Below are 72,089 nucleotides of genomic sequence, written 5' to 3'. Positions count from 1 at the left end.
GTGTACCAATGGCGCCCCTACTTTTTATTGGGGGCATTTTGCATCGCCTGCCCAGTCTTTTACTTTCGTAGGGAGTGATTTCTGTGTGCAGATTTGGGACCATTCCTTCCAGGATTTTCCAAGTGTAGATTATGATATATCTCTCCCTCCTGCATTCCAACGAGTACAAGTCAAGTGCTTCCAAGCGTTCCCAGTAGTTAAAAATGTTTCAGGGTATACCAAAAATTCTAACCATTCAATAGAGCGGAAAAGTAATGTGAAGGACCTGGGAGTGATAATGTCAGAGGATATCACCTTCAAAGACCACAACAATGTATCTAACTCATCCACTAGGAAAATGATGGGATGGATAATGAGAACCTTCAAAACTAGGGATGCCAAGCCCATGATGATTCTCTTCAAATCGCTTGTGCTCTCTAGGCTGGAATACTGCTGTGCACTAACGGCCCCCTTCAAGGCTGGCAACATTGCAGACCTGGAGAGTGTACAAAGAACTTTCACGGCACACATAAGTGCAATAAGACACCTAAACTACTGGGAATGGTTGAAGGTCCTTGATCTGTATTCCCTCAAACGCAGGCGAGAGAGATGCATGATAATATACACTTGGAAGGTCCTGGAGGGATTGATACCAAACTTGCACACGAAAATCACTCCATATGAAAGCAAAAGACGGCAGGAGATGCAATATTCCCCGGATGAAAAGCAGGGGCGCCACGAGTACACTGAGAGACAACACAATAAGTGACCAGGGCCCAATTGCCTCCCAGCATACATAAAGGGGATTACCAATAGACTCCTGGCTGTCTTCAAGCAGGCACTGGACAGGCACCTAAAATCAGTACCTGACCACCCGGCCTGTGGTTCGTATGTCGGCTTGCGTGCGGTCAGCAGTAACAGCCTGGTTGATCAGACCCTGATCCACCACGAGGCCTGGTCTCAGACCGGGCCGAGGGGGCGTTGATCCCCGAAACCCCCTCCAGGTAAGGCTGCCAACACTACCTACCACTTACTAACAAGGCTGCTAACACTACCTACCGCTTACACCAAGGCTACCAAAACTACCGTTTGTCAACAAGGCTACCAACACTTCTGCTTATTTGTAGATGAATGGTTCAGAGAACCGACATGTTGATAAATTAGACACATGTGCAACTCTTGGGTATCTTTATTGAGGAAACGTTTCGCCACACAGTGGCTTCACCAGTCCATACGTAGGAGAAACTTGAAGAACAGGAGGAGAATGAGGTAATCAGTCCCTCAACCTTGAGTCGATGTGTTCAGTCCATCAATCTTGAATAGAATACGGCATATGAGCGGAGAAGCAGCTTATAAACCTAAAGTAAAAGGACACAAGTGCAACTAATGTGACATTTATTGTGGCAACGTTTCGCTCTCCAGGAGCTTTATCAAGCCATGGCTTGATAAAGCTCCTGGAGAGCGAAACGTTGCCACAATAAATGTCACATTAGTTGCACTTGTGTCCTTTTACTTTACATATTGTCGGTAATTCTACCAACTTTATTACAGCTTATAAACCGTATAAGAACATAAGAATGGAGGAACACTGCAGAAGGCCTACTGGCCCATGCGAGGCAGGTCCTTATCAAAACGACTACTACCTAAAGCTTCCCTGGAAATAACTTCCCCTGACCTCAGCCGGACTATAAATACTCGCGTTCCTTCCACCCCAGGTAGTTCTGTTTGTGACTTGAAAAAGCCCACTGTGTGGGCGAAACGTAGTCAATAAAGGATCACATTATACTGCATTTGTGTTTATATTGCCAACTTCCGTACCCAATGACACCAATCAAACCCAGCCCCTCCCACTGTACTCGACTGAAGAAGCCTACTGTGTAGGCGAAACGTTTCGAAATAAAGTTGCCTAAATGTTGCTTATGTGTCTTATCTACCAACCTACGTATGGACTGATGAAGCCACTGTGTGGCGAAACGTTTCCTCTATAAAGATACCCAAGAGTTGCACATGTGTCTAATTTATCAACATGTCGGTTCTCTGAACCATTCATCTACAAACTGTTGCTTACCATCAGTGCCACCAACACTTCGCTTCCCACCAAGGCTACAAACACTGCTAAAAATATTTAGCCACGACAGGACTCGCAGCAATGGTTTTAAGTTGGAAAAAATCAGATTCAGGAAGGATATAGGAAAGCACTGGTTTAGTAATAGAGTTGTGGATGAGTGGAACAAACTCCCGAGTACCGTCACAGAAGCTAAAACGTTGTGTAGTTTTAAAAATAACTTAGATAAATACATGAGTGGGTGTGAGTTAGACCTGACTAGTTTTTGCTAATAGATCTGATGCCGTACTCCTTCCTTAAGTGGATGTGACCTGACTTAACTAGATTGGGCCATTGACTTAAGCCGGTGGGAGACTATAACCTGCCTCGCATGGGCCAGTAGGCCTGCTGCAGTGTTCTTATGTTACAACCAAGACTACCAACACTACCGCTTCTGACTCACAAGATAGTTCCTGACTATGAACATAAGAACATAAGAACGAAGGAACACTGCAGAAGGCCTACTGGCCCATGCGAGGCAGGTCCAAGTCTCCTACCGGCTTAAGCCAATGCACCCAACCTAGTCAGGTCAGGTCACATTGACTTAAGGGAGGAACACGGCAACCGACCTGTTAGCACAAGCTATCAGGTCTAACTCACACCCACCCACATCTACTCATGTATTTATCCAACCTATTTTTAAAGCTACACAACGTTCTGGCCTCTATAACGGTACTTGGGAGTTTGTTCCACTCATCCACAACTCTATTACCAAACCAGTACTTTCCTATATCCCTCCTGAATCTGAATTTTTCCAACTTAAAACCATTGCTGCGAGTCCTGTCTAGGCTAGATATTTTCAGCACACTATTTACATCCCCTTTATTTATTCCTGCCTTCCACTTATACACCTCAATCATATCCCCCCTAATTCTACGTCTTTCTAGAGAGTGCAGTTTCAGGGCCCTTAGTCTATCCTCATAGGGAAGGTTTCTGATACATGGGATCATCTTTGTCATCCTCCTTTGTACATTTTCCAGAGAATTTATATCCATTCTGTAATACGGTGACCAAAACTGTGCAGCATAATCTAAATGAGGCCTAACCAAGGATGTATAGAGTTGAAGAACAACCTGAGGACTCCTATTATTTATGCTTCTTGATATGAAGCCAAGGATTCTATTAGCTTTATTGCGAACACTTATGCACTGTTGTCTTGGTTTCAGATTACTGCTAACCAGAACTCCTAAATCTTTTTCGCAATCCGTAATATTAAGATCTACATTATTTAGTTTATATGTGGCATGGTTATTGTCCTGTCCAACATTTAGAACTTTGCATTTGTCTATATTAAACTGCATCTGCCACTTCTCCGACCACTGCATCAGTCTATTCAAATCTTCCTGGAGTGCTCGAATGTCCTCGTCAGAATGAATTCGACGGCCTATTTTGGTGTCATCGGCAAACTTGCCGATGTCGCTCTTTATGCCCTCATCTATGTCGTTTATGTAGATTGTGAACAGTAGGGGGCCCAACACTGACCCCTGTGGAACACCGCTCGTGACGCTTCCCCACTCTGATTTCTCCCCATTTATGCAAACTCTCTGCTGCCTATTTGTCAACCATGCCTCTATCCAGAAAAAAATTTCTCCTCCTATTCCATGTGCTTTAATTTTCCTCAATAGTCTCTGATGTGGGACCCTGTCAAAAGCCTTACTGAAGTCCATATACACAATATCATATTCATTACCATGATCTACCTCCTCAAATACCTTAGTGAAAAAAGTTAATAAATTCGTAAGGCAGGAACGCCCCTTTGTAAAACCATGCTGAGATTCGTTGATTAATTTATGCTTTTCAAGGTGGCTACGAACTGCCTCGGCAATTATTGATTCCATAAATTTTCCCACTATGGAGGTTAGGCTTATTGGTCTATAGTTCGAAGCTAAGGACCTGTCACCTGTTTTGAAAATAGGTATCACATTTGCCATTTTCCACTTATCTGGCACCATGCCAGTTTGTAGTGATATGTTGAAAAGATTAGCCAAAGGTGTGCTAAGCTCCTCTTTACATTCCTTTAGAACCCTTGCATACAGTTCATCAGGGCCTGGGGATTTGTTAGGTTTTAATTTATCTATTTGCCTAAGGACCATGTCACTTGTGACCCTAATAGTGCACAGTTTATTATCGTCCTGTTCTACATAATTTATCATTACTGGAATATCGCTGGTATCCTCCTGTGTAAAAACTGAGAGGAAGTATGTGTTAAAAATTCTACACATTTCCTTATCACTGTCAGTGAGCTGACCCGAGGAACTTTTGAGTGGGCCTATCTTGTCCCTGATCTTACTTCTGTATACCTGAAAGAATCCTTTTGGGTTAGTCTTCGATTCTCTTGCAACTTTAACCTCATAATCTCTATTTGCTTTTCTAATTCCCTTTTTTATTTCTCTCTTTAACTGAATATATCGATTTCTTAATTGCCCCTCTCCTCTTTTGATTTGCCTATATATGCCTCTCTTTTGACCAATCAGATATTTTAATCTATTGTTCATCCATTTAGGATCATTTTTGTTTGATCTGATTTCCCTATTTGGAACATAATTTGACTGAGCAGCTAGAACTATGCCCTGGAAAGCATCATATCGGCAACCATCACCACCTACCTGACCCCTAGTCAGGTCATTCCAGTTCAGCCCACCTAAGTAATTTTTCAGTCCTATGAAATCAGCCAAGCGAAAGTCAGGGACGGAGACTTGATTGCCATTATTAGGGGAATTCCATGATATGTTAAAACTGAGTGATTTGTGATCACTCTCCCCAAGCTCATCATTAACCTCAAGATTATTAATTAGTGTTTCCCTACTGGCAAGAACCAAGTCAAGGAGGTTATTTCCCCTAGTTGGCTCTGTCACAAACTGTTTTAAAAAACAATCCTGGATCGTATCAAGAAAGTCACCCGACTCTAAATTTCCTGTCAAATTGCTCCAGTCAATCTGTCTATAATTGAAATCTCCCATTAGCACAACATTTTCGTATGTAGATGCCTTACGAATTTCGTCCCATAGAAGTTTACTGCACTCCCTATCAAGATTTGGGGCCCTGTAAATCACACCCAAAATTAGTTTTTCTCGGCCCTCGAGAAGCTGTAACCAAACAGATTCAGTGGCTGACGCTTCTAATTTAATATCTTGTCTAACACAACAATTTAAATTGTCTCTGACATACATCGCTACTCCACCACCTTTCCTGTTGACCCTGTCAGTGTGGAATAATTTATAGCCTTGTATGTGACATTCAGAGGGCATCTCTCTATCTTTCAGATTGAGCCAGGTCTCTGTTATAGCAATAATATCTATGTTTCCTGCACTTGCAATTAATCTTAGCTCATCTATCTTATTTCTAACACTCCTGCTATTAGTATAGTAAACCTTAAGGGAGCTAGTCCCTTGCTGCCCTCTGCTGTCCCCCTTTGTTTGCTGACCTGTTCTATTGTCTTTATTTATAACTTCATGCTGAATGCCTTTTATACATTTACTGTTTCCAACCCTAGTGTTGCAACCTGCTTGTTTCCCACACACACCCATACCTCTATCTTCCATCAGTTTAAAATCATAGGCATTTCACCAATGGCCTTCTCAATCGAGTCTGCAAGTGCTACCACCCCTGACCAAGAGAGATGAACCCCATCCCTTGCATACATATCATGTTTGCCATAAAAGTTGTTCCAGTTGTCAATGAATGGGATTGCAAGTTCCTTGCAGTATCTGTCTAGCCAGCAATTTACACCAATTGCCCTAGACAACCATTCATTTCCTACTCCCCTTCTAGGCAAGATGCTACATATGATTGGGATCCCTCCCTTAGACTTAATGAAATCTATAGCTGACCTGTACTTATTTAGCAGCTCTTCTCTCCTACCCTTCCCAATATCATTTCCACCAGCACTGAGACAGATAATGGGCTTGTTCCCATTACCTGACATGATATTATCCAGCCTGTTGACAATGTCCCCAACACCAGCTCCAGGGAAGCACACTCTATCTCTCATCTTCTTATTCCTATTACAAAAAGCACGGTCAACATATCTTACCTGAGAGTCACCAACCACAAGAATGCGCTTACCTTCATTAGCAGGGGCAGTAGTACCCTTACCTTCACTGGCCACTGAAGTACATTCATCCTGGAGAACAGAGAAGCGATTTCCTACCTTCAGATCTTCACTCTTAACTTTCCTTACTCTGATGCGCCTCCCATTACTGTGAACAACTCGCCACTTGTAGCAGGTGCTGGGCTGCACCTCACTGCTGGTAGCCGTTGCTACCTCCCCACCTACAGCCTCCTCACAGTGAGAGACAGACTGCCTACTTTCTGTATTCGACTGAAGAAGCCTACTGTGTAGGCGAAACGTTTCGGAATAAAGTTGTCTAACTGTTGCATATGTGTCTTACCTAACAACCTGTCGGTATTGTATACCATTTTGATGTTCACAAGATAGTGATTGGGTTGACGAATCCCTGATCCACCGAGAGTCCTTGTCATGGACTGGGCCACGGGGACGTTGACCCCCGGAATTCTCCCCAGGTGGATAGGAACTCCACGAGTTATGAAGGCTAGTTTTATTATGATAATATTAAAGCTGGATGGTTAATGGGATTAATGTTCACTACAGGAGCGCCATTAAAGGATGCGTGTCACACGTACACCAACAGTACAGAATACTTTAGTACCTTAAATAGAGTTAAACAGTACATACACACAGAGAGACGTACACCTCACGTTGTACATAACCTCTGGCAACTTCTCGTCCTCCTCATACACTACCATCCTCTCAGGTAGTATCTATTGACGTGAAAAAAGGCCAGTTGTACAGATGTCAAAACAGCTTGTATGTACAGTCACTTCTCTGTAAAGCTCTTCTACATACCGTGATTTTTTTTATACGTGATTTAAAAATATATCGAAAATTGAATGGCACAAACTATGAAGGCCTTTCAACTCGTTCAATTTTGTGTTTACTGTTTAAGTTGCTTTTATAAGAAGCAGGTAAGTGTCCCGTAGCTCGGTCGCTAGAACACAGCTCACACACTGAGGTCCGGGGTTCGCATCTCCGGTACGGCTGGAAAACATTAGGACGTGTTTCCCTAAGACATCTGCTGTCCATCAGTATAAAATAGGTACCTGGGTGTTAGTGGACTGGTGTGGGTCGCATCCTGGGACAAAATTTACCTAATTTGCGGGAAATGCTCAGTATAACAAGCGGCTTTCTATATAAGTAGTATGTCACTGATGTCAGCTATGGTCTGTATACCTTGTACATGTACTTATTATTATTATTATTATTATTATTATTATTATTATTATTATTATTATTATTATTTATTATTATTATTATTATTATTATTATTGTTATTATAGAAGGTCAATAAAGAGCACTGAGTGTGATGTGTTCCAGTAATGATGGTCAGCTTAAGTCTAACATTTTGCAATCTCTTTTATAGATTTAATAATGGGAAAATATATTTATTTATGTCTGGTTGGAGAGAATTATTATAGGCCTAAAATTTGAAGAGTGAGATGTGGTTAGGGAGGGTTGGTCAAGGAGTGGATGACCTCACGTGACCAGTACACGCTAATGACCATCTCAGGTCATGTAAGTGGTCAGGTGTGCTGCCCTCTGGCCCACACTGCTCAACACAGGTCAGGTGTGCTACACTGACACACTTCTCACTACAAAGGTCATGTGTGTCGAAGAGGACACTTGTGTGCAGGGGTGCAACACTACTGAACAGTGACACACAGGGACACAAGACAGACTCACATCAGGGTAAGTCGTGAACGCAAGTAGTAGTAATAATTTATTACTATTATGGACTAGTAGGCCTTCCGTAGTGTTCCCTCCTTTATTGTGGCAGTGAGAGGGGTGGGGGTTACCTGGAGGTTATTCCGGGGATCAACGCCCCCGCGGCCCGGTCCATGACCAGGCCTCCCGATGGATCAGGGCCTGATCAACTAGGCTGTTACTGCTGGCCGCACGCAGTCCGACGTACGAGCCACAGCCCGGCTGATCCGGCACCGACTTTAGGTATCTGTCCAGCTCTCTCTTGAAGGCAGCCAGGGGTTTATTGGCAATTCCCCTAATGCTTGATGGGAGGCTGTTGAACAGTTTTGGGCCCCGGACACTTATGGTGTTTTCTCTTAGTGTACCAATGGCGCCCCTACTTTTTATTGGCGGCATTTTGCATCGCCTGCCCAGTCTTTTACTTTCGTAGGGAGTGATTTCTGTGTGCAGATTTGGGATCATTCCTTCCAAGATTTTCCAAGTGTAGATTATGATATATCTCTCCCTCCTGCGTTCCAACGAGTACAAGTCAAGTGCTTCCAAGCGTTCCCAGTAGTTAAGGTGCTTGACAGGAGGCAAACTGAATGTGAGGGACGCAGGTCATAATGCACAGTAATTTAGCAGCTGACCTCTGACATGAAGACACACACACACACACACACACACACACACACACACACACACACACACACACTAATACTAGGCTGGTAGAGAGGTGGCTGAGGGGAATTTGATAGGGCAGAGAGAGATAAGAGGGGAGACCGTGGGAAAAAGTGATTGAGGAGTGGAGGGTGGAGTACAGAGGTTAGGTAACAGACCAGTAAGACACAACACTTAGCCACATTTACTGTGGAAATGTTCCGCCTTTACAACACTTCTTCAGTGGATTGTAACACTGAAAATAATAGCAGCAACAACAACAACAGTAATAGATCTGCCTAACATTGGTCAGTAGGTCTATGACAGTGTTCATTTACTCTTGTGTAGTTATGTTGTCTGGGTACATGTATCATTGTGTCATGGGCAGAGGGCGGGGGCAACGTAGTTATGGTAGTATTAAATTAGGAGGAAAGCTGATCATTTACGTCAGGAAGACAACAACACTGACAGGTCGACTGTTGGGGGAGAAAGTGGGAGGATCCGCTCTGGTGAGAAAGTACCTTACCCGGTATCCGTAACAGCCTCGCTTACCCTGATAACTCCTGGTATGATGTGCGACACGTGCGAAACTTGCGTGTCTTTATTGTCGAAACATTTCAGCCAAATACAGAGAATATTTTGTAGGCAGCTGAGACTTTTATGGTAGTCAGTAGGATTAGTGGCGAGGTAAAAATGATATCAGTCCATCAATCTTGGAGAAATAGTTTGAGGTGGTCAGTCCCTCAGCCTGGAGAAGAGTTCAGCTCTTGGTACAGAGGACATATTCCAGTGTCATCGCTTAACTACTGGTTATGAATAAGAAAGGTTGAATTCGAGAGGGACCTGCCTAGCATAGGCCAGTAGGCTAGCCGCAGTATATTCTTGCTTCTGCTAGAGTTCGTCACGGCCACGCTAGCTGGAGAGTACTTATTTGTGGTTCTTGCTTTCTACTAGTGAACCTCGTAACGCGACCCCTGCAACGTTTTCCACGTTTTCCAGGTCTTCCACCTCGTCTACAGTATTTAAGAGACCATTCTCATGGTTCAGCTTCACATCGCTCCAGACCATGGAGGTGACCTCTTCCCCAGACTGAGCAAGGAAGATGTGGGAAGCCAGAAGAAAAGTCCAGGGAAAACTTTGTTGATTACAGTGTCATTGTGACCTAAATAAGACCGTGTTGTTGTGATGGTGATTGTTGAGTTCATATTTGTTGCAGTGATTGTTGATGTTCTGATGTGATGGTTGTTGTGATGTGATGTTGTGGTGGTGTGCTTGGTGTTGTGATGGTGGTAGTGGTGATTGTTGTTGTGGCTGTGGTGGTAGCATTACCAGTACTATCGCCACCACCTCAACCACACCACTACCACCACCACCACTACCATCACCACCACCACCGCTTCAACTTAGTCGATGTGGCTAACTTTCTAGTATGGCATCCTTGGTATGTGTTCTCACTACCAACCCTCCTAACCACCGCTGGCACCCACTACTCCCACAACCACCACTCACTGTATTCGTCACACCATCACCACCATTTAGCACTACTACCTAATATATCGTCATGTCTATATGTTGGTGTGGTTGTGGGGGTCGAGGCCTGGCTCCTGTCTAGTCATGGATGGAATAGAACAGGTGGTGGGCAACAGACCAGTGGGACAGGTGGTGGACAACAGTGGGTCCCACAGGATCAACACACGTGTTCCCAAGGGCGGTTCCTCTGTGTTCCATGAGAGGTGAAGAGGAAGGCAGGAAAGATAGTGAAAGAGGGACAAGAAGACAGATGGAGGCAAGGAGATTTTTAATTTAGCAAAGCTGTATATACCAGCATAGAAAGAGAGAGAGAGAGAGAGAGAGAGAGAGAGAGAGAGAGAGAGAGAGAGAGAGGGGGGTGTAGGCAGGTCTGACCACACTGAGGAAAGGTTGCCCACGTGAACCACCCTACCTAAATAACCCCAGGAAGGTGTATTAGGGGAGAGAGCTGTGGGAAAGTAACCGAGGGCTGGAGGCAGCCTTGGGCAAGTAGGTAAGTAGGTAGGAAAGTACTTATTTTATAAGTAAACCAAAAGTTAATGTGTTTGTGGTAGGGGTTAGTTAATTTAGGTAGGGGAGAAGTTTAGTTGGAGGGGAGGAGAGAAGGGTGAACAACTTCCCCCTCCCCACTGTATTCACAGCTCTGAATTACGCTGTCAAGGCTTTAGTGCTCTGAGGATTGTGGGACACTACGGGTGGACCTGGACCAAGGGGCGTGGGACAGTAGGGGTAGACCAAGGGGCGTGGGACAGCAGGGGTGAAGCAAATAGAAGAAAGGAGAGTAAAGGAAGGAGGAGAATTTGAAAAACACGCAGAGAGGTGCATGAAGGCCTCGTGAAGACGAAAGCAGAGAAGAAAATTATTTTTGAAGAGGAGAATGAAAGTGGATGAGGAGAGAATGAAGGATGTGAATGGAAGATACAAGGAGGTAGAGAAGACGATTATAAACATAATGATTGAGGTGTATAAATGGAAACCAGGAATAAATAAAGGGAATGCAAACATTCAGCGTGTGAAACGAGAGCTCTGTCTACCAGGCCACGAGCCACCCGTTTTATAAAGCAGAAACTGAAAATAATTCAAATGCTGATGTGATAATTTCTGAGTAGCTCACTATAAAGTAGGCTGAGCTAAGATAACAGAAATACTGGAAAACTTAGTTTAACCCATGTAGAAGTCTGAGATGTATGAGAAACAAGAGAAGGGAAGAGTGGGAGTGAGAGGGATATAAAGAGGGCAAGATGAGAGGGAGAACCTTGAAGAGTGGTGTGAGTGGTCAGGGACCAGTAATGTTTAATACAATACCAGAGTTATGGAAGACGTTAGAAGTGGTCTGTGCTCTCTCTCTCTCTCTCTCTCTCTCTCTCTCTCTCTCTCTCTCTCTCTCTCTCTCTCTCTCTCTCTCTCTCTCTCTCTCTCTCTCTCATGTTAGACTGTGTCCAGGCTTCTGTTTACAAACCTGCTACATAAACTACGACTGCTGCTTGGTTATATTTCTTGCTCTCCTCTAAATATTTTTTCTGCAATACAGCCAGTGTTCCCAGCTACACTCCTTCAGTGGAGAGCCAGAATAACATTATCAGTCTTCAAGTAACATTAACAATCCTTTAGGTGCAGCAACAGTCACAGTGTTGAGAGTAGTGTTGAGAGTAGTGTTGAGTGTTGAGAGTAGTGTTGACAGTGTTGAGAGCAGTGTTGACAGTGTTGAGAGCAGTGTTGAGAGTGTTGAGAGCAGTGTTGAGAGTGTTGAGAGCAGTGTTGAGAGTGTTGAGAGCAGTGTTGACAGTGTTGAGAGCAGTGTTGACAGTGTTGAGAGCAGTGTTGACAGTGTTGAGAGTAGTGTTGACAGTGTTGAGAGTAGTGTTGAGAGTAGTGTTGAGAGTGTTGAGAGCAGTGTTGAGAGTAGTGTTGACAGTGTTGAGAGTAGTGTTGACAGTGTTGAGAGTAGTGTTGACAGTGTTGAGAGCAGTGTTGAGAGTGTTGAGAGCAGTGTTGAGAGCAGTGTTGAGAGTGTTGAGAGCAGTGTTGACAGTGTTGAGAGCAGTGTTGACAGTGTTGACAGTAGTGTTGACAGTGTTGAGAGCAGTGTTGACAGTGTTGAGAGTAGTGTTGGCAGTGTTGAGAGCAGTGTTGACAGTGTTGAGAGTAGTGTTGACAGTGTTGAGTAGTGTTGAGAGCAGTGTTGACAGTGTTGAGAGCAGTGTTGACAGTGTTGAGAGTAGTGTTGACAGTGTTGTGAGCAGTGTTGACAGTGTTGAAAGTAGTGTTGACAGTGTTGAGAGCAGTGTTGACAGTGTTGTGAGCAGTGTTGACAGTGTTTTGAGCAGTGTTGACAGTGTTGAGAGCAGTGTTGACAGTGTTGAGAGCAGTGTTGAGAGCAGTGTTGAGAGCAGTGTTGAGAGCAGTGTTGAGAGCAGTGTTGAGAGCAGTGTTGAGAGCAGTGTTGAGAGCAGTGTTGAGAGCAGTGTTGAGAGCAGTGTTGAGAGCAGTGTTGACAGTGTTGAGAGCAGTGTTGAGAGTAGTGTTGACAGTGTTGAGAGAAGTGTTGACAGTGTTGAGAGTAGTGTTGAGAGCAGTGTTGAGAGCAGTGTTGAGAGTAGTGTTGACAGTGTTGAGAGCAGTGTTGACAGAGTTGAGAGCAGTGTTGAGAGCAGTGTTGAGAGCAGTGTTGAGAGCAGTGTTGAGAGCAGTGTTGAGAGCAGTGTTGAGAGTAGTTAATTAGTTAGGTTAGGTTGTACATGTTGTGTTGTGTCCAGTGTGTTGGTCGCCTCCCTCAGGAGAAAGTCTGCAGAGTTTCTCAAGATTTAGGTCAACTTTCTGTGATTCACGTAACTTAAAAGAAGAATATAAAGAAAAAGTTGAACAATCAATAGTTAAAAGAAGAAATGATAAATATTATAAAAATAAAAACCTGACATAGTGTAATAAAACTAATAAAAAGGCCCAATTAAATAAAATAAAATTACCATCTGCAAAAAATAAACTAAAGGAAAGAAGTAGAAAATAAATCTACGAGTTAATGGTAATGATGGGAATTAACTTGTAGTAGAAAGTAAGTTAACAACCTCAACCTTTCTTATTCTGTTCCCTTCCTGTCTACCTTGTCTCTTATTCTCTCTCTGTCTACCACATAGCCTATCCTGTCACCCTCTACCCTTTATATTATCCGCATTCCATCTATCATTTCTCTTGTTCCCTTCCATCTATCATTTCTCTTGTTCCCTTCCATCTATCATTTCTCTTGTTCCCTTCCATCTATCATTTCTCTTGTTCCCTTCCATCTATCATTTCTCTTGTTCCCTTCCATCTATAATTTCTCTTGTTCCCTTCCATCTATCATTTCTCTTGTTCCCTTCCATGTACCATTTCTCTTGTTCCCTTCCATGTACCATTTCTCTTGTTCCCTTCCATCTACCATTTCTCTTGTTCCCTTCCATCTATCATTTCTCTTGTTCCCTTCCATCTATAATTTCTCTTGTTCCCTTCCATCTATCATTTCTCTTGTTCCCTTCCATCTACCATTTCTCTTGTTCCCTTCCATCTACCATTTCTCTTGTTCCCTTCCATCTACCATTTCTCTTGTTCCCTTCCATCTACCATTTCTCTTGTTCCCTTCCATCTACCATTTCTCTTGTTCCCTTCCATCTACCATTTCTCTTGTTCCCTTCCATCTACCATTTCTCTTGTTCCCTTCCATCTACCATTTCTCTTGTTCCCTTCCATCTACCATTTGTCTTGTTCCCTTCCATCTACCATTTCTCTTGTTCCCTTCCATCTACCATTTCTCTTGTTCCCTTCCATCTACCATTTCTCTTGTTCCCTTCCATCTACCATTTCTCTTGTTCCCTTCCATCTACCATTTCTCTTGTTCCCTTCCATCTACCCCTTTTTCTCCATCTTCGTCTTGACGGTAAACCAGTAGGTAATCCCCGACTGTTTTCCTTCCTTAATGACACAGCACCGTGTTTGTGAGGTAAGCTGCTCTCCCTTAACGTCCTTAACACCCTCTTGCCCCACTTAAACAGGTACCACAGGTGTCGTCCACACCTGGGGTAATAAGCCACACTGCCTGGCTTATCTTCAGCTGCCCACCTGGGTTAATGATGTCAGGGAACACTTCATTGTTATTATTGCTGCTGCTATTCTGCTCCCACACCTGCCTCATCTACCTGTCAGTCACTAGCGAGATAATCTTGACAGCTTCAAGCATGTCAGAGACAGCACGTCAGACGTCACACTTGTTAAAAGTTCACTTTAAGATGAACACGATGCAACATTGAACATCATAATGAACTATAACCAAATGCAACACAACCCACTGCAACGCTAATTAACTACTCTACTGGTCACTACTAGACTACACACGACTGTATTATATATACATGGTAATGGCTGCTGAGATGTCAACTTTTTATATATTCAATAAGATCACAGTTATATCACATTATGCAAAATAACAAGAGTATAAATATAGTGGAATTTCAAGCACTTTCGTGATTTTTAAAATTACAATATTTATATATCTTTTAGTAAAAAAAAAACAGTATTGTACCTGAACAAATATTACGTTATAGTAGGTATTGAGAGAATTATTATTATTATTAGTAGTAGTAGTAATAGAGAGAGAGAGAGACAAGGAAAGGAAGGTTGGCCTGAGGCTGTGTGACAGACACAGTGCTTGTCTGACACACTGGCCCACCTAGCCAGGTGCTGGAGGCAGAAGTCATACGTGTCTTTAAGAACAGGTATGACAGAGCTCACACAGCCAGAAGAGAGTGAATCCGGTAGTGACCAGGGGAGACCAGGAGCTGAGACTCGGTCCTGGCAACACACACAGCGGTAAGCTCAGAGGCGGGTCCAGGAGCTAGGAGTCGACCCCGCCACCACCACCACCACAACAACTCTTCTTACTCCTACACAGAACACTCAATCAAGATCCTTTTGAAGACTTGTCAGCCACAGATGTTGGCGTGAGACAAACCTAGATATATTTTTCTTCTCTTTAAAACATCCCCTTCCCCTCCCCCTTCCCCCTTTTTCTTTCTTAACCCGACCAGCTCTTTCCGTTAACCTGAGCACCATTAACCAGCCTTCCTTGCGGCCAAAACACACTCTATCTTCTTTACCTTACCACCCACCGTCTACCAGATACAGTAACAATGGATTCAGTTTCGTTTTCAAAGGCTCTTTGATTGCGATTCGGTCCTGTGTGATGCCAATTGAGCTTCGATAAACACGTACTGAATCCTCTGGTACCAACCGCCCAATGCCTTCGTCCAGACTATTACACTATTGTCACTGGGTGGAGGTAGATGTTTTTACGGGTAGATAGAGCGAGGAGGCGAGGAAGTTGAGTTGTGTGGGGATGAGAGGGACCTAGAGAGCTCATTATTATTTTTAAAGGTTCCTGAAAGAAATGTTTAGTTAGTGTGTGAAGGTGAAGTTTTAGGATAAGCAGGAAGAGCAGAGGATAGACAGGATCAGATGATAGGCATGAATAAATGGTTTAGAAAACTGGCAAGCTGGTAAATTAGACACTTGTGCAACATTTGGGTATCTTCATTCGGCAAACGTTTCGTCGGCCAGTGACTTCTTCAGTCCAATGCAGAGAAAGGTGGAAGATGAGGAGTTTGAGGTAATCAGTCCCTCAGCCTGGAGTCGATGTGTTCGCGGAGATGTGGCTTTTATACTTCTGACAGTTGAGATGGAGGAGTGGTAGGTGGAGTCACCAGTGGACGAAACCATTAGTGGAAGTAGGTAGTGTCTACATGTCAGATCAATTTTAAAGTAATCCCAGCATTAATATGCCAAGGTGTAATAAAGTTGGTAGAATTACCGACAATATGTAAAGTAAAAGGACACAAGTGCAACTAATGTGACATTTATTGTGGCAACGTTTCGCTCTCCAGGAGCTTTATCAAGCCATTACAAACAATACATGGACACAGAGGGTATATAAAGGCTCAGAGTGAGGTGAATACTAGTGAGGTACCATTTCGTTGTTCACTAGTGGTAGTAGTAGTAGTAGTAGTGGTAGTGACAAAAGTAATACAATATGGTAGAGCAATTAATTCGTACGAATTAATTGCTCTACCATATTGTATTACTTTTGTCACTACCACTACTACTACTACTACTACTACCACTAGTGAACATAGAAATGGTACCTCACTAGTATTCACCTCACTCTGAGCCTTTATATACCCTCTGTGTCCATGTATTGTTTGTAATGGCTTGATAAAGCTCCTGGAGAGCGAAACGTTGCCACAATAAATGTCACATTAGTTGCACTTGTGTCCTTTTACTTTACAATATGCCAAGGTGTTGCTGTGTCTGACAGGATGTGAATAAATGGTGTACAAAGCCACCAGTGGTTTTGTCCACCTACCACTGCTCCACCTCATCTGTTACCAGTATATAAGCCACATCTCTGCGAATATTCTGCACTTTTATCAAGATTGACGGACTGAACGCGCCGACTCCAGGCTGAGGGACTGATCACTTCAAATTCCTCCTTATCTCCGACTTTTCTCTGCATTAGACTGAAGAAGCCACCGGCTGACAAAACGTTTCCAGAATAAAGATGTCCAAATGTTGCACAAGTTTCTGTCTCATTTATCAACATGAAGATGAGAGGATGTTAATGTACACTATCAGTTGTCTCACCTTGTACACTGTGAGGGAAAAGTTCCACAGATAGGAGCATCGAGCAAGTACATGGTAACAATAGTTTGATTGCCGGCTACTTGTTAAGGTAGGGGAAGTCTAGCTCCCGCTATCCCCCCCTCCTTCCCCCCCCCGAAAGGTGACGTGTGGGGCTTCGGTCAAACAGTAATGACTTGACTCTCAACTCCCAGCACTACTGTAAGTACACGCCTGCTCATATTCTAGTGGACTTATTGGTTGAAAGCTTCAATTTTGACTAATAATAAACTTAGTCCTTTCAGTCTTGCTTTATGTTAAAGGTCTTAATAATCACCACGTCTTTTAGGTATTGTACTTATCATGGAGAGTGATTTCTTAAGCAGTGGGTAACCTGTCTCTTTACAGCTTGGAATGACAGATTGGGTCACCTGCCAACCAACGAGAAGAATTGATGGAGACAGACTAAAGTCCTGAGACGTCTCATGTTGGATCTATCTACCTGTTATGTATAGATGCAGGACATAACCCCTCATCATAGCAGTGGTAACGAACCTGCTTTCCTGTCATCTGGACTAATTATTCACGGCTATAGACTGTGAAGAACGAGCCGGTGGGTTGTCACAAACACCTGCGACCCCCCCCCACATCATCAGCAACGGTTACAATTTCAACAACACGCAGTGTCACCAACACCAGACACCCCAGTATCACTATATATATTAGCGTTGAGTTCAAATGTTATTTTTTTCATTTCATTTTTCATTTTTCTTTCAAATAGGATATACCTCTCATGTTTCCTTGTTTTATGTTTGCTTTAATAAATAATAGTGTTACCTGGAGTTTACCTGGAGAGAGTTCCGGGGGTCAACGCCCCCGCGGCCCGGTCTGTGACCAGGCCTCCTGGTGGATCAGAGCCTGATCAACCAGGCTGTTACTGCTGGCTGCACGAAAACCAACGTACGAGCCACAGCCCGGCTGATCAGGAACCGACTTTAGGTGCTTGTCCAGTGCCAGCTTGAAGACTGCCAGGGGTCTGTTGGTAATCCCCCTTATGTGTGCTGGGAGGCAGTTGAACAGTCTCGGGCCCCTGACACTTATTGTATGGTCTCTTAACGTGCTAGTGACACCCCTGCTTTTCATTGGGGGGATGTTGCATCGTCTGCCAAGTCTTTTGCTTTTGTAGTGAGTGATTTTCGTGTGCAAGTTCGGTACTAGTCCCTCTAGGATTTTCCAGGTGTATATAATCATGTATCTCTCCCTCCTGCGTTCCAGGGAATACAGGTTCAGGAACCTCAAGCGCTCCCAGTAATTGAGGTGTTTTATCTCCGTTATGCGCGCCGTGAAGGTTCTCTGTACATTTTCTAGGTCAGCAATTTCACCTGCCTTGAAAGGTGCTGTTAGTGTGCAGCAATATTCCAGCCTAGATAGAACAAGTGACCTGAAGAGTGTCATCATGGGCTTGGCATCCCTCGTTTTGAAGGTTCTCATTATCCATCCTGTTATTTTTCTAGCAGATGCGATTGATACAATGTTATGGTCCTTGAAGGTGAGATCCTCCGACATAATCACTCCCAGGTCTTTGACGTTGATGTTTCGCTCTATTTTGTGGCCAGAATTTGTTTTGTACTCTGATGAAGATTTAATTTCCTCGTGTTTACCATATCTGAGTAATTGAAATTTTTCATCGTTGAACTTCATATTGTTTTCTGCAGCCCACTGAAAGATTTGGTTGATGTCCGCCTGGAGCCTTGCAGTGTCTGCAATGGAAGACACTGTCATGCAGATTCGGGTGTCATCTGCAAAGGAAGACACGGTGCTGTGGCTGACATCCTTGTCTATGTCAGATATGAGGATGAGGAACAAGATGGGAGCGAGTACTGTGCCTTGTGGAACAGAGCTTTTCACCGTGCCTGCCTCGGACTTTACTCTGTTGACTACTACTCTCTGTGTTCTGTTAGTGAGGAAATTATAGATTCATCGACCGACTTTTCCTGTTATTCCTTTAGCACGCATTTTGTGCGCTATTACGCCATGGTCACACTTGTCGAAGGCTTTTGCAAAGTCTGTATATATTACATCTGCATTCTTTTTGTCTTCTCGTGTATCTAGGACCTTGTCGTAGTGATCCAATAGTTGAGACAGACAGGAGCGACCTGTTCTAAACCCATGTTGCCCTGGGTTGTGTAACTGATGGGTTTCTAGATGGGTGGTGATCTTGCTTCTTAGGACTCTTTCAAAGATTTTTATGATATGGGATGTTAGTGTTATTGGTCTGTAGTTCTTTGCTGTTGCTTTACTGCCCCCTTTGTGGAGTGGGGCTATGTCTGTTGTTTTTAGTAACTGAGGGACGACCCCCGTGTCCATGCTCCCTCTCCATAGGATGGAAAAGGCTCGTGATAGGGGCTTCTTGCAGTTCTTGATGAACACAGAGTTCCATGAGTCTGGCCCTGGGGCAGAGTGCATGGGCATGTCATTTATCGCCTGTTCGAAGTCATTTGGAGTCAGGATAACATCAGATAGGCTTGTGTTATTCAAATTCTGTGGAGCCAGCCTTGGTAATACTGTTTGAAGTTGTTACAGGGCTGAGTAAGCCTTCACATACACTGCCCAGAGACGGTGTTACTGTGACTCACAACACAGTTTATACCACTGTTAAAGTTAACTATGTAGCTACATGACACAAGAACCTCAGGGAACATTTCTCACACACACCCCTGCAACCTCAAATAGGTGAGTACAAATAGGTGAGTACACACACACACACACACACACACACACACACACACACACACACACACACACGTGTGTGTGTCAATTATTTGCTCTTCCCCAGGATGCCACCCACTACAGTCGGCCACTACACGCTTCCAACACTTGACTACTGTTATTGCTCAAAGGTTCTACCTGCTCAACTGACTTTTTCAGTAGAATACAGGAGATAATAACACTTGTGATGGGCTTGACACTTGAACCCCTGGTATATTACTCATAAGGTTCACTGTCTTACTGGCCTGCGTAAGTCCCAGTCTAAGTTTTATTCAACAAATTATAATCTATTTCTGTCCAGTAAGTGGAGAAGGTTTTTTCTGATTGGCTTCAAACCTTTAACACTGATACATTTTATGAAGAGGATAATGTCCAATAATCCTAGACTATAGGCGAAAATTTCTCGTTATACTTATTTATCAAACTTTTAAATGTTAGTATGTCTTGGAGGAATATCAATTTTTGTGGCCTTTGTAGCCTTTTAATTTTGAAATATAAATAGTAATCCGAGTTAAGTCGTCTTACAGAAGGAAAAATAAATTATAACAAAAAAACGTTTGTTTCCCGTATATTTTTAACATTTTCTTTGAATCACCAAATAGCAATCATAGAAAATGAAAATAATGAAAGGTAAACTAAACTATATTTTCAGTCTTTAAATTTGATAGAAAGTAAGCAAATAATAATAATATTTTGATTTGCTACAAGTACATGTACAAGGTATACAGACCATAGCTGACATCAATGACATACTACTATATAGAAAGTCCCTTGTTATACTGAGCATTTCCCGCAAATTAGGTCAGTTTTGTCCCAGGATGCGACCCACACCAGTCCACTAACACCCAGGTACCTATTTACTGATGGGTGAACATAGACAACCTGTGTAAAGAAACACGCGCAATGTTTCTACCTTGGCTGGGAATCGAACCCAGACCCTCGCCGTGTGAACCGAGAGCTTTAGCTACCAGAGGTAAGCTTCTGTTTAGGACGATCTGCATTGCCGAATAGGTAAAATTGGTCAATTATCAAGAACTCATTTAAGATTAAGTCCTTTCTAAAATTTTCTCTTATATGACAAGACAATCAGTAAGACAAAGTATAACAACTCAGACGACAGGTTCAGTTAGTAGAGGTGCTATAAAAGTAATTTATGTTGAGCACAATATAATTACTACCCAAGTATATCTTACATCTCACGATAATTATAAATACTACTATCATTGAATATTTGATTATACACCTATAACCTCTAACTCTACCACTTCTATAACCTCTAACTCTACCACTTCTATAACCTCTAACTCTACTACTTTACTATAAACTAAAGTGAATTCACAAAGAATCAGTATTTTACAGTGTAATATAATTCTGTACACTGACTAAGAGGACTTACATATCCTCCAGGTAAACAACACTGGTACATTACATAGAGTTAACACAAGGATAACCTGGGATAACACTGCGGGTTATGGCATTTTGACAATAGAATACCATAACGAGCATTGTCTCATATATTCAGTAAATTCTACCATGATATTCACCCAGGGTAACACAAGGTCAGAAACTCGGGTTTATTTCCTTGACACACGTGTATGTTGTACAGCGCTTGGGGTATGAGTGACCCTTTAGAGTTGATTCAAGGAAGGTGAAGGTAAGTCCAGTGCCTTGAATTAAGAGCCTTGAGGACAGCTCTTGTTGGGACGAGGTTGACCGCTCTGTAGTGCTGAAGTCACAGTACTAGGAGAAATATTGTCACATTGAAAATTTGTTGTAGGGTCTTTGTCATGTCATCATGAGGCGCTGTGTCACCTGATCACTGTGTCACTTGTTGACCTGTGTAACACTTGGTGTCACCTGTTGATAGTATGACGTGTTGATGGTGTCACGTGTTGACAGTGTCACTCAGCCAGACACAGAGTCATCATCACCATCACCAAGGCACAGTTCCTCCTCTCGTCACCACCTGAAAACATTCAACACAAATATTTAACATAAGTCAAAACCCACACGAAAAAACATTCTCACACATTACTGCATTTGTAATCTATTATAAATTTATATTTAGGTCTCATAAATTAACTTTTTACAGTGTTGTTGAGAGCACACAGATATTACGACCTTGAGGGCACACACATGTAACGACCTTGAGAGCACACAAATGTAACGACCTTGAGAGCACACAAGTGTTACTATCTCACACACAATATTGTGTGTAGAATTAGCCTAGCTACTTACAATATGTTAAGTTAAATGCCGGTGGTGTTTACCTGGAGTTTACCTGGAGAGAGTTTCGGGGGTCAACGCCCTCGCGGCCCGGTCTGTGACCAGGCCTCCTGGTGGATCAGCGCCTGATCAACCAGGCTGTTGCTGCTGGCTGCACGCAAACCAACGTACGAGCCACAGCCCGGCTGATCAGGAACTGACTTTAGGTGCTTGTCCAGTGTTCCGGTGTTGTACACCTGCGTTGTTCAGGGTGTTACATCTGCAAGTGTTGATGTGTTCCCCTCATACGTGTCCCTGGGTTACGATTGTTCCTGTATGTCTGGACATGCCTTATTCTGTGTTTACATCATCCTTGCGGAGGCTGTGACAAGATGAACGTCATAGTGAACGGCTGCCCCCATCCTACCTGAGTGAGCATGCTGCGTTATATCTGGTGGGTAGACCTACCTGAGTGAGCATGCTGCGTTATATCTTGTGGGTAGACCTACCTGAGTGGGTGTAGTGGCTCACACCAGGTAGGTAGACCTACCTGAGTGGGTGTGGTGGGTTACATCAGGTGGGTAGACCTACCTGGGTGGGTGTGGTGGGTTACACAAGGTGGGTAGACCTACCTGAGTGGGTGTAGTGGCTCACACCAGGTGGGTAGACCTACCTGAGTGGGTGTGGTGGGTTACACCAGGTGGGTAGACCTACCTGGGTGGGTGTGGTGGGTTATACCAGGTGGGTAGACCTACCTAGGTGGGTGTGGTGGGTTATACCAGGTGGGTAGACCTACCTGAGTGGGTGTAGTGGCTCACACCAGGTGGGTAGACCTACCTGAGTGGGTGTGGTGGGTTACACCAGGTGGGTAGACCTACCTGGGTGGGTGTGGTGAGTTACACCAGGTGGATAGATCTACCTGGTTGGGTGTGGTGGGTCACACCAGGTGGGTAGACCTACCTGAGTGGGTGTAGTGGGTTACACCAGGTGGGTAGGCCTACCTGAGTGGGTGTAGTGGGTCACACCAGGTGGGTAGACCTACCTGAGTGGGTGTAGTGGGTTACACCAGGTGGGTAGACCTACCTGAGTGGGTGTAGTGGGTCACACCAGGTGGGTAAACCTACCTGAGTGGGTGTAGTGGGTTACACCAGGTGGGTAGATCTACCTGAGTGGGTGTAGTGGGTCACACCAGGTGGGTAGACCTACCTGAGTGGATGTAGTGGGTTATACCAGGTGGGTAGACCTACCTGAGTGGGTGTAGTGGGTCACACCAGGTGGGTAGACCTACCTGAGTGGATGTAGTGGGTCACACCAGGTGGGTAGACCTACCTGAGTGGATGTAGTGGGTTATACCAGGTGGGTAGACCTACCTGAGTGGGCGTGGTGAGTGTTGAGCAGTGCTGGCAGGTGGTGAGGTTCATCCAGAGTAGTTCTTGCTACCTCTATCTCTACCTCCGTCACCCAGGCGTACTCCTCCACCTCAGCACGGCATCTAGAATAGTGGTTAGCGTGGGTCATTAACGTGGTGGTTAGTGGTGTGGCTAATGAAATGGTTAATGATTGTATTGTTAGAGACGTTATATAAATGTGGCGTTGTTTGTGGTGCCCCTTGTAGGGTGGTTAGTGGTGACTTTAGTGAAGTTGTTAGTGGTGTATTGATATTGCTAGTGGTGCTATTACTGGTGTAATATTGATATTGCTAGTAGTGTAATTATTGTATTGTTACCGGCGTTATCCAACACAATGAGTCATGAAGGCTTGATACTCCGTCCTCTAAGACAAACACTTCCAGTGATACCTAATGTATTGATCTGGTTAAAAAATATAACATCAGAAGAAGGAGGGAAAACAAGTGTTGCTTGTAAACTCGCACTGAATGCACACCAGCCCAGATATTTCATGAATACATTTGAGAGAACGAGAGAGAGAATTGGCCCATCTTTTGAGCCAAATCTTCCTCTGTACCACGAAGCATCTGCAGTGTGAGATGGATTATGGATTACTCCAAATTTGAGAACGTGGATGAGTATTCTCACGTTGATGACACGTCATTCACACATGTTGAAGAGAAAGATTTATTATAGTCATTGTCATGCGCCAGAGCGGTGGAGGCTGGACGGTATGTCCGCTTATAATGGTCATGTCTTTGATCAGTTAGACTGTTGGTGAGTTGTCAGTAAGGAAGTGAGCTGACCTGAGTTTGAAGGAGCCATAAGGTGCTAGGTGACGGGAGGCAGGCAGTAGGAGACCCAGCGTGGCCGAGAAGGTAGGTACCTCACCTGGAGACGTAGGTGAGTCCTGTCCACCTGCCCAGGTGCTTCTCAGGGGATACCTGATGACTAGGGCCTCGTCTACCTGTGAGGTGAGGGTGAGATGCTGAGGTGGAGTGTGTGGTGGTGAGGGTGAGATGCTGAGGTGGAGTGTGTGGTGGTGAGGGTGAGATGCTGAGGTGGAGTGTGTGGTGGTGAGGGTGAGATGCTGAGGTGGAGTGTGTGGTGGTGAGGGTGAGATGCTGAGGTGGAGTGTGTGGTGGTGAGGGTGAGATGCTGAGGTGGAGTGTGGTTGAGAGAGGTGCCTGGACACAGGAGATAATCAGGTTTGGTGTGGGGAAGGTGAAGACAGCAGTAATTCCTTGAACGAAGAACCACTTACCAGCCTGGAGTGACATGAAGCGTCATGCAACTGAAGTGCCTTCTGTCATGAACACTGAACACTTTGTAACCCAGGTAGAAGCTGGCTGACCTCCTAAATGACTGAGTGAGAGAGGTCACTCAGGTCATTCTGTCTTGGCAGGAGGTTGTTACCCTCACTCTATATATATATATATATATATATATATATATATATATATATATATATATATATATATATATATATATATATATATATATATATATATATATATATATATATATATATATATAAACTTATTCTAATATTTTTGAAGTTGATTTAGAGTAAATTATTTGCATTAACTTAGATTTTGACTTTTATTTTTATTAGAAAAATTGCAATTAAATTTTCGTTTTAAATTATTTTTTAATTTAGTTAAATGTCTTAGGTAGAGTAATTATAAGCGGCGCAGCAGACATATAGCACACCTTCACTTACCGTATAGTGGAGGAGATTGTGGCCAGGGTTGTGGCCAGGCTTGTGGCCAGGCTTGTAGCCAGGGTTATGGCCATACTTGTGGCCATGCTTGTGGCCAGGGTTATGGCCAGGCTTGTGGCCAGGGCTGGTATCGTAGTACTGGGCTTGTTTGGAGTATTGATGGGCGTGTCTAATGGCATTGCTGGCGTGACTGTAGGTGTGATGTGTATAGCTGGTGTGGGCGTGGGGGTGATCGTGGCTAGTGTGGGCGTGGTGATGATCATGGCTAGTGTGGGCGTGGTGGTGATCAGTACTTTTCACACCATTAAAGTCACCGATGGTGATGGCGTTGTTGGCAGCATGGTTGGAGAAGCCGAGGCCGGTGTGGGTATGGCTAGTTTGGGCGTCGGGGAGGAGCAACACCCAGGAGAGGATGGGCGGGGGCCAGGAGTGGTACGAGGTACAGTTGAGATGAATAATTTCGCCGTCACGGTACCCGGCGTGATGCAGTCCTCTGACCACCGGTGGTCCGTCTGGTGTGTCTGCAACACATCACTTCTGGGTTAATGCCGTTTAATGTCAATTACACGAGGGTCATTAAAGCTGGTGGGTTGGTTAATGGGGTTTAATGTCTATCTACTACACGAGGGTTATTAAGACTAGTTGGTTGGTTAATGGGGTTTAATGTCTGTCTATTACACGAGGGTCACTAAGGCTGCTTGTCACCTGCACACCACCAGTCAGCAATACTTTAATACCTAAAATGAGTGATTTAAAACAAATTCTCAGTGTTTATACACAGTGAACCATATACACTTCTCAGTGTTTATATACAGGCAGATAATCACATTTGATGTGAGCCAGGATTAGGGTAGCTTCAATCCCTTGGATTACGATCACTTGAGGATCTGAGTGAGTAGTGAGGTCTTGACCAGCACGTGGTGACAGGTGGTGTAGGGCAGGAACACACCACCAGGGGGACGAGGTCTTGAACAGCAGGTGGTGACAGGTGGTGCAGGGCAGGAACACACCACCAGGGGGACGAGGTCTTGACCAGCAGGTGGTGCACGGCAAGAACACATCACCAGGGGGACGAGGTCTTGACCAGCAGGTGGTGACAGGTGGTGCACGGCAGGAACACACCACCAGGGGGACGAGGTCTTTACCAGCAGGTGGTGACAAGTGGTGCAGGGCAGGAACACACCACCAGGGACACGAGGTCTTGAGAAGGGCAAATTTCCAAGGATATTAAGTGATGAATATTTTGAAAAACAATCCCAAACTCCTGGGGGTGATTGAGGGTAGCGTTGCTGGGGGTGATTGAGGGTAGCGTTGCTGGGGGTGACTAGTTCTGTGGTGGAAAACTGATTGCAACATTTCTGCCATATATATAGCAATTATAATTCACTTCCCTAAGTGTCGTACCTTGGCTGTGTGTTTGTTATTACGGTGTCAGAGCAGGAGTGACAAACACGATACACAAGTCAGTTCAAGGTTGTAACACTATAGCATAATTTTAGCGGACAGCTGGACACTGCTTAAACAATTTAAGTTATTAGAGAAGATTGTGTTGTGACTGACCTATGACTGTGAGGTTGGCAGCTCTAGCGTGGGTGGTGAAGGTAGGTGCCTCACCTACCACCTCACACCTGTACAACCCACTCGACGACCTCTGTAACTGCACCAGCTGCACCTGGTGAAGACCAGAACCTGCAATCTGCAACACACAAAACACACACACACACACACACACACACACACACACACACACACACACACACACACACACACACACACACACACACACACACACACACGCACACACAAAGGTTATATTAATATTAGACACTGATGGTCATAGAGTAAGGTATAAATGTTTGCTTTTGGTGTTATGTAAATAGTGTTGTAGGGGGGATGATCTTTGGAGATGGGATACAGTAAAAACAAACGTTATGAGAAAATTTTAACAAGATGGAGGAGAGAGAGAGGATAGGGGGAGAGACTGCGTCACTTGCTCTCGTACGCGAGGCACTTAACAAAGTTGAGGATAAGTTAATTACAAATTTGTAGTGTAAAAAGCAGGGGTGCAGTGAGCACGATAAGGAAACACTGTATCAACATCCATGGCCCCAAATTATTCATTATTTTACTAGATATCAGAAACTGCTGGAACACTTAATTATAGAAGTCTTCAAGAAAAAACTGGACAAATATCTTCACCAGGTGCCAGATCAACCAGGCTGTGATGGATATGTGTGGCAGTCGGCCACCAACAACAACAGCCTGGTTGACTACGCTAGCATCAGACGAGTGTGGCCCATGGTCGAGCTCCTGGAGCAAAAAACTTTAGGAACTCGCATATCAAAGGTATATCAAAGTAGGACCAAGTCTGCGAAGACAGGCCAGAGGGACGTTTTAAGTCGGTGTAGAGGCAGGTGGCTGATACCATAACACCACCACAACACCACCACAACACACCATAACACCACAACACACCATAACACCACAACACACCATAACACCACCACAACACCACAACACCACAACACACCATAACACCACAACACACCACCACAACACGCCATAACACCACCACAACACACCATAATACCACAACACAACACACCATAACACCACAACACAACACACCATAACACCACAACACCATAACACTACAACACCATAACACCACAACACCACAACACACTATAAAACTATAACTACCAGTCTAGTTAGTTTATATAGACAACAAGATAGTTATCAAACTTGTGAACGCTCTTATATTAACACTTACCAACTTGTGGCAAAATATAATCTCTAACTTTGTAAAGTTGCTTTGGCTAAGTTGGCGTTGGTGCGTGATGCAGTAAACTGTTGATGTGCTCTGGTATGTTGCCTCTCTCTCTCTCTCTCTCTCTCTCTCTCTCTCTCTCTCTCTCTCTCTCTCTCTCTCTCTGACTGTCTGTTTCACAATTTACATAAATGATCGTGAAAGTGAACTAACATTTAAAGTTAGAAAGTTTTCAGATCACACGAAATTGAAGAGAGAAGGATCATTAAGGTGGGCGAGTGTAGCAGCAGTGAGAGAAGTGTATCCAGGCTAAGATAAGATAAGATAAGATTTCGTTCGGATTTTTAACCCCGGAGGGTTAGCCACCCAGGATAACCCAAGAAAGTCAGTGCGTCATCGAGGACTGTCTAACTTATTTCCATTGTGGTCCTTAATCTTGTCCCCCAGGATGCGACCCACACCAGTCCACTAACACCCAGGTACCTATTTGTTGCTAGGTGAACAGGACAACAGGTGTAAGGAAACGTGTCAAATGTTTCCACCCTCCGGGAATCGAACCCGGGCCCTCCGTGTGTGAAGCGGGAGCTTTAGCCACCAGGCCACCGGACCACTATTAAGGTGGGCGAGTGTAGCAGCAGTGAGAGAAGTGCATCCAGACTGATCCACTATTAAGGTGGGCGAGTGTAGCAGCAGTGAGGGAAGTGTATCCAGGCTGATCCACTATTAAGGTGGGCGAGTGTAGCAGCAGTGAGGGAAGTGTATCCAGGCTGATCCACTATTAAGGTGGGCGAGTGTAGCAGCAGTGAGGGAAGTGTATCCAGGCTGATCCACTATTAAGGTGGGCGAGTGTAGCAGCAGTGAGGGAAGTGTATCCAGGCTGATCCACTATTAAGGTGGGCGAGTGTAGCAGCAGTGAGGGAAGTGTATCCAGGCTGATCCACTATTAAGGTGGGCGAGTGTAGCAGCAGTGAGAGAAGTGTATCCAGGCTGATCCACTATTAAGGTGGGCGAGTGTAGCAGCAGTGAGGGAAGTGTATCCAGGCTGATCCACTATTAAGGTGGGCGAGTGTAGCAGCAGTGAGAGAAGTGTATCCAGGCTGATCCACTATTAAGGTGGGCGAGTGTAGCAGCAGTGAGAGAAGTGTATCCAGGCTGATCCACTATTAAGGTGGGCGAGTGTAGCAGCAGTGAGAGAAGTGTATCCAGGCTGATCCACTATTAAGGTGGGCGAGTGTAGCAGCAGTGAGAGAAGTGTATCCAGGCTGATCCACTATTAAGGTGGGCGAGTGTAGCAGCAGTGAGAGAAGTGTATCCAGGCTGATCCACTATTAAGATGGGCGAGTGTAGCAGCAGTGAGAGAAGTGTATCCAGGCTGATCCACTATTAAGGTGGGCGAGTGTAGCAGCAGTGAGAGAAGTGTATCCAGGCTGATCCACTATCTACACACTCGCATTTACTTTCTCTAACTTTAAAATAACGCGTTTTAGATACGTTTCAAAACTATACAGGCGTTTACCAGGGCATACCTGAAGAGGATTTCGAGGGTGAACGCCCCCGTGGCCCGGTCTGTGACCAGGCCTAGGTCAGGGTAGGTCAAAGTTGTACACAGGGCGAAACGTTGTGCCGATTAAGGCTTGTTTATAGGTATATTGTATCTTTTAAAAATCAGAGAGCAGGTTTGCAACCTATGTGTATCAGAGGTAACCAGCTGTGGCATGTGTTTCAGAGGTGACCAGCTGTGACCTGTGTGTATCAGAGGTAACCAGCTGTGGCATTTGTTTCAGAGGTGACCAGCTGTGACCTGTGTGTATCAGAGGTAACCAACTGTAACTTGTGTGTATCAGGTGTCCAGCTGAGATGTATCAGAGGTGACCAGCTGTGACCTTGCTGTCTTCCCACAGCCTCACAGGTCTCATGACAGCTACACCAGATATGACGCCTCTTACTAAAGAGTTTAATGTCTCGTGACCTAGTAATGATCATTGAAGAGGTGGGGCCAGGAACTGTGACTCGACCCCTGCAGCCACAAGTAGGTAAGTAGGTAGGTAAGCACACACAACACACACACAAACACACACACACACACACACACACACACACACACACACACACACACACACACACACAACACACAACACACAACACACAACACACACACACAAAGACAAACAGGAAAGTCAAAACTCTGATGATAAAAGTTGCAACACTAAGACTCAAGCCAGAAATGTTGCAAATGTTGCAACACAAAACTCGGCGACATTTCTTCCTCTAATCTCCTTCCAACATTTTTAAAAAGATCGCAAATTCTTTTAAAACGCCTCGTAACTCTCTCTCTCTCTCTCTCTCTCTCTCTCTCTCTCTCTCTCTCTCTCTCTCTCTCTCTCTCTCTCTCTCTCTCTCTCTCTCTCTCTCTCTCGCTCTAAGATGTCTGCCAGAGGATTAAGATGATTGTTTCCCTTAAGCTTCACATTTATAGAGCTTTATCAAGTTATGTTTCACTCTGTGTAGAGCTTTACTATGACTAGATTAAGCTCTACACAGAGCGAAACGTTGACTCAACAAAGCTTGTTTAGCGAAATGTGTAATGAAACAGGTCGATAGACAGGTAGATAGACAGGCAGGTAGATAGACAGGCAGGTAGACAGGCAGGTAGATAGACAGGTAGACAGGCAGGTAGATAGACAGGTAGACAGGCAGGTAGACATATTTTGTTAATTACACAATTTCCGTGCAAAAAAAAAACATTCTCTCTTTTAATTCCAGTTTAAGTTGCAACTTTATAACGAAATATAAATTGACTTTGGGATTAAATGTTTAACAGCGGTTGTTTAATTATTATAGTGGGTGATTATCACCTGTGTGTGTGTGTAGTGTGTGTAGTGTGTAGTGTGTGTGTAGTGTGTAGTGTGTGTGTGTGTAGTGTGTGTGTGTGTGTGTGTGTGTGTGTAGAGTGTGTGTGTGTGTGTGTGTAGTGTGTGTGTGTGATGTGTGTGGTGTGTGTTGTGTGTGTGTGGTGTGTTGTGTGTAGTGTGTGGTATGTGGTGTTTGTGTATTGTGTGTGTTGTGTGTGTGTGTGTGTGTGTGTGTGTGTGTGTGTGTGTGTGTGTGTGTGTGTGGTGTGTGTGTGTGTAGTGTGTGTGTGTGTGTGTGTAAGTATAGTGTGTGTGTGTGTATAGTGTGTGTGTGTGTGTGTGTATAGTGTGTGTGTGTGTGTGTATAGTGTGTGTGTGTGTGTATAGTGTGTGTGTGTGTATAGTGTGTGTGTGTGTATAGTGTGTGTGTGTGTGTGTATAGTGTGTGTGTGTGTGTGTGTGTGTATAGTGTGTGTGTGTGTGTGTATAGTGTGTGTGTGTGTGTGTGTATAGTGTGTGTGTGTGTGTGTGTGTGTGTGTGTGTGTGTGTGTGTGTGTATAGTGTGTGTGTGTGTGTGTGTATAGTGTGTGTATAGTGTGTGTGTGTGTGTGTGTGTGTGTGTGTGTGTGTGTGTGTGTGTGTGTGTAGTGTACTCACCTAGTTGAGGTTGCGGGGGTCGAGTCCGAGCTCCTGGCCCCGCCTCTTCACTGATCGCTACTATGTCACTCTCCCTGAGCCGTGAGCTTTATCATACCTCTGCTTAAAGCTATGTATGGATCCTGCCTCCACTACATCGCTTCCCAAACTATTCCACTTACTGACTACTCTGTGGCTGAAGAAATACTTCCTAACATCCCTGTGATTCATCTGTGTCTTCAGCTTCCAACTGTGTCCCCTTGTTACTGTGTCCAATCTCTGGAACATCCTGTCTTTGTCCACCTTGTCAATTCCTCTCAGTATTTTGTATGTCGTTATCATGTCCCCCCTATCTCTCCTGTCCTCCAGTGTCGTCAGGTTGATTTCCCTTAACCTCGCCTCGTAGGACATACCTCTTAGCTCTGGGACTAGTCTTGTTGCAAACCTTTGCACTTTCTCTAGTTTCTTCACGTGCTTGGCTAGGTGTGGGTTCCAAACTGGTGCCGCATACTCCAATATGGGCCTAACATACACGGTGTACAGGGTCCTGAATGATTCCTTATTAAGATGTCGGAATGCTGTTCTGAGGTTTGCTAGGCGCCCATATGCTGCAGCAGTTATTTGGTTGATGTGCGCTTCAGGAGATGTGCCTGGTGTTATACTCACCCCAAGATCTTTTTCCTTAAGTGAGGTTTGTAGTCTCTGACCCCCTAGACTGTACTCCGTCTGCGGCCTTCTTTGCCCTTCCCCAATCTTCATGACTTTGCACTTGGTGGGATTGAACTCCAGGAGCCAATTGCTGGACCAGGTCTGCAGCCTGTCCAGATCCCTTTGTAGTTCTGCCTGGTCTTCGTTCGAGTGAATTCTTCTCATCAACTTCACGTCATCTGCAAACAGGGACACCTCAGAGTCTATTCCTTCCGTCATGTCGTTCACAAATACCAGAAACAGCACTGGTCCTAGGACTGACCCCTGCGGGACCCCGCTGGTCACAGGTGCCCACTCTGACACCTCGCCACGTACCATTACTCGCTGCTGTCTTCCTGACAAGTATTCCCTGATCCATTGTAGTGCCTTCCCTGTTATCCCTGCTTGGTCCTCCAGAGTGTGTGTGTGTGTGTGTGTGTGTGTGTGTGTGTGTGTGTGTGTGTGTGTGTATAGTGTGTGTGTGTGTAGTGTGTGTGTAGTGTGTGTGTAGTGTGTGTGTAGTGTGTGTGTGTGTGTGTGTGTGTGTGTAGTGTGTGTGTAGTGTGTGTGTGTGTGTGTGTGTGTGTGTAGTGTGTGTGTAGTGTGTGTGTAGTGTGTGTGTGTGTGTGTAGTGTGTGTAGTGTGTGTAGTGTGTGTAGTGTGTGTAGTGTGTGTGTGTGTAGTGTGTGTGTGTGTAGTGTGTGTGTGTGTGTGTGTGTAGTGTGTGTGTAGTGTGTGTGTGTGTGTAGTGTGTGTGTGTGTAGTGTGTGTGTGTGTGTGTGTAGTGTGTAGTGTGTGTGTGTGTGTGTGTGTACTCACCTATTTGTACTCACCTATTTGTGGTTGCAGGGGTCGAGTCATAGCTCCTGGCCCCGCCTCTTCACCGGTTGCTACTGGGTCCTCTCTCTCCCCGCTCCATGAGCTTTATCAAACCTCGTCTTAAAACTGTGTATGGTTCCTGCCTCCACTACGTCATTTTCTAGGCTATTCCACTGCCTGACAACTCTATGGCTGAAGAAATACTTCCTAATATCTCTCTGACTCATTTGTGTCTTCAACTTCCAATTGTGGCCTCTTGTTTCTGAGTCCCCTCCCTGGAACATCCTGTCTTTGTCCACCTTGTCTATTCCACGCAGTATTTTATATGTCGTTATCATGTCTCCCCTGACCCTCCTGTCCTCCAGTGTCGTCAGGTGTGTGTGTGTGTGTGTGTGTGTGTGTGCGTGTGTAGTATGTGTGTGTAGTATGTGTGTGTAGTATGTGTGTGTAGTGTGTGTGTGTAGTGTGTGTGTGTAGTGTGTGTGTGTGTGTGTGTAGTGTGCGTGTGTGTAGTGTGTGAGTGTGTGTGTGTGTGTGTGTGTGTGTGTAGTGTGTGTGTGTTTGTGTGTGTGTGTGTAGTGTGTGTAGTGTGTGTGTTTGTGTGTGTGTGTGTGTGTGTGTGTAGTGTGTGTGAGTGTGTGTGTAGTGTGTGTGTGTGTAGTGTGTGTGTGTAGTGTGTGTTTGTGTGTGTAGTGTGTGTGTAGTGTGTGTAGTGTGTGTGTGTGTGTGTGTGTGTAGTGTGTGTGTGTGTGTGTGTAGTGTGGGTGGGTGGGTGTGTCGTGTGTGTGTAGTGTGTGTGTGTGTAGTGTGTGTGTGTAGTGTGTGTGTAGTGTATGTGTGTGTGTGTGTAGTGTGTGTATGTGTGTGTGTGTGTGTGTGTGTAGTGTGTGTGTGTGTAGTGTGGGTGGGTGGGTGTGTAGTGTGATCAGCTGTGTGTGACTGCCGGGGGTCGAGTCCTGGTTCCTGGCCCAGCTGTACTCACTGTGTGGCTGGATCCACCTTGCTCTTCCTTGTTGTCATACTGATGTGTGAAGAATGTAACAGAGTAGGCTTCTTCAGTCAAATACAGAGCTTGGAGAAACAGTTTTTGAGATCAGTCCCTCGGAATATATCCCTCCAAGGTTGGTGGAATGATTACATCGTTTTTTCTACTACTGCCTCTGTATATCGCTGATGTGTGTTCGTATTTAGTATATTTTGTATTTCTCACCAGCCCCTCCACGTCCATCTTGTCCTTCTGTGACGTATATATAATTGTTGTCCCTCCCCGTCTGTGATATAGACGGTCCTTTTAGCCACGTTTCAGTCCGTCCTTAACTGTCAAGTCACACCTGTTAATAGACAGTGGTCCAGGATAGACTGGAACGTTGTGTGTGGGTTATTGCTGAGTTGTTCCGGCCAGGCTACTGTCACTTCTTTTTATTCTTGATGATGGAAATATCGTCAAAAAATTTCTGGTGTGTATGGTAGAGGCGGTGCTGAGAGATGGTAATACCCAAGTGACAGTAACTACAACTCTGCTGGAAGGACGCCTTGGAAGCTGTCATAACTGATCAACCTTTACTGGAACACTTGACGATATTCTCATTGTCCTACTGAAGTCTTCCTGCGCAGAATGACACACTGTACAAGTATTTCCCAAACTCATCCTCTGTACACTCTTTATTACAGATGAATTGTAAACCAAATAATGTAGAAATTGATCATCGAGAATGTGAAAGTTACTTGTAAATTATGGTAAGAAGAAATCCGATGGCAAGACAACAGTTCCTAAGTGTCGGTAATAAGGTTAAGAGATCACTTGGATTTATATGAAGTATAAGTAACTGGAGAGCTGCACTACAACTCTGTATATCAGAACAATAACAAAATTAATCTACTTTAGACGAAATCTTTCATAAGAAGATAAGAGCCCTGAACCTTCACTCTCTTGAAAGACGTAGAATGACGGAATATATATCTGAAGTACACAAGATGAAGACAGGTTGAACGAAGTGACATAAAGTATGAATTGAGGGTATCCAAGAAGGTAGATAAACACAGATTTACGAAGAATATATATGGTGGTGGTTGACCAGTTGATGGATGGAACAAGCTGAACTGTAGAGACATTAAAGTTAATACCTTAGGGATAGTTTTAACAATAAGATTAGACAAAGACTTGCCCAGCATGGGCAAGCTGGTCTACTAGAGTGCTGCTCTTGTGTTATGTAAGAGTGGAGGGAATACCTAGAGGGAGGGAGTGGAGGGAATACCTGGAGAGAGTGAGAGGGAAGGGTGGAGTGGAGGGTATACCTAGAGGGAGGGAGTGGAGGGAATACCTGGAGAGAGGGAGTGGAGGGAATACCTGGAGAGAGTGAGAGGGAAGGGTGGAGTGGAGGGTATACCTAGAGGGAGGGAGTGGAGGGAATACCTGGAGAGAGTGAGAGGGAAGAGTGGAGTGGAGGGAATACCTGGAGAGTGAGAGGGAAGGATGGAGAGAGAGAGATAGAGAGATGTAGGTAACACTATAAATATTATACTCAACATTAACTCTGACTCCAGGACTAGTGAAAGCCACCATCTTGGGAGAGTTTCTGGGGATAAACTGATAGAACTGCCTTCCTCCCTTCCACCACTTGAGGGAGTACAGTGCCTCCCCACGCAGTGCGAAGTGGCACCTCAGTGTGGCACTCTCTCCCACCAGCACCACACGTGGCACCTCCACCGCCGTCACCCTCAGACCTGACCAAAAGGGGGACAAATGGTCACAGACCTGTTCTTGAAGAATGTTGAAAGAGTTATATAACCACTCTCAGCTTGCATTAATAATTCTGGTAAGTCAGTAAAGTTGGTCAGCAGGAGGGTAGGTAGGGAGAGTTGGTGAGCAGGAGGGTAGGTAGGGAGAGTTGGTCAGCAGGAGGGTAGGTAGGGAGAGTTGGTGAGCAGGAGGGTAGGTAGGGCAGAGTTGGTGGTCAGCAGGAGGGTAGGTAGGGAGAGTTGTTGAGCAGGAGGGTAGGTAGAGAGAGTTGGTCAGCAGGAGGGTAGGTAGGGAGAGTTGGTGAGCAGGAGGGTAGGTAGGGAGAGTTGTTGAGCAGGAGGGTAGGTAGAGAGAGTTGGTCAGCAGGAGGGTAGGTAGGGAGAGTTGGTGAGCAGGAGGGTAGGTAGGGAGAGTTGTTGAGCAGGAGGGTAGGTAGGGAGAGTTGGTCAGCAGGAGGGTAGGTAGGGAGAGTTGGTGAGCAGGAGGGTAGGTAGGGAGAGTTGTTGAGCAGGAGGGTAGGTAGAGAGAGTTGGTCAGCAGGAGGGTAGGTAGGGAGAGTTGGTCAGCAGGAGGGTAGGTAGGGAGAGTTGGTCAGCAGGAGGGTAGGTAGGGAGAGTTGGTGAGCAGGAGGGTAGGTAGAGAGAGTTGGTCAGCAGGAGGGTAGGTAGGGAGAGTTGGTGAGCAGGAGGGTAGGTAGGGAGAGTTGGTGAGCAGGAGGGTAGGTAGTGAGAGTTGGTCAGCAGGAGGGTAGGTAGGGAGAGTTGGTCAGCAGGAGGGTAGGTAGGGAGAGTTGGTGAGCAGGAGGGTAGGTAGGGAGAGTTGGTGAGCAGGAGGGTAGGTAGGGAGAGTTGGTCAGCAGGAGGGTAGGTAGGGAGAGTTGGTGAGCAGGAGGGTAGGTAGGGAGAGTTGGTGAGCAGGAGGGTAGGTAGGGAGAGTTGGTGAGCAGGAGGGTAGGTAGGGAGAGTTGTTGAGCAGGAGGGTAGGTAGGGAGAGTTGGTGAGCAGGAGGGTAGGTAGGGAGAGTTGGTGAGCAGGAGGGTAGGTAGGGAGAGTTGGTGAGCAGGAGGGTAGGTAGGGAGAGTTGTTGAGCAGGAGGGTAGGTAGGGAGAGTTGTTGAGCAGGAGGGTAGGTAGGGAGAGTTGGTGAGCAGGAGGGTAGGTAGGGAGAGTTGTTGAGCAGGAGGGTAGGTAGGGAGAGTTGTTGAGCAGGAGGGTAGGTAGGGAGAGTTGGTGAGCAGGAGGGTAGGTAGGGAGAGTTGTTGAGCAGGAGGGTAGGTAGGGAGAGTTGTTGAGCAGGAGGGTAGGTAGGGAGAGTTGGTCAGCAGGAGGGTAGGTAGGGAGAGTTGGTCAGCAGGAGGGTAGGTAGGGAGAGTTGGTGAGCAGGAGGGTAGGTAGGGAGAGTTGGTGAGCAGGAGGGTAGGTAGGGAGAGTTGGTGAGCAGGAGGGTAGGTAGGGAGAGTTGTTGAGCAGGAGGGTAGGTAGGGAGAGTTGTTGAGCAGGAGGGTAGGTAGGGAGAGTTGGTCAGCAGGAGGGTAGGTAGGGAGAGTTGGTCAGCAGGAGGGTAGGTAGGGAGAGTTGGTGAGCAGGAGGGTAGGTAGGGAGAGTTGGTGAGCAGGAGGGTAGGTAGGGAGAGTTGTTGAGCAGGAGGGTAGGTAGGGAGAGTTGTTGAGCAGGAGGGTAGGTAGGGAGAGTTGGTCAGCAGGAGGGTAGGTAGGGAGAGTTGGTCAGCAGGAGGGTAGGTAGGGAGAGCTGGTGAGCAGGAGGGTAGGTAGGGAGAGTTGGTGAGCAGGAGGGTAGGTAGGGAGAGCTGGTGAGCAGGAGGGTAGGTAGGGAGAGTTGTTGAGCAGGAGGGTAGGTAGGGAGAGTTGGTCAGCAGGTGGCAGGTAGGGAGTTATATATGAGGCAGGTAGGAGAGTTGTTGAGCAGGAGGGTAGGTAGAGAGTTGAGACAGGAGGGCAGGTAGGAGAGCAGAGCAGGAGGTAGAGAGCTGGTGAGCAGGAGGGTAGGTAGAGAGCTGGTGAGCAAGAGGGCAGGTAGAGAGCCACAAAGAGAGTGGTAGAGAGCTATGAGCAGGAGGGTGCAGGGGAGAGAGCTGGTCTGCAGGTGGGTAGGCAGGGAGAGTCACAGACATGATGGTAGGGAGAGCTGCTGAGCAGGAGGCAGGTAGGAGAGCTGGTGGTTATATGGTAGGTAGTAGGGAGAGTTGGCATGAGGCAGGTAGGGAGGAGTTGGTGATAGATAGGTAGAGAGTTGGGGAGCAGGAGGGCAGGTAGGAGAGCTGGTGAGCAGGATGGGGCAGGGCAGGGAGAGCTACCAGCAGGAGGCAGGTAGAGAGTCAGCATAAGGAGGGCAGGTAGAGAACTGGCAGTTAAGAGGAGGGCAGGCAGGAGGAGCCTGGGTGAGCAGGAGGGCAGTGGTGAGCCGGTGACAGTGACAGGCAGAGAGCACAGCAGGAGGGTAGGTGAGAGAGAGCCATCAGCAGGAGGGCAGGCAGGGAGAGCTGGACACAGGAGGGTAGGTGAGGAGAGCTAGTCATGGTAAAAACAGGCAGGTTGGTCACAGGCAGGTAGAGCTGGTCAGCAGGAGGTAGGAGCTGGTCACAGGAGGCAGGGTAGGAGCCACGTGCAGGTGCAGGGCAGAGCTAATGCAGGAGGGTGAGGCAGGAGAGCTAATGCTGGTGGAGTGCAGGTAGGAGAGTGCTAATGTGCAGAGGCAGGCAGAGAGCTGGTGAGCAGGAGGGCAAGTAGAGAGCTGGGTGAGCAGGAGGGCAGGGTAGACAGGTGAGAGAGGTAGGTAGGAGCTATATGGAGCAGGAGGCAAGTAGGGAGAGTTGGGTGTTATGGAGGCAGGTAGAGAGCAGGAGCAGGAGGTAGGCAGTAGAGAGCTGGGTGAGGCAGGAGGTAGGTAGGGAGAGCAGGAGCAGGAGGGCAGGCAGGGGAGAGCTAGCACAGGTGAGGCAGGTGGTGGGAGAGTTGACTACAGGAGGCAGGTGGGAGAGCTAAGAGAGCAGGAGGCAGGTAGAGAGCTGGTGGAGCAGGAGGCAGGTAGAGAGCTGGTGAGCAGGAGGCAGGGCAGAGAGCCAAAGGAGCAGGAGTGGTAGAGAGCTCACAGTGAGCAGGAGGCAGGTAGGAGAGTTGGTGAACAGGAGGTAGAGGAGCTGGTGAGCAGGAGGCAGGTAGAGAGAGAGAGCTGGTGAGCAAGGAGGCAGGTAGAGAGCTGGTGGTTGAGGTAGAGAGAGTTAAGAGCAGGAGGCAGTAGAGAGTTGGTGAGCAAGGAGGCAGGTAGGAGTTACAGTGGAGGGCAGGTAGGAGAGCGCTAAGAGCAGTGGAGAGTAGGTAGAGAGTTAGAGCAGGTGGGCAGGCAGGAGAGCAGTGAGCACGAGAGGGCAGGTAGGAGAGAGTTTGGTGAGCAGGAGGGTAGGCAGGGAGAGCAGTGAGCAGAGGTGTGAGGAAGAGTTGGTGAGCAGGAGGGTATGTAGGAGAGTTGAGCAGGAGGGCAGGTAGGGAGAGTTGGTGAGCAGGAGGGCAGGTAGAGAGCTGGTGAGCATGAGGGTAGGTAGGGAGAGTCGCGACAGAGGCAGGTAGAGAGTTGGTGAGCAGGAGGTAGGGAGAGTTATGAGCAGGAGGCAAGGAGAGCAGAGCAGGGAGGGCAGGTAGAGAGCTGTGAGCAGGAGTGCAGGTAGAGAGCAGCAGGAGGGCAGTGTAGGGAGTTGGGTGGCAGGAGGGTAGGCAGGGAGCGTATACAGTGGAGGTAGGTAGATGGTAGACAGGAGGTAGGTAGAGAGTTGGTGAGCAGGAGGAGAGCTGGGTATGGAGCAGGAGGGTAGGCAGAGAGCTGGTGAGCAGGAGGGTAGGTAGAGAGCAGGAGCAGGAGGGCATGTGTAGGAGAGTTGGGTGACAGAGGGTAGGTAGGAGAGTCATGAGCAGGAGGGTAGGTAGAGAGTTGGGTGAGCAGGAGGGCAGGTAGGGAGAGCTGGTGAGCAGGAGGGCAAGTAGGAGAGTTAGTGAGCAGGAGGGCAGTAGAGAGAGCTGGCAGGAGCAGGAGGGTAGGTAGGGAGAGCAGAGCAGAGGGTGGAGAGCTGGTGAGCAGGAGGGTAGGTAGAGAGTTGGTGAGCAGGAGGCAGGTAGGGAGCTATCAGGAGGGTAGGGGAGAGCTATCAGCAGGAGGCAGAGGGAGGAGTTGGTAGAGCTGAGGGTAGGTAGAGCTAATGCAGTGGGTGAGGTAGGGAGAGTTGGTCAGCAGGTGGGTAGGTAGGGAGAGCTGGTCAGCAGGTGGGAAGGTAGGAAGAGTTGGTCAGTATGGTGGGTAGGCAGGGGAGAGCTGGTGAGCAGGAGGCAGGTAGGGAGAGTTGTGAGCATGGGGGAGGCAGTAGGAGTTGGTGAGCAGAGGGTAGGAGCCGGTAGAGCAGAGGTAGGAGAGCTGGTCAGCAGGAGGGTAGGTAGAGAGCTGGTGAGCAGGAGGGCAGGTAGGGAGAGCAGGAGCAGGAGGTAGGTAGAGAGCTCTAGTGAGCAGGAGGGTAGGCAGAGCCAGAGCAGGAGGGCAGGTAGAGAGCAGGAGCAGGAGGCAGGGGTAGGGAGGAGTTGGTGAGCAGGAGTGGCAGGTGAGGAGCCAGAGGAGGGCAGGTAGAGGAGCTATCAGCAGAGGGTAGGTAGAGAGCTGGGCAGCAGGAGGGCAGGTAGAGGAGCTGCTGGGTATAGGAGGGCAGGTAGGAGAGCTGGTGACAGGAGGGCAGGTAGAGAGCAGAGCAGGAGAGAGGTAGGGAGAGGCTGGGTGAGCAGGTGCAGAGGTAGAGAGGTTGGTGAGCAAGAGGGCAGGGTAGGGAGAGCTAAGAGCAGGAGGGCAGGTAGGAGAGCTGGGTGAGCAGGAGGGCAGGTAGGAGAGCTATGAGCAAGAGGGTAGGTAGGAAGAGCTGGGGTGGCAGGAGGTATGTAGGAGCTGGGTGAGCAAGAGGGTAGGTAGGAAGAGTTGGGTGAGCAGAGGGCAGGCAGGGAGAGCTGCAGAGCAGGAGGTGGGTAGGTAGAGAGTTGGTGCAGGAGGCAGGTAGGAGAGCTGACAAAGAGGTGGTAGGTAGAGAGCTGGTGAGCAAGAGGTAGTAGGAAGAGTTGGTGAGCAGGAGGGGTGCTGTAGGGAGAGCTGGGTGAGCAGGAGGGCAGGTAGGAGAGCTGGGTGAGCACAGGAGGGTAGGTAGGAGAGCTGGGTACAGGAGGGCAGGTAGAGAGTTGTTGGAGCAGGAGGGTAGGTAGGGAGAGCTGGTGAGCAGGAGGCAGGGTAGGGAGAGCTAAGACAGGAGGGTGAGGTAGAGAGCTGCGAGCAGGAGGGCAGTAGGGAGAGCTGGGTGAGCAGGAGGGTAGAGAGTTGGTGAGCAGGAGGGCAGGTAGGAGAGCTATGTGAGCAGGAGGGCAGGTAGAGAGCTATGAGCAGGAGGGTAGGAGAGTCAGGAGCAGACAGAGTAGGAGAGCTATGAGCAGGAGGCAGGTAGAGCTAGAGCAGGAGGTATGTGAGAGTTAGACAGGAGGGTAGGGTAGGAGAGAGCCAGAGCAGGAGGGCAGGTGAGGAGAGTTGGTGAGCAGGAGGGTAGTAGAGAGCTGCAGCAGGAGGGCAGGTAGAGAGCCAGAGCAGGAGGGCAGGTAGGAGCTGGTGAGCAGGAGGGCAGGTAGAGAGTTGGTGACAGGAGGGCAGGTAGGAGAGCTGGTGAGCAGGAGGGCAGGTAGAGAGTTGGTGAGCAGGCAGGTAGAGAGCAGGGAGCAGGAGGGCAGGTAGGGAGAGCTGTCAGCAGGAGGGTAGGTAGGAGAGCTGCGGAGCCGAGGTGAGCAGGAGAGCACAGCAGGAGGGTGCAGGAGAGTTGGTGAGCCGGGAGTGGCAGGTAGACATTACAGGTGGGTAGGCAGAGCGAGCCAGCAGGCAGGGCAGGTAGGAGTTGGTCAGCAGGTGGAAGCGTGGTAAAAGAGTTGGTCAGCAGGTGTATAGGTAGGGAGTTGGTCAGCAGGTGAAGGTAGGAAGAGCAATAGCAGGTGGGTAGGTAGGAGTTGGTGAGCAGGTGGCAGGTAGAGCTGGTCAGCAGGCGGGCAGGTAGGAGAGCTGGTCAGCAGGTGGAAGGTAGGAAGAGCAGCTTAAACAGGTGGCAGGTAGAGAGTTGGTGGAGCAGGAGGGTAGGGAGAGTTGGTGAGCAGGAGGCAGGTAGAGAGCTGAGAGCAGAGGGCAGGTAGGGAGAGCCGTATATGGAGGGCAGGTAGAGAGCTAACAAAGCAGGAGGCAGGTAGGAGAGCTGTTATTGGTGAGGTAGGTAGGAGAGTTGGTCATATATGGTGGAGAGTTTATGAGCAGGAGGGTAGGGGAGAGTTGCTTGAGCAGGAGGCAGGTAGGAGAGAGCTGGGTATATATATAGGCAGGGAGAGCTGGTGAGCAGGAGGGTAGGTAGGAGAGCTAATAAAGAGGAGGGTAGGGTAGAGAGCTGGCAGGAGCAGGAGGGCAGGTAGGAATTGTGAGCAGGAGGTAGGTAGGGAGAGCCATGAGCAGGAGGGCAGGTAGGAGAGCTGGTGAGCAGGAGGGTAGGTAGGAGAGCTAGGCCAGCAGATAAGAGGTAGGGAGAGTCACGCAGGAGGGCAGGGGTAGGGAGAGTTGCTACCAGCAGAGGGCAGGTAGAGCTGGTCAGCAGGTGGCAGGTAGGAGAGTTTGGTCAAAGAGGAGGGCAGGTAGGGAGCTGGTCAGCAGGAGGGCAGCAGGGAGAGCTGGTCAGCAGGAGGGCAGGTAGGAGAGCTGGTCACAGGCAGCAGGAATGAGGAGCTGGTCAGCAGGAGGAGTAGGTAGGGAGGAGTTGGTCAACAGTGGAGTGGCAGGTGAGGAGAGCTACACAGGAGGGCAGGTAGAGAGTTGTGAGCAGGAGGCAAGTAGGAGAGTTGGTGGAGCAGGAGGGCAGGTAGGTGAGCAGAGCAGGAGGGTGCAGGTAGGAGTTGCGAGCAGGAGGGCAGGTAGGGAGAGCTGTGAGCAGGAGGGCAGGTAGGAGAGTTGGTGAGCAGGAGGGCAGGCAGGGAGGAGCTGGTGGAGCAGGAGGGCAGGTAGAGAGCAGAGCAGGAGGGTAGGTAGAGAGTTGGTGAGCAGGAGGGCAGGTAGAGAGTTGTCAGCAGGAGGGTAGGTAGAGAGCAGAGCAGAGGTAGGTAGAGAGGCAGAGAGAGGGCAGGTAGAGAGCCAAGGAGCAGGAGGGTAGGTAGGAGAGCTGTGACAGGAGGGTAGGTAGGGAGAGTTGGTATGGGGAGGGCAGGTAGGAGAGTTGGTGAGCAGGAGGGTAGGTAGAGTTGAGAGCAGGAGGGTAGGTGGTGAGAGTTGTGAGCAGGAGGTAGTAGGGAGAGAGCTGTGAGCAGGAGGGCAGGTAGAGAGCTGGTGAGCAGGAGGCAGGTAGGAGAGCTGTGAGCAGGAGGGTAGGGAGAGCAGGACAGAGGCAGGTAGGGAGAGTTGGTGAGCAGGAGGGTAGGTAGAGAGCCAGGAGCAGGAGGTAGGTAGAGAGCTGGTGAGCAGGAGGTATAGAGTTGTGAGCAGGAGGTAGGTAGAGAGTTATGAGCAGGAGGCAGGTAGGAGAGTTGGGTGAGCAGGAGGGCAGGGGTAGAGAGCTACAGAGCAGGAGGCAGGGTAGGAGGGAGCTGCAGGAGAAAAAGAGAGTAGGTAGGAGAGTTGTGAGCAGGTGGGTAGGCAGGGAGAGTTATGAGCAAGAGGGCAGGTAGTAGGAGAGCTGGTGAGCAGGAGGGGGCAGGCAGAGCTGGTGAGCAGGAGGTAGGTAGGAAGAGTTGGTGAGCAGGAGGGTACAGGGAGTTAGATAGGAGGGCAGGTAGGAAAGCTGGGTGAGCAGGAGGGCAGGTAGGAGAGCCAAGAGCAGGAGGTAGGTAGAGGAGCTGCTGAGCAGGAGGGCAGGTAGAGAGCTGGTGAGTGAGGGTAGGTAGGAGAGCTGGTGAGCAGGAGGTGCAGGTAGAGAGCTTGTGACAGGAGGGCATGTAGGGAGTTGTGGAGTTAGAGGTATGTAGAGAGCTAAAGAGCAGGAGGCAGGTAGGAGAGCTGAGACAGGAGGGCAGTAGAGAGCTGGTGAGCAGGAGGTAGGGAGAGCTGAGAGCAGGAGGCAGGTAGAGGAGCTGGTGAGCAGGAGGGCAGGCAGGAGAGCTGGGTGACAGGAGGCATGGAGGGAGAGTTGCACAGGAGGGCAGGCAGGGAGAGCCATGAGCAGGAGGCAGGCAGGGAGCTGGGTGACAAGGAGCAGTAGAGAGAGCCAAGACAGGAGGGTAGGAGCCAGAGCAGGAGGTAGGGAGTTGCGAGCAGGAGGGGCAGGTAGAGAGTTGCGGAGCAGGAGGGCAGGTAGGAGCTAAGAGCAGGAGGGCAGAGCCGGTGAGCAGGAGGCAGGCAGGAGAGCCACACAGGAGGCAGGCAGGGAGAGCTGCGAGCCGGAGGGTAGGTGTAGGAGAGCTGGTCAGCAGGTGGGTAGGTAGAGAGTTGGTCAGCAGGTGGGCAGGCAGGAGAGCTACAGCAGGTGGGAAGCAGAGGAAGAGCTGGTCAGCAGGTGGTAGGCAGGGAGAGCTACAGAGCAGGAGGTAGGTAGGAGAGCTGCGAGCAGGAGGGTAGGTGAGAGTTATGGAGCAAGAGGCAGGTAGGGAGAGCTGTGAGCAGGAGGGTAGGTAGAGAGCACACAGGAGGGCAGGTAGGGAGAGCTGGTGAGCAGGGGAGGCAGGTAGAGAGCTGGTCAGCAGGTGGGCAGGTAGAGAGTTGTATGTTGGAGGCAGGTAGGAGAGTTGCTGGTTATGAGGCAGGTAGGAGTTATGAGCAGGAGGTAGGTAGGAGAGCTAAGGAGCAGGAGTGGCAGGGGGAAGAGTTGGTGAGCAGGAGGGTAGGCAGGAGAGCACAGCAGGAGGGCAGGCAGGAGAGCTGGGCAGGAGCAGGAGGGCAGGTGAGGGGAGAACTGGGTGTGAGCAGGAGGCAGGGCAGGGGAGAGCCTGGTGAGCAGGAGGCAGTGGGTGTGAGCCGTGAGCAGGAGGGTAGTAGAGCTGGTCAGCAGGAGGGTAGGCAGGAGCCATCAGCAGGAGTGGCAGGTAGGAGTCATCGCCGCAGAGGCAGGTAGGAGAGCCCAGTCAGAGTGGGTATAGAGAGCTGGTCAGCAGGAGGGGCAGGGTAGGGTGAGCTATCAGCAGGAGGGCAGTGGTGAGAGCTGGACAGCAGGAGGGCAGGCAGGAGAGCCACCAGCACAGGGGCAGGCAGGAGAGCTGGTCAGCAGGAGGGCAGGCAGGAGAGCTGGTCGGGCAGGAGGCAGGTAGAGAGCTATGAGCAGGGAGGTAGGTAGGGGAGAGTTGGTGTTAGAGGTGGGCAGGAGAGTTGGTGACAGGAGGGCAGGTAGGGAGAGCTGAGGTGGAGCAGAGGGTAGGGTAGGAGAGTTGGTGAGCAGGAGGGTAGGTAGAGAGTTGGGTGAGCAGGAGGGTAAGTAGAGAGTTGGTGAGCAGGAGGCAGGTAGGGAGAGTTGGTGAGCAGGAGGGTAGGTAGGAGAGTTGGTGAGCAGGAGGGCAGGTAGGAGAGTGGTGGAGAGGAGGGCAGGTAGGGAGAGCTGCGAGCAGGAGGCAGGTAGAGAGCTATGTTATGAGGCAGAGGAGTCAGTGAGCAGGGGAGGGCAGGTAGAGAGCTGCAGCAGGAGGCAGGTAGAGCCAGAGCAGGAGGCAGGTAGAGAGTTGGTGAGCAGGAGGCAGGCAGAGCTGGTGAGCAGGAGGCAGGTAGGGAGAGCTGGGTGGAGGCAGGAGGTAGGTAGGAGAGAGCTGGTGAGCAGGAGGGCAGGTAGGGAGAGAGCTGGTGAGCAGGAGGGCAGGCAGGAGAGCTATGAGCAGTGAGGGCAGGCAGGAGCTGGTGGAGCAGGAGGGTAGGCAGGGAGAGCTGGCATGGAGGGTGCAGGTAGGAGAGCTGTGAGCAGAGTGGCAGGTAGGTCAGCAGGTGGGTAGGTAGGGAGAGTTGGTGAGCAGGAGGGTAAGTAGGGAGAGTTGGTGAGCAGGAGGGTAGGTAGGGAGAGTTGGTGAGCAGGAGGGTAGGTAGGGAGAGTTGGTGAGCAGGAGGGTAGGTAGGGAGAGTTGGTGAGCAGGAGGGTAGGTAGGGAGAGCTGGTGAGCAGGAGGGTAGGTAGGGAGAGTTGGTGAGCAGGAGGGTAGGTAGGGAGAGTTGGTGAGCAGGAGGGTAGGTAGGGAGAGTTGGTGAGCAGGAGGGTAGGTAGGGAGAGTTGGTGAGCAGGAGGGTAGGTAGGGAGAGTTGGTGAGCAGGAGGGTAGGTAGGGAGAGTTGGTGAGCAGGAGGGTAGGTAGGGAGAGTTGGTGAGCAGGAGGGTAGGTAGGGAGAGTTGGTGAGCAGGAGGGTAGGTAGGGAGAGTTGGTGAGCAGGAGGGTAGGTAGGGAGAGTTGGTGAGCAGGAGGGTAGGTAGGGAGAGTTGGTGAGCAGGAGGGTAGGTAGGGAGAGTTGGTGAGCAGGAGGGTAGGTAGGGAGAGTTGGTGAGCAGGAGGGTAGGTAGGGAGAGTTGGTGAGCAGGAGAGTAGGTAGGGAGAGTTGGTGAGCAGGTGGGTAGGCAGGGAGAGTTGGTGAGCAAGAGGGTAGGTAGGGAGAGTTGGTGAGCAGGAGGGTAGGTAGGGAGAGCTGGTGAGCAGGAGGGTAGGTAGGAAGAGTTGGTGAGCAGGAGGGTATGTAGGGAGAGTTGGTGAGCAGGAGGGTAGGGAGAGTTGGTGAGCAGGAGGGTAGGTAGGGAGAGCTGGTGAGCAGGAGGGTAGGTAGGGGAGAGCTGGTGAGCAGGAGGGTAGGTAGGGAGAGTTGGTGAGCAGGAGGGTAGGTAGGGAGAGTTGGTGAGCAGGAGGGTAGGTAGGGAGAGTTGGTGAGCAGGAGGGTAGGTAGGGAGAGTTGGTGAGCAGGAGGGTAGGTAGGGAGAGTTGGTGAGCAGGAGGGTAGGTAGGGAGAGTTGGTCAGCAGGAGGGTAGGTAGGGAGAGTTGGTCAGCAGGAGGGTAGGTAGGGAGAGCTGGTGAGCAGGAGGGTAGGTAGGGAGAGTTGGTGAGCAGGAGGGTAGGTAGGGAGAGTTGGTGAGCAGGAGGGTAGGTAGGGAGAGGGACAGAGTAGGTAGGGAGAGCTGGTGAGCAGGAGGGTAGGTAGGGAGAGTTGGTGAGCAGGAGGGTAGGTAGGGAGAGCTGGTGAGCAGGAGGGTAGGTAGGGAGAGCTGGTGAGCAGGAGGGTAGGTAGGGAGAGCTGGTGAGCAGGAGGGTAGGTAGGGAGAGAGTTGGTGAGCAGGAGGGTAGGTAGGGAGAGTTGGTGAGCAGGAGGGTAGGTAGGGAGAGTTGTAGGGAGAGTTGAGCAGGAGGGTAGGTAGGGAGAGTTGGTGAGCAGGAGGGTAGGTGAGAGTTGGTGAGCAGGAGGGTAGGTAGGGAGAGTTGGTCAGCAGGAGGGTAGGTAGGGAGAGCTGGTCAGCAGGAGGGTCGGTAGGGAGAGCTGGTCAGCAGGAGGGGAGGTAGGGAGAGTTGGTCAGCAGGAGGGTAGGTAGGGAGAGTTGGTCAGCAGGTGGGTAGGTAGGGAGAGTTGGTCAGCAGGAGGGGAGGTAGGGAGAGTTGGTCAGCAGGAGGGGAGGTAGGGAGAGTTGGTCAGCAGGAGGGTAGGTAGGGAGAGTTGGTGAGCAGGAGGGTAGGTAGGGAGAGTTGGTGAGCAGGAGGGTAGGTAGGGAGAGTTGGTGAGCAGGAGGGTAGGTAGGGAGAGTTGGTCAGCAGGAGGGTAGGTAGGGAGAGTTGGTCAGCAGGAGGGTAGGTAGGGAGAGTTGGTCAGCAGGAGGGTAGGTAGGGAGAGTTGGTCAGCAGGAGGGTAGGTAGGGAGAGTTGGTCAGCAGGAGGGTAGGTAGGGAGAGTTGGTCAGCAGGAGGGTAGGTAGGGAGAGTTGGTCAGCAGGAGGGTAGGTAGGGAGAGTTGGTCAGCAGGTGGGTAGGTAGGGAGAGTTGGTCAGCAGGTGGGTAGGTAGGGAGAGTTGGTCAGCAGGTGGGTAGGTAGGGAGAGTTGGTCAGCAGGAGGGTAGGTAGGGAGAGTTGGTCAGCAGGAGGGTAGGTAGGGAGAGTTGGTCAGCAGGAGGGTAGGTAGGGAGAGTTGGTGAGCAGGAGGGTAGGTAGGGAGAGTTGGTGAGCAGGAGGGTAGGTAGGGAGAGTTGATCAGCAGGAGGGTAGGTAGGGAGAGTTGATCAGCAGGAGGGTAGGTATGGAGAGTTGGTCAGCAGGTGGGTAGGTAGGGAGAGTTGATCAGCAGGTGGGTAGGTAGGGAGAGTTGATCAGCAGGAGGGTAGGTAGGGAGAGTTGGTCAGCAGGTGGGTAGGTAGGGAGAGTTGATCAGCAGGAGGGTAGGTAGGGAGAGTTGGTCAGCAGGAGGGTAGGTAGGGAGAGTTGGTCAGCAGGTGGGTAGGTAGGGAGAGTTGATCAGCAGGAGGGTAGGTAGGGAGAGTTGGTCAGCAGGTGGGTAGGTAGGTAGAGTTGATCAGCAGGTGGGTAGGTAGGGAGAGTTGATCAGCAGGAGGGTAGGTAGGGAGAGTTGGTCAGCAGGTGGGTAGGTAGGGAGAGTTGATCAGCAGGAGGGTAGGTAGGGAGAGTTGGTCAGCAGGAGGGTAGGTAGGGAGAGTTGGTCAGCAGGTGGGTAGGTAGGGAGAGTTGATCAGCAGGAGGGTAGGTAGGGAGAGTTGGTCAGCAGGAGGGTAGGTAGGGAGAGTTGGTCAGCAGGTGGGTAGGTAGGGAGAGTTGATCAGCAGGAGGGTAGGTAGGGAGAGTTGATCAGCAGGAGGGTAGGTAGGGAGAGTTGGTCAGCAGGAGGGTAGGTAGGGAGAGTTAGTCAGCAGGTGGGTAGGTAGGGAGAGTTGATCAGCAGGAGGGTAGGTAGGGAGAGTTGGTCAGCAGGTGGGTAGGTAGGGAGAGTTGGTCAGCAGGTGGGTAGGTAGGGAGAGTTGGTGAGCAGGTGGGTAGGTAGGGAGAGTTGGTCAGCAGGTGGGTAGGTAGGGAGAGTTGGTCAGCAGGAGGGTAGGTAGGGAGAGTTGGTCAGCAGGTGGGTAGGTAGGGAGAGTTGGTCAGCAGGTGGGTAGGTAGGGAGAGTTGATCAGCAGGAGGGTAGGTAGGGAGAGTTGGTCAGCAGGAGGGTAGGTAGGGAGAGTTGATCCGCAGGAGGGTAGGTAGGGAGAGTTGGTCAGCAGGTGGGTAGGTAGGGAGAGTTGATCAGCAGGAGGGTAGGTAGGGAGAGTTGGTCAGCAGGAGGGTAGGTAGGGAGAGTTGGTCAGCAGGTGGGTAGGTAGGGAGAGTTGATCAGCAGGAGGGTAGGTAGGGAGAGTTGGTCAGCAGGAGGGTAGGTAGGGAGAGTTGGTCAGCAGGTGGGTAGGTAGGGAGAGTTGATCAGCAGGAGGGTAGGTAGGGAGAGTTGGTCAGCAGGAGGGTAGGTAGGGAGAGTTGGTCAGCAGGAGGGTAGGTAGGGAGAGTTGGTCAGCAGGAGGGTAGGTAGGGAGAGTTGATCAGCAGGAGGGTAGGTAGGGAGAGTTGGTCAGCAGGTGGGTAGGTAGGGAGAGTTGGTGAGCAGGAGGGTAGGTAGGGAGAGTTGGTCAGCAGGTGGGTAGGTAGGGAGAGTTGATCAGCAGGAGGGTAGGTGGGGAGTGTGTGTCCAGAATGTTGGCAGGGGGCGGGGTTCGAGTCACGGTCATCCAGGTTCATCATTTATACAACAGTGATCAAATTAACTGAGGCGGAGGAGAGCTTCTTCTGTTGCTTTCATTTGTGTTTTCTTCAAATTATCTTCTTCCCCCTCTTACATAGTCTTTTTCTTTTTCTCGTTTTCACACACACAGACCAGTGAAGAGGCGGGACCAGGAGCTATGAATCGACCCCTGCAACCACAATTAGGTGAGTACAATCAGGTAAATACACACAAACACACATACGTGGTAATGGCTCAGAATCCTCCTCCTCCATTACCCCAATTCCATATTTTTCTAAAAGAATTAATTACAACAAGAGACAACGAGGCAAAACCATCAATTTTACAAAGTTAGACCGTAAATAATGTGTAAATTGAGGGTTTAAAGGGGAGGGGGATGAGCTGCCAGAATCTCCTTCCAACACTATTATTACTTTCACCGCTCATCGCTAAACCCGCAGGGGTCACACACCATCTGGAGGAGGGGGGGGATGGGAGTTAATAAGGCTTGATACAAGGATGGAAAGGGGAGATGTAATGCCCTGGATCAAGAGCATTTTATAAATATGAAGGGAGTAGCCGTGAAAGGCAACACTGCAGTGTTATTGTTTACATTGTTAGGTGGGATGTCGTCGCTTTTCTCAGAGTTATTGTTCAAAATTTTACTCTCAGTCTTAAATTGTTTCCACAGGTTATTTGTCTGATTGTTGAGTTATTATCTTTTATATCGTGAACTGTGTAAGATATAATTCTTGTCTTGTCCTAGAGAAACAGAAGGGTGGCCTTGTGGTTTGCTCGAGTAACAGACAACTATTGTGTCTAGTGATTGTCTGCTGGTTTTGTCTGCATGTTGTCTGGTGATTGTGTCTGGTGGTTGTGTTTGGTGATTGTGTCTGGTGGTTGTGTTTGGTGATTGTGTCTCTTGGTTGTGTTTGGTGACTGTCTAGTGGTTGTGTTTGGTGATTGTGTCTGGTGGTTGTGTTTGGTGATTGTCTGGTGGTTGTGTTTGGTGATTGTGTGTCACAAAAAAACACGATATCTAATAATGATAGAGATCTCCAGTGAATACTAGAAAGGACTTCCCTTCTAGCATCCAGCCTGTTGTAATGAAGTTGGTAGAATTACCGACAATATGTAAAGTAAAAGGACACAAGTGCAACTAATGTGACATTTTATTGTGGCAACGTTTCGCTCCTGGAGAGCGAAACGTTGCCACAATAAAATGTCACATTACCTGGAGTTTACCTGGAGAGAGTTTCGGGGGTCAACGCCCCTGCGGCCCGGTCTGTGACCAGGCCTCCTGGTGGATCAGCCCCTGATCAACCAGGCTGTTGCTGCTGGCTGCACGCAAACCAACGTACGAGCTACAGCCCGGCTGATCAGGAACTGACTTTAACTGCTTGTCCAGTGCCAGCTTGAAGACTGCCAGGGGTCTGTTGGTAATCCCCCTTATGTGTGCTGGGAGGCAGTTGAACAGTCTCGGGCCCCTGACACTTATTGTATGGTCTCTTAACGTGCTAGTGACACCCCTGCTTTTCATTGGGGGGATGGTGCATCGTCTGCCAAGTCTTTTGCTTTCGTAGTGAGTGATTTTCGTGTGCAAGTTCGGTACTAGTCCCTCTAGGATTTTCCAGGTGTATATAATCATGTATCTCTCCCTCCTGCGTTCCAGGGAATACAGGTTTAGAAACCTCAAGCGCTCCCAGTAATTGAGGTGTTTTATCTCCGTTATGCGCGCCGTGAAAGTTCTCTGTACATTTTCTAGGTCGGCAATTTCACCTGCCTTGAAAGGTGCTGTTAGAGTGCAGCAATATTCCAGCCTAGATAGAACAAGTGACCTGAAGAGTGTCATCATGGGCTTGGCCTCCCTAGTTTTGAAGGTTCTCATTATCCATCCATTATCCATTAGCTGCACTTGTGTCCTTTTACTTTACATCCAGCCTGTTACTGGGTTTTGTAACAAGTAGTCAGTATCCTGGTCCAATTATCCATTAGAATTTAGTAAGATTCAATAGTGCTTCAGGATTACAACTGGTACGCTACTAACTAAAGAAATTATAATTTAATAAGTTTATTAATAAAGATAAAGTTGTCTAGGTGGACAATATCAAAGTAATTCAAAGTAATCAATTTATCATAATATAGGATACAAGTTCCTACACGTCTCTGGTGTACAGTAGTATTGTGCTGAAGGCACATATCACCTCTTTATGGCATTAAGTACCGTCTGGTACATTGTTAGCATTTAAGAACATAATACTAATACGTATATACAAGTGAGTATGTATGTGTGTAAGTGCTCTAAGTAGTTCACTATGTCTCAAGACTCGACTAGACTTAGCCAATGACTGACTAAAAGTCCTCACATAAACTAATTTCCTGACCAACCTGGCAATCAGAACAGCTTGCTTGAACAGTAAAACGACTGATACGCCGAACAGCAATATAACAAGCAGCAGCAACACAGATTCAGGAACAAGGAGATAACATAACGACACTAAGTAGGGACCATCAGCAGATCCTCCACAAAAGTCACAAAACTCCCATACTAATGAATCTAAGTTCAGCATTAGAAAATCCCGGACTGTGACAGTGCACAGATACCAGTACAAATTAGGTCAGAAGCTACAGCTCAGGACCTGAGATCAGAGTGTCAGTGTGACACACAGCCTCAGTACCACGTCGAAAATCACTAAGTCTAGGCTATGCTCTGTGAACAGAGTTACACAGAACTAACAGCAAGAAAGTGACAGAGATGATCTGCCAACAAGGGCCAGCAAGGGAGAGCTGGAGAGGGACGTCTTGTTGAAATCGTCAACCAGAAAGAGAGCGAAATCAAGACAGTCTCTCACCCAGGTGAGATGTGATCACCCCACCCTGATCTCTTGACTCTCCGAGGACTGCTGCTGCCCAGCAACTACAGAGAAGCCGGCAGTGAAACAAGCGGAGCGGTAGTTAGACAAGGCCATCAGCTACTTAATACTCTCGAGCAATGAGCACTGAATAAGGTGTACATGTTACATCCTACCTAATAATATAACTAAGTCAAATAATATAAAGCAATATATTTACGATTTAGCTAATATCGCAAATATCAGCAATATAAAATTATATGAACAGGTAATATACATTATATACATTGTGACCCATTCAGGGGTCGCAATAATGTGTCTGGTGGTTGTGTTTGGTGATTGTGTCTGGTGGTTGTGTTTGGTGATTGTGTCTGGTGGTTGTGTTTGGTGACTGTGTCTGGTGGTTGTGTTTGGTGACTGTGTCTGGTGGTTGTGTTTGGTGACTGTGTCTGGTGGTTGTGTTTGGTGATTGTGTCTGGTGGTTGTGTTTGGTGATTGTGTCTGGTGGTTGTGTTTGGTGACTGTGTCTGGTGGTTGTGGAGTGTGCCGATAATGTTATATTCGACATCCGTCACACGGTCATTCGGCATATCCTCTAGACCAGTGAACTGGCAGTTCAAAGTGTAGCAGTTGTGGGGCCCCACTGCTGTGCTTATTGTCCAGTTCTATCCACCAATAATGTGAAAGCCGGCTACTTTAGCCAAGGTGATGTTATTCCTACCCGCCTGGCCGGGTGGCGGCAGACTTGTGCAAACACAGGTTGTGCTTCCTCATGGTTGGAGTTGCTTTTTGATTATTCCATTTCACTCTGACGTCTCTAATAATTAATAATATACATAGTGTATTTATTGATGAATACATAAAGACATCAACCAATGTTGTGTTTGTCTTGCCCTTGTTCTGTCCTCCTGAGTATTTTGTTTGCTGACTTAGTTACCACCATTTGCTACACACCTTTAGACTACCACCTGCATTCGTAATGGTTGTATACCTGGAGTATACCTGGTGAGGGTTTAGAGGGTCAACGCCCCCGCGGTCCGGTCTGTGACCAGGCCTCATGGTGGATCAGGGCCTGATCAACCAGGCTATTGCCGTTGGCCGCACACAACCCGACGTACGAACCACGGCCTGGCTGGCCAAGTACTGACTTTAGGTGCCTGTCCATTGCCTGCTTGAAGACAGCCAGGGGTCTATTGGTCAACCCCCTTATGTATGCTGGAAAGCAGGTGAACAGTCTTGGGCCCCTGACACTTAATGTGTCATCTCTTATCGTGCTAGTGGCACCCCTGCTTTTCACTGGGGGGATGTTGCATCGTCTGTCGAGGCTTTTGCTTTCATAGGGAGTGATTTTCGTGTGCAAGTTTGGTACTAGTCCCTCTAGGATTTTCCAAGTGTATATAATCATGTATCTCTCCCGCCTAAGTTCTAGGGAGTACAGGTTGAGGAACTTCAAGTGTTCCCAGTAATTGAAGTGTTTTATCGCAGTTATGTGCGCCGTGAAGGTTCTCTGTACATGTTCTAGGTCAGCAATTTCACCTGCCTTGAAAGTTGCTGTTAATGTGCAGCAATATTGTGCTTACCTGGACTTTACCTGGAGAGGGTTTCGGGGGTCAACGCCCCCTGATGAGTAAAAATAAAATAACCCTGGAAAAAGTGTGACATAAACTGAGCCAGCTGGATGATATATAGCCTGCAGTGGTAGAGCGTCACCTAGGTGCAGTGGTAGAGCGTCACCTAGGTGCAGTGGTAGAGCGTCACCTAGGTGTCAACAGTGATGTATCTTTGATGCGTCACTGAAGGTGTTGATGTAGCACTGACGAAGCAAGTGTTGATGTAGCACTGATGAGAGAAGTGTTGCAGCATTTCTAGAGTGCAGGTTAGATTAGAGGCTCGTCTACTGCTGGAACAAGTACATTTAAGTCAGTAAGAGTGCGTGGTGACTTACCTTGGACGAGTGCACAGGTGGAGAGTGCCAACACTAGACCCAGAACTGTGTGCATGACCGTCTCTGCTACAACCTGCTGGTTAAATTAATATTAACAAATATATATAACGAATACTCGTCGATAAGTAAAGATCCACATGCATTATATCTGCTGAAGAGGACCTCAGTTAGAGGTCGGAGGGTATAACCCAAAAAAATATTTTTTATTATAATAAGGGGATGCTAAATTATTTGTTATAGAATCTTGTGCTAGTGGGTCATCCATAGCATAAGATATAGTGGTTTGATCCACCGTTCATGTGCATGTCATTTACAGCACGAGGAGTGGTGAAGGCTTGATCCACTGTCCACTAATTGCCACACAGACATGGTGCTCTGGCAGACAGTCTTCCCGCTGAGAGACAGTGTCACTCAGTGTGAATGACGTATTCGGGTAATACATGTTCATCACCGTTTCATACCTCGTATTATAGGCTGATAGTGTATATACACTAAGATGCGTATATTTCTCATTGTATATACACAAAGAAGTGTATATCTTATTGCATATACACCGAAAAGTGTGTATCTCACTGCACGGTATATAAACGGAATTGTGGATATCTCAGTGTATATTGAAACTAGTGATTTATGTATCTCTCGGTGTTTAATGCAGGGAATGGCGTGTATCTCACTGTATCGTTGACGTTAGTGTCCAGGTGAAGTGCAGGTGTTGTGCCAGTGGCTAGACAAGTGCAGTGGTGTTCACGTTGTTCAGTGTTGTCTGTAGAACACGCCAGACACACACATGTCATCATTATGTATTCAAACTGGTCCTCAATATTGTCAAGTTTGTTGCGTTGTCTTAATAAATGTTGTATATAAACACATTGGTTTAGTGGCAACGTAGTTCTATTATACTTCCCAGGGATTCTTAACCTTCACAAGTGAAGATGGTCACATAGAACTTGTAGGTACGACATAAACCATCACACTGACTCTCGGGGAATACCTTCAGAATATGGTTTGCTAACCCAGAAAATATTACTATTGAAGGTCCGTGTGTAGCTTGCAGTATACCTGGAGAGGGTTTCAGGGGTCGACGCTTCCGCTGCCCGGTCCGTGACCAGACCTCATGATGAATCAGGACCTGATCAACCAGGTTGTTACTGTTGGTATTATTCCATCAAGAGTTACATGGCAACGCAGGAGGGCTCTTTTTTGTGAAATATGTATAATTGGGCTCAAAGTTACTTTTTCAGTGTAGTTGTAGCTGATTACCTTGGGTCACTATAGTAATATTATGTAAGTGTTCCCTGAGCTTGCTTGTGATGGCTCTCTAAGGTACTGGGATGGTACTGACAGACAGCGATCTTCCAGGCGTCACAGTACAAAATAGGAAAAATAGGTCATGACAGATATTAGTCTGAGGATAACCAGGAGAGTGAAGCTGCTGCACAGTTGACAGAGATCTCTCCCTGGCTCACTGCTACACCTCATCGTAGATACATTAACTTCTCATAACATGGTAACATGTGATGGTAGGGTATTCCACTCTATTTCAAGAATGAATCGCCAAACGATAGCATTCCAAGATTTTAAGAGATTTTATTCTTGTCATATTTCATTTGCTGACGATGATTCCAGCAACCAGTAAGACGTGATTCCAGTACACAATACTCACAGTTGACACTACTCACAGTACACACACAGTTGACACTACTCACAATACACAGTTGACACTACTCACAGTACACAGTTGACACTACTCACAGTACACACACAGTTAACACTACTCACAGTACATACACAGTTGACACTACTCACAGTACACACACAGTTGACACTCACAGTACACACACACAGTTGACACTACTCACAGTACACAGTTGACACTACTCACAGTACACACACAGTTGACACTACTCACAGTACACACACAGTTGACACTACTCACAGTACACACACAGTTGACACTACTCACAGTACACACACAGTTGACACTACTCACAGTACACACACAGTTGACACTACTCACAGTACACACACAGTTGACACTACTCACAGTACACACACAGTTGACACTACTCACAGTACACACACAGTTGACACTACTCACAGTACACACACACAGTTGACACTACTCACAGTACACAGTTGACACTACTCACAGTACACACACAGTTAACACTACTCACAGTACATACACAGTTGACACTACTCACAGTACACACACAGTTGACACTACTCACAGTACACACACAGTTGACACTACTCACAGTACACACACAGTTGACACTACTCACAGTACACACACAGTTGACACTACTCACAGTACACACACAGTTGACACTACTCACAGTACACACACAGTTGACACTAACAGTACACACAGTTGACACTACTCACAGTACACACACAGTTGACACTACTCACAGTACACACATAGTTGACACTACTCACAGTACACACACACAGTTGACACTACTCACAGTACACACACAGTTGACACTAACAGTACACACACACAGTACACACACAGTTGACACTACTCACAGTACACACACACAGTTGACACTACTCACAGTACACACACACAGTTGACACTACTCACAGTACACACACACAGTTGACACTACTCACAGTACACACACACAGTTGACACTACTCACAGTACACACACACAGTTGACACTACTCACAGTACACACACACAGTTGACACTACTCACAGTACACACACACAGTTGACACTACTCACAGTACACACACACAGTTGACACTACTCACAGTACACACACACAGTTGACACTACTCACAGTACACACACACAGTTGACACTACTCACAGTACACACACACAGTTGACACTACTCACAGTACACACACACAGTTGACACTACTCACAGTACACACACACAGTTGACACTACTCACAGTACACACACACAGTTGACACTACTCACAGTACACACACACAGTTGACACTACTCACAGTACACACACAGTTGACACTACTCACAGTACACACACACAGTTGACACTACTCACAGTACACACACACAGTTGACACTACTCACAGTACACACACAGTTGACACTACTCACAGTACACACACACAGTTGACACTACTCACAGTACACACACACAGTTGACACTACTCACAGTACACACACACAGTTGACACTACTCACAGTACACACACACAGTTGACACTACTCACAGTACACACACACAGTTGACACTACTCACAGTACACACACACAGTTGATACTACTCACAGTACACACACAGTTGACACTACTCACAGTACACACACAGTTGACACTACCCACAGTACACACAGTTGACACTACCCACAGTACACACACACAGTTGACACTACTCACAGTACACACACAGTTGACACTACTCACAGTACACACACAGTTGACACTACTCACAGTACACACACAGTTGACACTACCCACAGTACACACAGTTGACACTACCCACAGTACACACATAGTTGACACTACTCACAGTACACACACACACAGTTGACACTACCCACAGTACACACACAGTTGACACTACTCACAGTACACACAGTTGACACTACTCACAGTACACACACAGTTGACACTACTCACAGTACACACACAGTTGACACTACCCACAGTACACACATAGTTGACACTACTCACAGTACACACACACACAGTTGACACTACCCACAGTACACACACAGTTGACACTACTCACAGTACACACACAGTTGACACTACCCACAGTACACACATAGTTGACACTACTCACAGTACACACACACACAGTTGACACTACTCACAGTACACACACAGTTGACACTACCCTCAGTACACACACAGTTGACACTACCCACAGTACACACATAGTTGACACTACTCACAGTACACACACACACAGTTGACACTACCCACAGTTCACACACAGTTGACACTACTCACAGTACACACAGTTGACACTACTCACAGATCACACACTGACACTACCCACAGTACACTGACACTACCCACAGCACACTGACACTACCCACAGCACACTGACACTACCCACAGCACACTGACACTACCCACAGCACACTGACACTACCCACAGCACACACACAGTTGACACTACCCACAGTACACACACAGTTGACACTACTCACAGTACACACACAGTTGACACTACTCACAGTACACACACAGTTGACACTACCCACAGTACACACATAGTTGACACTACTCACAGTACACACACACACAGTTGACACTACTCACAGTACACACACACACAGTTGACACTACTCACAGTACACACAGTTGACACTACTCACAGTACACACACAGTTGACACTACTCACAGTACACACACAGTTGACACTACCCACAGTACACACACAGTTGACACTACTCACAGTACACACACACACAGTTGACACTACTCACAGTACACACAGTTGACACTACTCACAGTACACACACAGTTGACACTACTCACAGTACACACACAGTTGACACTACTCACAGTACACACACACAGTTGACACTACTCACAGTACACACACAGTTGACACTACTCACAGTACACACACAGTTGACACTACTCACAGTACACACACAGTTGACACTACCCACAGTACACACACAGTTGACACTACTCACAGTACACACACAGTTGACACTACTCACAGTACACACAATAAATCACAACAGAAAGAGCCACACCTACACAAACACTGTTATTGTCACACGGAGTATTGTATATATTTTTCAATATATATATTCAATATAAAGAAGGAAGGTTATAGCTTGACTCTGAGTATTTTATCAATATTGCTGCAGCTTTGATAAGTGATGTGTTGTGTCACCAGTGACACCCACAAAATTAATTGACCATCAAAATAGAAATTTTACATTTAATTAATCTTAGCATCACCAGCTGCTGTTGGAGGGAGAACAGCAACCACACCTCCACTCCCTGTCCTTCCATACCCTCTTTACCCTGCCATTCACCCTGCCCCGCCCCGCCCCGCCCCACAGATATCATTGTAGTGTTGACACCTGAGCATGACTGATGTGTAAATACAATTAATCATGACCTGGAATGACCTGAGAGATGACGCGGTGCTTACCCCTGTTTACAGCCCTGTTTATCCTTGAATATTACCGTGTGTTTGTGTGTGTGTGTGTGTGTGTGTGTGTGAGAGTGTGTGTGTGTGTGTGTGTATGTGTGTATGTGCGTGTGTGTATGTGCGTGTATGTATGTGTGTGTGTGTGTGTGTATGTGTGTGTGTGTGTGTGTGTATGTGTGTATGTATGTATGTGTGTGTGTGTGTGTGTGTATGTGTGTGTATGTGTGTGTGTGTGTACTCACCTATTTGTAGTTGCAGGGGTCGAGTCTTAGCTCCTGGCCCCGCCTCTTCACCGGTTGCTACTGGGTCCTCTCTCTCCCCGCTCCATGAGCTTTATCAAACCTCGTCTTAAAACTGTGTATGGTTCCTGCCTCCACTACGTCATTTTCTAGGCTATTCCACTGCCTGACAACTCTATGACTGAAGAAATACTTCCTAATATCTCTCTGACTCATTTGTGTCTTCAACTTCCAATTGTGGCCTCTTGTTTCTGTGTCCCCTCCCTGGAACATCCTGTCTTTGTCCACCTTGTATATTCCACGCAGAATTTTATATGTCGTTATCATGTCTCCCCTGACCCTCCTGTCTTCCAGTGTCGTCAGGCCGATTTCCCTTAATCTTTCTTCATAGGACATTCCCCTTAGCTCTGGAACTAACCTTGTCGCAAACCTTTGTACTTTCTCTAGTTTCTTGTCGTGCTTTATCAAGTGCAGGTTCCAAACAGGTGCTGCATACTCCAGTATGGGCCTGACATACACGGTGTACAGTGTCTTGAACGATTCCTTACTAAGGTATCGGAATGCTGTTCTCAGGTTTGCCAGGCGCCCATATGCTGCAGCAGTTATCTGATTGATGTGTGCTTCCGGAGACATGCTCGGTGTTATACTCACCCCAAGATCTTTCTCCTTGAGTGAGGTTTGCAGTCTTTGGCCACCTAGCCTATACTCTGTCTGTGGTCTTCTGTGCCCTTCCCCTATCTTCATGACTTTGCATTTGGCGGGATTAAATTCGAGAAGCCATTTGCGGGATCAGGTGTCCAGTCTGTCCAGGTCTCTTTGAAGTCCTGCCTGGTCCTCATCAGATTTAATTCTCCTCATTAACTTCACATCATCTGCAAACAGGGACACTTCTGGAGTTTACCTGGAGAGAGTCTAACCCTTCCATCATGTCGTTCACATATACCAAAAATAGCACTGGTCCTAGGACCGACCCCTGTGGGACCCCGCTCGTCACATCATTACGTACCATGACTCGTTGTTGCCTCCCTGTCAGGTATTCTCTGATCCATTGCAGTGCCCTTCCTGTTATATGCGCCTGATGTTCTAGCTTCTGCACTTATCTCTTGTTAGGAACTGTGTCAAAGGCCTTCTTGCAGTCCAAGAAGATGCAATCAACCCACCCGTCTCTCTCGTGCCTTACTTCTGTTATTTTATCATAAAACTCCAGAAGGTTTGTGACACAGGATTTGCCTTCCATGAATCCGTGCTGGTTGGCATTTATACTCTTGTTCAGTTCCAGGTGCTCCACCACTCTCCTCCTGATAATCTTCTCCATAACTTTGCATACTATACACGTCAATGACACAGGTCTATAGTTTAGTGCCTCTTTTCTGTCTCCTTTTTTAAAAATGGGAACTACATTTGCCGTCTTCCATACCTCAGGTAGTTGCCCAGTTTCCAGGGACGTGTTGAAGATTGTGGTAAGTGGCACGCACAACATATCTGCTCCCTCTCTAAGGATCCACGGGGAGATGTCCGGTCCCATTGCCTTTGAGGTATCGATGTCCCTTAGCAGTTTCTTCACCTCCTCCTCATCTGTATGTATGTCGTCCAACACTTGTTGGTGTATTCCTTGCTGGTGTCCCCATCTGGTCTGTCCCCCCAGAGTCCTTCCTGTCTCTACTGTAAATACTTCCTTAAATCTCGTGTTGAGCTCCTCACATACCTCTTGATCGTTTCTTGTGAGTTCTCCACCTTCTTTCCTCAGCCTTATCACCTGGTCCTTGACTGTTATCTTCCTCCTAATGTGGCTGTACAGCAGTTTCGGGTCAGATTTGACTTTCGATGCTATGTCGTTTTCATACTGTCGCTGGGCCTCCCTCCTTATCTGTGCATACTCGTTTCTGGCTCTTCTACTAATCTCCTTGTTTTCCTGGGTCCTATGCCTCCTGTACCTTTTCCATTCTCTGTTGCACTTAGTTTATGCCTCCCTACACCTTCGGGTAAACCAAGGACTCGTTTTGGTCTTCCTATTATTTCTGTTTCCCTTGGGAACAAACCTTTCCTCTGCCTCCTTGCACTTTGTTGCCACATATTCCATCATCTCGTTTACTGATTTTCCTACCATTTCTCTGTCCCACTGAACGTCCTGCAGGAAGTTTCTCATACCTGTGTAGTCCCCCCTTTTATAGTTTGGCCTGTCCCCTTCAGTTCCTGTTACCTTCTCCACTTGTAACTCTACTATATAATCAAAACTCAGAACCACGTGATCGCTAGCTCCAAGGGGCCTCTCGTAAGTGATGTCCTCAATGTCTGAACTGCTTAGGGTGAACACAAGATCCAGTCTTGCTGGCTCATCCTCCCCTCTCTCTCTGGTTGTGTCCCTGACATGTTGATGCATGAGGTTTTCAAGTACCACATCCATCATCTTGGCTCTGTGTGTGTGTGTGTGTGTGTGTGTGTGTGTGTGTGTGTGTGTTCCGTATGTTATAAATGTTCAATTTTTGTAGCTCTTTACAGCGCCTTGAGCACTTCTCACCGCCCTTGAAAACTTCCCTATACAACACTGGGGTCATACAACACTGGGGTCATACAACACTGGGGTCATACAACACTGGGGTCATACACTTTCTCTTAATTTATTCCTGCCACTTAACATCCTCTTTATTTCCGAATAAAGAATGTTGATATATTGCTTCATGTTCACTTTTAATAATTTATAGATGTGGCTGCTTCTTGTCCGTCTTGTAAGAACTAAGTTGTCTTCTTTGTTCCTGTGTGAGGTTATAAGTGGTTATAAGTGGTTATAAGTGGTTATAAGTGGTTATAAGTGGTTATAAGTGGTTATAAGTGGTTATCTTGTCTGTTAGTTTCCTGTTGTCACCCAGCCTCCATAACTTACTGTTGTAACAACTTTATTGTTGTAACAGGTATACTGTTGTTACAACTTTACTGTTGTTACATTACTGTTGTAACATGTATACTGTTGTTACATTACTGTTGCACCATATATACTGTTGTTATAACTTTACTGTTGTACCATGTATACTGTTGTTACATTACTGTTGTACCATATATACTGTTGTTACAACTTTACTGTTGTACCATGTATACTGTTACAACTTTACTGTTGTACCATGTATACTGTTGTTACAACTTTACTGTTGTACCATATATACTGTTACAACTTTACTGTTGTACCATGTATACTGTTGTTACAACTTTACTGTTGTACCATGTATACTGTTGTTACATTACTGTTGTACCATATATACTGTTGTTACAACTTTACTGTTGTACCATGTATACTGTTGTTACAACTTTACTGCTGTACCATGTATACTGTTGTTACAACTTTACTGTTGTACCATGTATACTGTTGTTACAACTTTACTGCTGTACCATGTATACTGTTGTTACAACTTTACTGTTGTACCATGTATACTGTTACAACTTTACTGTTGTAACAGGTATACTGTTGTTACAACTTTACTGTTGTAACAGGTATACTGTTGTTACAACTTTACTGTTGTAACAGGTATACTGTTGTTACAACTTTACTGTTGTAACAGGTATACTGTTGTTACAACTTTACTGTTGTAACAGGTATACTGTTACAACTTTACTGTTGTAACAGGTATACTGTTGTTACAACTTTACTGTTGTAACAGGTATACTGTTGTTACAACTTTACTGTTGTACCATGTATACTGTTGTTACAACTTTACTGTTGTAACAGGTATACTGTTGTTACAACTTTACTGTTGTAACAGGTATACTGTTGTTACAACTTTACTGTTGTACCATGTATACTGTTGTTACAACTTTACTGTTGTACCATGTATACTGTTGTTACAACTTTACTGTTGTAACAGGTATACTGTTGTTACAACTTTACTGTTGTACCATGTATACTGTTGTTACAACTTTACTGTTGTAACAGGTATACTGTTACAACTTTACTGTTGTTACAACTTTACTGTTGTAACAGGTATACTGTTGTTACATTACTGTTACAACTTTACTGTTGTAACAGGTATACTGTTGTTACAACATTACTGCTGTTACAACTTTACTGTTGTAACAGGTATACTGTTGTTACAACTTTACTGTTGTAACAGGTATACTGTTGTTACAACTTTACTGTTGTACCATGTATACTGTTGTAACAAGTTTAGTGTTAAAGTTTAGTGTGACACTTTTAACAATGTTTATCAAGACTTATAATGCTGCACTGAAAGATCTTCTCTGATTTGCACATCTTCCAAGTTTTCCTTCCATTATCTTCAAGACTTTTAATTTTCTCCAGCAATTCTTCTTCATGATTTATCTGCGTAAATGTTTCTCTGCCTTGTTTTCTTAATCCTTCTTAGGCAGACCCCCCCTCTCTCTCTATCTCTCTCTCTCTCTCTCTCTCTCTCTCTCCCACTATTCGTCTTGACACCAGTGTTTGATTGACACTATCAATACGACCTCTCAACGCCCGACATGAATAAAACATGTTAAAGGTGACACCTGCTGCATTGTTGCCAGGTATACAACAAAGGCCTTACAGTGGTGCCAAGCCCTCCAGTACACACACACACACACACCTGCTCTTTGAAAAGCGAATACCCATGGCTCAAAGCTAGTGTCTTCGGCTCACAACTGATGAACCCGTGTTCGATCCAGGGGTGGGTAAATATTCTACACTCACTTTTCCTTAACCTCATCAGCAGATTACTTTAGTGGAACTAATCTGCCTGGACTTCCTACTGACTTCTCTAACATTGTAAGCTCCTGATCATGTGTTGATTGCAATACGAAAGACCTAGAGCTATCATTCAACTCCCCCCGTAGTTGTTTTGCATCTTATATCGCTTGGTCACGATTATTGTATATATATATATATATATATATATATATATATATATATATATATATATATTATGCAATTAAGGTTGATAACATTGCTGGCTACTGACTAGTTTATACATTTTTATAAATGCATCGTTAATTTCTATAGGTGTATTTGCATGAAGTGGCCACAGAGGCCACGAGCCGGGGTCAGCAGTGGTGCCTCCAATGGTCACCAGTGGTGCTTCCAGTGGTACCAATAGTGGTAAACCAGTGGTGCCATTAGTGGATCACCAGTAGTACCAATAGTGGTCTACCAGTGGTGCCACTAGTGGATCACCAGTGGTGCCTCCAGGGGTGCTACCAGTGGACCACCAATAGTACCACCAGTGGACCACCAATAGTACCACCAGTGGACCACCAATAGTACTACCAGTGGACCACTAATAGTACCACCAGTGGACCACCAATAGTACCACCAGTGGACCACCAATAGTACCACCAGTGGACCACCAATAGTACTACCAGTGGACCACTAATAGTATCACCAGTGGACCACCACTAGTGCCATCAATGGTACCATCAATATTGCCACCAGTGGATCACCAATAGTGCTATCAGTGGTGCCACCAATAGTGCCACCAGTGGGTCACCAATAGTACCACCAGTGGACCAACAGTGCCACCAGTGGACCACCAACAGTGCACCACCAACAGTGCCACCAGTGGACCAACAGTGCCACCAGTGGACCAACAGTGCCACCAGTGAACCACCAACAGTACCACCAGTGGACCACCAACAGTTCCACCAGTGGACCACCAACAGTTCCACCAGTGGACCAACAGTACCACCAGTGGACCACCAACAGTACCACCAGTGGACCACCAACAGTACCACCAGTGGACCACCAATAGTGTCACCAATAGACTAACAGTACCGCCAGTGGACCACCAACAGTACCACCAGTGGACCACCAACAGTACCACCAGTGGACCACCAACAGTACCACCAGTGGACCAACAGTACCACCAGTGGACCACTAACAGTACCACCAGTGGACCACCAATAGTGTCACCAGTGGACCAACAGTACCACCAGTGGACCACTAACAGTACCACCAGTGGACCACCAACAGTACCACCAGTGGACCAACAGTACCACCAGTGGACCACCAACAGTACCACCAGTGGACCACCAACAGTTCCACCAGTGGACCACCAACAGTACCACCGTGGACCACCAATGGTGCCACCAGTGGACCACCAACAGTACCACCAGTGGACCACCAACAGTACCACCAGTAGTGCCACCAATAGTACCACCAGTGGACCACAATAATGCCACCAGTGGTGCCACCAGTGGACCACCAACAGTACCACCAGTGGACCACCAGTGGTGCCACCAATGGACCACCAGTGGTGCCACCAACACAAACATTTACATATATCAACATGTGTATGTTCAGTAATGGGAATTTCATATTTCACTGACATTAGTTTTGTCCCACAGCTGTTTGTGTAACATTATTTTTATTACGGGAAAGCGCTAAACCCGTAAGGGTCGTATAGAGCCTGGAGGAAGTCAGGTTTGATCCATGTCCTTATTCCCTTAAGGCACCATAACTTGAAGGTGAGTGAGAGAGAGAGAGAGAGAGAGAGAGAGAGAGAGAGAGAGAGAGAGAGAGAGTGCTTAGATAGCATCTGCAAACCTTACAGCCTTAGAGGGGATCTATATAGCTATCTTAAATATTTAAGATAACTAGAGTAAGTACTTAAGATAGTGCCCGGATACTCAACTAAGAAATGGTATTTAGTGAATAGATAATTAAGATATTGAAGTACCTAAGATTAATATCTAGATATTTTTCTAAGATAGCATCAAGATACCCAAGATGACTATAATCAAGATACATATCTTAGATATCAAGAAACTTATCCAAGATAGTTAATATCCAGATACTTATGATAGTTAACATCAAGATACTTAAGATAGTTAACATCAACATACTTATGATAGTTAACATCAAGATACTTATCTAAGATAGTTACCATCAAGATACTTATGATAGTTAACATCAAGATACTTATCTAAGATAGTTAACATCAAGATACCTAAAATAGTTAACGTCAAGACACCTAAGATAGCATCAAGATGCTTAAGATAACGTCAAGATACCCAAGATAGTTAACATCAAGATATCTAAAATAGTTAACATCAAGATACCCAAGATAGCATCAAGATGCTTGCCTAAAATATTTAACGTCAAGGTACTTACCTAAGGTATTTATCAAGGTACTTACCTAAGATAGTTATCAAGGTACTTACCTAAGATAGTTATCAAGGCACTTACCTAAGATATTTATCAAGGTACTTACCTAAGATAGTTATCAAGGTACTTACCTAAGATAGTTATCAAGGCACTTACCTAAGATATTTATCAAGGTACTTACCTAAGATATTTATCAAGGTACTTACCTAAGATATTTATCAAGGTACTTACCTAAGATAGTTATCAAGGTACTTACCAAAGATAGTTATCAAGTTACTTACCTAAGATATTTATCAAGGTACTTACGTAAGATAATTATCAAGGTACTTACCTAAGATATTTATCAAGGCACTTACCTAAGATAGTTATCAAGGTACTTACCTAAGATAGTTATCAAGGTACCTAAGATATTTATCAAGGTACTTACCTAAGATAGTTATCAAGGTACTTACCTAAGATATTTATCAAGGTACTTACCTAAGATATTTATCAAGGTACTTACCTAAGATAGTTATCAAGGTACTTACCTAAGATATTTATCAAGGTACTTACCTAAGATATTTATCAAGGTACTTACCTAAGATAGTTATCAAGGTACTTACCTAAGATATTTATCAAGGTACTTACCTAAGATATTTATCAAGGCACTTACCTAAGATAGTTATCAAGGTACTTACCTAAGATAGCTATCAAGGTACTTACCTAAGATATTTATCAAGGTAATTACCTAAGATATTTATCAAGGTAATTACCTAAGATAGTTATCAAGGTACTTACCTAAGATATTTATCAAGTTACTTACCTAAGATATTTATCAAGGTACTTACCTAAGATAGTTATCAAGGTACTTACCTAAGATAGTTATCAAGGTACTTACCTAAGATATTTATCAAGGTACTTACCTAAGATATTTATCAAGGTACTTACCTAAGATAGTTATCAAGGTACTTACCTGGAGTTTACCTGGAGAGAGTTCCGGGGGTCAACGCCCCCGCGGCCCGGTCTGAGACCAGGCCTCCTGGTGGATCAGAGCCTGATCAACCAGGCTGTTGCTGCTGGCTGCACGCAAACCAACATACGAGCCACAGCCCGGCTGATCCGGAACTGACTTTAGGTGCTTGTCCAGTGCCAGCTTGAAGACTGCCAGGGGTCTGTTGGTAATCCCCCTTATGTGTGCTGGGAGGCAGTTGAACAGTCTCGGGCCCCTGACACTTATTGTATGGTCTCTTAACGTGCTAGTGACACCCCTGCTTTTCATTGGGGGGATGGTGCATCGTCTGCCAAGTCTTTTGCTTTCGTAGTGGGTGATTTTCGTGTGCAAGTTCGGTACTAGTCCCTCTAGGATTTTCCAGGTGTATATAATCATGTATCTCTCCCTCCTGCGTTCCAGGGAATACAGGTTTAGGAACCTCAAGCGCTCCCAATAATTGAGGTGTTTTATCTCCGTTATCCGCGCCGTGAAAGTTCTCTGTACATTTTCTAGGTCGGCAATTTCACCTGCCTTGAAAGGTGCTGTTAGTGTGCAGCAATATTCCAGCCTAGATAGAACAAGTGACCTGAAGAGTGTCATCATGGGCTTGGCCTCCCTAGTTTTGAAGGTTCTCATTATCCATCCTGTCATTTTTCTAGCAGATGCGATTGATACAATGTTATAAGAACATAAGAACATAAGAACGAAGGAACACTGCAGAAGGCCTACTGGCCCATGCGAGGCAGGTCCAAGTCCCTACCGGCCTAAGCCAATGCACCCAACCTAGTCAGGTCAGGTCACATTGACTTAAGGGAGGAACACGGCAACCGACCTGTTAGCACAAGCTATCAGGTCTAACTCACACCCACCCACATCTACTCATGTATTTATCCAACCTATTTTTAAAGCTACACAACGTTCTGGCCTCTATAACGGTACTTGGGAGTTTGTTCCACTCATCCACAACTCTATTACCAAACCAGTACTTTCCTATATCCCTCCTGAATCTGAATTTTTCCAACTTAAAACCATTGCTGCGAGTCCTGTCTAGGCTAGATATTTTCAGCACACTATTTACATCCCCTTTATTTATTCCTGTCTTCCACTTATAAACCTCAATCATATCCCCCCTAATTCTACGTCTTTCTAGAGAGTGCAGTTTCAGGGCCCTTAGTCTATCCTCATAGGGAAGGTTTCTGATACATGGGATCATCTTTGTCATCCTCCTTTGTACATTTTCCAGAGAATTTATATCCATTCTGTAATACGGTGACCAAAACTGTGCAGCATAATCTAAATGAGGCCTAACCAAGGATGTATAGAGTTGAAGAACAACCTGAGGACTCCTATTATTTATGCTTCTTGATATGAAGCCAAGGATTCTATTAGCTTTATTGCGAACACTTATGCACTGTTGTCTTGGTTTCAGATTACTGCTAACCAGAACTCCTAAATCTTTTTCGCAATCCGTAATATTAAGATCTACATTATTTAGTTTATATGTGGCATGGTTATTGTCCTGTCCAACATTTAGAACTTTGCATTTGTCTATATTAAACTGCATCTGCCACTTCTCCGACCACTGCATCAGTCTATTCAAATCTTCCTGGAGTGCTCGAATGTCCTCGTCAGAATGAATTCGACGGCCTATTTTGGTGTCATCGGCAAACTTGCCGATGTCGCTCTTTATGCCCTCATCTATGTCGTTTATGTAGATTGTGAACAGCAGGGGGCCCAACACTGACCCCTGTGGAACACCGCTCGTGACGCTTCCCCACTCTGATTTCTCCCCATTTATGCAAACTCTCTGCTGCCTATTTGTCAACCATGCCTCTATCCAGGAAAAAATTTCTCCTCCTATTCCATGTGCTTTAATTTTCCTCAATAGTCTCTGATGTGGGACCCTGTCAAAAGCCTTACTGAAGTCCATATACACAATATCATATTCATTACCATGATCTACCTCCTCAAATACCTTAGTGAAAAAAGTTAATAAATTCGTAAGGCAGGAACGCCCCTTTGTAAAACCATGCTGAGATTCGTTGATTAATTTATGCTTTTCAAGGTGGCTACGAACTGCCTCGGCAATTATTGATTCCATAAATTTTCCCACTATGGAGGTTAGGCTTATTGGTCTATAGTTCGAAGCTAAGGACCTGTCACCTGTTTTGAAAATAGGTATCACATTTGCCATTTTCCACTTATCTGGCACCATGCCAGTTTGTAGTGATATGTTGAAAAGATTAGCCAAAGGTGTGCTAAGCTCCTCTTTACATTCCTTTAGAACCCTTGCATACAGTTCATCAGGGCCTGGGGATTTGTTAGGTTTTAATTTATCTATTTGCCTAAGGACCATGTCACTTGTGACCCTAATCGTGCACAGTTTATTATCGTCCTGTTCTACATAATTTATCATTACTGGAATATCGCTGGTATCCTCCTGTGTAAAAACTGAGAGGAAGTATGTGTTAAAAATTCTACACATTTCCTTATCACTGTCAGTGAGCTGACCCGAGGAACTTTTGAGTGGGCCTATCTTGTCCCTGATCTTACTTCTGTATACCTGAAAGAATCCTTTTGGGTTAGTCTTCGATTCTCTTGCAACTTTAACCTCATAATCTCTTTTTGCTTTTCTAATTCCCTTTTTTATTTCTCTCTTTAACTGAATATATCGATTTCTTAATTGCCCCTCTCCTCTTTTGATTTGCCTATATATGCCTCTCTTTTGACCAATCAGATATTTTAATCTATTGTTCATCCATTTAGGATCATTTTTGTTTGATCTGATTTCCCTATTTGGAACATAATTTGACTGAGCAGCTAGAACTATGCCCTGGAAAGCATCATATCGGCAACCATCACCACCTACCTGACCCCTAGTCAGGTCATTCCAGTTCAGCCCACCTAAGTAATTTTTCAGTCCTATGAAATCAGCCAAGCGAAAGTCAGGGACGGAGACTTGATTGCCATTATTAGGGGAATTCCATGATATGTTAAAACTGAGTGATTTGTGATCACTCTCCCCAAGCTCATCATTAACCTCAAGATTATTAATTAGTGTTTCCCTACTGGCAAGAACCAAGTCAAGGAGGTTATTTCCCCTAGTTGGCTCTGTCACAAACTGTTATGGTCCTTGAAGGTGAGATCCTCCGACATGATCACTCCCAGGTCTTTGACGTTGGTGTTTCGCTCTATTTTGTGGCCAGAATTTGTTTTGTACTCTGATGAAGATTTAATTTCCTCATGTTTACCTAAGATATTTATCAAGGTACTTACCTAAGATAGTTATCAAGGTACTTACCTAAGATAGTTATCAAGGTACTTATCTAAGAGAGTTATCAGGTACTTACCTAAGATAGTTAGCATCAAGGTTCTTACCTAAGATAGTTAATATCAAGGTACTTACCTAAGATAGCATCAAGGTTCCTAAGATAGCATAGATACCTAAGAAAGCATCGAGATATCTAAGGTAGCATCAAGATACTAAGACAGCATCAAGATACTTACCTAAGCATGAAGATAATTACCTAAGATAGCATCAAGATACCTAAGATAACATCAAGATACTAAGATAGCATCAAGATACTTGCCTAAGACAGCATCAAGATACCTAAGATAGCATCAAGATACTAAGCATCAAGATACCTAAGATAGCATCAAGATACCTAAGATAGCATCAAGATACTAAGATAGCATCAATATACTTACCTAAGATAGCATCAAGATACCTAAGATAGCATCAAGATACTAAGCATCAAGATACCTAAGATAGCATCAAGATACCTAAGATAGCATCAAGATACTAAGATAGTATCAAGATACTAAGATAGCATCAATATACTTACCTAAGATAGCATCAAGATACCTAAGATAGCATCAAGATACTAAGATAGCATCAAGATACTAAGTTAGCATCAATATACTTACCTAAGATAGCATCAAGATACTAAGATAGCATCAAGATAACTTCACTGGTCACGAGGGTCAATAAATCACTTTAATAATAATAATATTTTCAACTCAACAATTGGAAGCCAAAAAATGCGAGTTTTGACAAAAAAACCAGTACTAGCCTAAACATTTATCTCCAAGTCTTCTAAAAAAAACCCAGCAGCCTTTTGTTTTTTAATATAACAAAAGATGGTTTTAAGTCCATGAGTTAAGAATATCTTCAGAAAGAAAAAAAAAATGAGAGCGGGAGCGGCACACCTTCCCCGTCCGGCAGTCACAGGGACACTGAGCCAGGCTGTTCCTATGTGCTGTACTTATGTCCTTAGTCCACCCACCTGATGGTTCCTCAGGGACTCTTGATCCCAGGAAGTGGAGCGAGATGTGACCTTTCTGGGGCAGACCTGATAACTTAGCCTCCATGTATAATAAACAAATTTAGCTTTTCCTCAATAACAATAATAGTAATAACAGCAGTAATAATAACAGTAATAATAGCAATAATAATAGCACTGGTAATAATGATACTAATAATAATAATTTAGAGTTGTAACTTAAGATTGTTATAGAGTCTGCAGATATACTTTGATGAATATACACTGTGAGGTGTATATCTCAGTGTATATACACTGGGAGGTGTATATCTCAGTGTATATACACTGGGAGGTGTATATCTCAGTGTATATACAGTGTGAGGTCTATATCTCAGTGTATATACACTGTGAGGTGTATATCTCAGTGTATATACACTGTGAGGTGTATATCTCAGTGTATATACACTGTGAGGTGTATATCTCAGTGTATATACACTGGGAGGTGTATATCTCAGTGTATATACACTGTGAGGTGTATATCTCAGTGTATATACACTGTGAGGTGTATATCTCAGTGTATATACACTGGGAGGTGTATATCTCAGTGTATATACACTGTGAGGTGTATATCTCAGTGTATATACACTGGGAGGTGTATATCTCAGTGTATATACACT

General features: G+C 46.5%; 1 protein-coding gene across 1 annotated transcript; it reads right to left on the bottom strand.

The window, feature by feature from the left end:
• Window positions 1-20,013: 20,013 nt before the first annotated feature.
• LOC128701258 (uncharacterized) lies at window positions 20,014-71,566 on the bottom strand. Its single transcript, XM_053794873.2, has 8 exons — window positions 71,078-71,566; window positions 53,746-53,818; window positions 35,054-35,250; window positions 26,322-26,457; window positions 24,762-25,282; window positions 23,845-24,005; window positions 23,021-23,142; window positions 20,014-21,411 (listed from the first exon to the last, which is right to left on the bottom strand). Exons 2-8 carry the CDS (start codon window positions 53,798-53,800, stop codon window positions 21,347-21,349), a joined length of 1,257 nt encoding a protein of 418 aa, XP_053650848.2. The 5' UTR covers window positions 53,801-53,818; window positions 71,078-71,566; the 3' UTR covers window positions 20,014-21,346.
• Window positions 71,567-72,089: the final 523 nt, after the last annotated feature.

The sequence above is a fragment of the Cherax quadricarinatus genome, chromosome 72 (assembly GCF_038502225.1).
Source record: "Cherax quadricarinatus isolate ZL_2023a chromosome 72, ASM3850222v1, whole genome shotgun sequence".
In the NCBI taxonomy this organism is placed as follows: domain Eukaryota; kingdom Metazoa; phylum Arthropoda; class Malacostraca; order Decapoda; family Parastacidae; genus Cherax; species Cherax quadricarinatus.
Note: the sequence above shows the minus strand (reverse complement) of the source record. Positions and strands in the feature narration are given on the sequence as shown.

What these genes read in the sequence shown, in the direction of transcription:
- LOC128701258 (XM_053794873.2), bottom strand. Translation starts at nt 53,800, where the DNA reads ATGCACACAGTTCTGGGTCTAGTGTTGGCACTCTCCACCTGTGCACTC. An exon ending in TATGGCTCCTTCAAACTCAG is followed by an intron (nt 23,143 to 23,844) that starts GTCAGCTCACTT and finishes CCACTATTCTAG; the next exon opens with ATGCCGTGCTGAGGTGGAGG. An exon ending in CACTCACCACGCCCACTCAG is followed by an intron (nt 21,412 to 23,020) that starts GTAGGTCTACCC and finishes GAATGTTTTCAG; the next exon opens with GTGGTGACGAGAGGAGGAAC.